The 51,930-nt window shown below is 42.3% G+C and overlaps 2 protein-coding genes across 6 annotated transcripts; both read left to right on the top strand.

Moving 5' to 3' along the window:
• Positions 1–734: 734 nt before the first annotated feature.
• LOC144261309 (serpin B6-like) lies at positions 735–23,920 on the top strand. Of its 3 annotated transcripts, XM_077810725.1 has the most exons (8): positions 809–883; positions 6,053–6,110; positions 12,863–13,040; positions 15,736–15,873; positions 17,188–17,305; positions 17,541–17,683; positions 20,638–20,805; positions 22,511–23,920. In XM_077810725.1, exons 3-8 carry the CDS (start codon positions 12,873–12,875, stop codon positions 22,910–22,912), a joined length of 1,137 nt encoding a protein of 378 aa, XP_077666851.1. In that variant the 5' UTR covers positions 809–883; positions 6,053–6,110; positions 12,863–12,872; the 3' UTR covers positions 22,913–23,920. The 3 variants fall into 3 exon arrangements, with proteins under 3 accessions (XP_077666850.1, XP_077666851.1, XP_077666852.1); XM_077810724.1 differs by lacking the exon at positions 6,053–6,110 and having other exon boundaries at positions 735–883; XM_077810726.1 differs by lacking the exons at positions 809–883; positions 6,053–6,110 and adding an exon at positions 8,541–10,673.
• A 5,405-nt stretch (positions 23,921–29,325) lies between these two features.
• On the top strand, positions 29,326–43,242 carry LOC144261308 (leukocyte elastase inhibitor-like). Of its 3 annotated transcripts, none has more exons than XM_077810720.1 (7): positions 29,326–29,476; positions 32,782–32,958; positions 36,444–36,581; positions 37,908–38,025; positions 38,682–38,824; positions 39,919–40,086; positions 41,522–43,242. In XM_077810720.1, exons 1-7 carry the CDS (start codon positions 29,381–29,383, stop codon positions 41,921–41,923), a joined length of 1,242 nt encoding a protein of 413 aa, XP_077666846.1. In that variant the 5' UTR covers positions 29,326–29,380; the 3' UTR covers positions 41,924–43,242. The 3 variants fall into 3 exon arrangements, with proteins under 3 accessions (XP_077666846.1, XP_077666847.1, XP_077666849.1); XM_077810721.1 differs by lacking the exon at positions 29,326–29,476 and adding an exon at positions 30,299–30,416 and having other exon boundaries at positions 41,522–43,241; XM_077810723.1 differs by lacking the exon at positions 29,326–29,476 and adding an exon at positions 31,496–31,632.
• Positions 43,243–51,930: the final 8,688 nt, after the last annotated feature.

Raw genomic sequence — 51,930 nt, 5'->3', positions numbered from 1 at the left:
AGGGTTCAGTTTGGCCCAGATTAAATGCTGAAAATTGTTTGTTTTGTGCCAGCTGCTTGTGACACCACTGGACTTGAGTTTTATTTGTTCAGCTGCTTAACAAGCCTGTTTTCACAGGACAGCTGTACTAGAGTCACAGATGCTGACCAGAACTATCTGTCTAAGCCAGCAGGGTTTATGCTGCCTGAAAGAAATACTGTAAAACTGATTATACCCAAACAAAAAAAATAAATCTTACTTTTCTAGACGAGTGTACACGTCCACATAAAATATCATAATGAACCAGTTGTGCACCTCCCTCACAAGTGAAAAATACTCTGAATGTACAGTTTACACAATGTACATTTGCAGCCAAACCTGACCGTACAGTACATTCCCCTTTCCGCCCCTCGTCTATACAAACGAAAATAGATTTTCTTTTCCACCCGCATCACTCTCCTTCAGTTTTAAGGCGTAAAAAACTATTATTATGGACTTAGATCTTAGAAAGTGGGGCCGCGTTGAAACTCAATAGGCAAAAGGCAGAGAAAGGGCCCCAAGCGTCTCTCTCAGCGCGAGCAATGAGGATGTGCGCCCGCTCGGTAGTAGGGCAGCCTCGGGCAACGCGCTGGCACCTAACTCTGCCGCATAAACAGCGGTCCTGCAAACCGGGCCCTGCCGCGCCCTCCGCAGATAGTGCAGGAAACCAGCGACGGGCGGAGGCTGAGGAATTAAACGCCCCGTGGAGGGCTCCGGGCGCTTCCGGGGACAGGAGGGCGGGACGCCGGGGCTCAGCGGAGCTAACACAAGCCCGAGGCCACCTCCCCTTTGCCCAGCGCCACCGGAGCCGCTTCACTCGACCTGCGCTCAGCAGCGATCGACGCCGCCAGCCGCTCCCGCACCGGTACCGCAGCAGCCGCCCCTGGTTCCAGCCCCGGCCTGGCGCCCCCTGCCGCGGTGCCCGGGGGCCGCCCGCGTGTGGGGCGGGTGCTGCCGCGCTCGCTGCCTGGGGCGCGGTGGGAACCCGGAGCCGGGCTGCGGGGCGGGGGCGGGGGCTGCGACTTGTGTTTAGTTTCCAGCCTGGGGCTCGGGGTCGCTCGGGTCTGGCGGGCGGGCAGGAGACGCTGGGAGGCGGAGGTGGGCCCGGGCATCGGCCCCAACGGGGTTGGCTCAAGCAGCCGAGGGCGGGGGGGTCCGGCTGGTGTCCGGTGAGTTTCGTTTCTCTTGCAGTGAGCGCTCCTGCTCGGGGCGCTGGGAGAGCGTGTGCGGTGGGGGGTGAGAGCCAGGAACCGAACCGTGACCCCCGCGTGTGATGGAAGCCGCCAGGCCGGGGGGTGCGGCACCCTGTGCTCCTGGTGGGATGGGCGGGAGCGAGGGGGCAGCGTATGGGGGGGACAGGGGAGGAGTCAGGCTCCTAGGAGCCCGGACCCCGGAATCTTGACTCCAACTCACAATAGGCACCTGGGGGCCTTTCCTGCCTTGAGAAGGTGGCTCAGCCTGTGGTTTCCTCCTCCCAGTAAGACCAGGTGGAGGAGGGGGGTTATTTAGCCTTATGGTCCCTCCTAACCCTGTGATTCTGTGCGCCTGGCGCTGGGTTTCTTAGTGCCAGCCAAGGACCCTTCCCTGGTTCCCTTGCCGGTGGGCTAGGACAGAGCTGGTGGGTGTGGTACACGCAGCACAGGTTGCTGGTACTTGGGATTTATTAAATCCGTTGCACATACAGGAGCCCTGCCTTGGCTGCTGACTCTTGGGGGAGAGGCTCTGGTGATGGAGGTGCCTGGCACTGCCATTCACTGAGGCAGTAAAACAGGGCAGGTGTCTCTAAATGAATCCCTGCAGCCCTGAAGTGTGGGAGGCAATAAAGCTTGCAATGAACATACTACGGTTATTTTCATAATTTCTGTATCATGGCATAAATCCGCACTACCCATGACAAAACTGAGCCTGAAGATTTTACGATCCACTGCTAGGCCTGCATGTTGTTTTGGCTGGTATTTCAATAAGTATATAATGTTGTAGCCCTGTTAGTCCCAAGATATAAGAGACAAGGTGGGTGAGGTAATAGCTTTTATTAGACCAACTTCTGTTTGTGAGAGAGACAAGCTTTCCAGCTATACAGAGCTCTTCAATACCTTTCTGAGACCCGAAGAAGTTTTAAAACTTGTCTGTCTCACCAACAGAAGTTGCTCCAATAAAAGCTGTTGCCTTCCCCACCTTGTCTCTCTAATAAGTCTCTAAAACAGACAGTACAAACTCACTGGAAGGTTAGACTGTGAACCTGAATTAAATTTTAATCGAAATGTGGGGATTAATTTTTTCTGACTCATTGCTTGTATTATGCACATTCTGGGTTCCTCACTTTCTTTTCCTCGCTTTACAGATAGAGCTAACTGTATTTCTAAAGTTATGTGACATTGTGGTCACCAGATAGCTTGTTTTACACTAATACATAAGACTTTTTCTTTTTGAGGGGTGTGGATAGCCACTTCTGGGTACACCCTTTAGGCCCCAGTCCTCAAGCAAACCCTGTATAAAAGCCCACTCACTGCTTCATGGAGTCCTACCAGGCTGCAGAGGTCCAGACATGCAGACAGACTTACTGCAAGATTGTGGCCTTAGTTTTTAAGATAACTGTATATCTGCACAAACATTACAACTTGTTAAATACTGCCTTGGCTCCCATTACACTCCCAAACAAGGGGAGATAGATATAGGTATGCATACGCAATTTTTTATGAGATGAATTTTTAAAATTCAGAACTATTCACAGTATTCAGAGAGCAGAGAAGAGGTTTTTGACATTGATTTGACAAAAACTAATCAATTGGCTGCCTTGTAGATGTCACATTTGGAATGGGCCTTAAGGAAGGATTTAAATATGGGGATTGAAGTTGCTTTGGAGACTAGTTCAAGAAGGGAGTTTCATGCATGAGAGAAGTGCCGATGTGGAGAGAAGGTATTTGGTAGTAGAGGTTCTTTAATTTAGCAGACAGAGGTGTAACGAGATCCTATAGCTGGAAGTTGAAGCTTGACGAAATCAAATGGAAAGTAAAGTGCAAATTTTGAACAGGGAGGATAATTAACCATTGAAATAACTTACCAAAAGACTTGATGGTGTCTCAATCACTTCACATTTTTAAATTAAGATTGGCTGTATTTCTAAAAGATATGCTGTAGTTCAACCACAAGTTATGGGGTTGATGTTGCCCTAATGAGCGTGTCTGAAGTACCTTCACATGCTCATAAGGCGAGTGAAACTCTTAGAGTTATGCGGATGGTCATGAGGGACCACTGTAATCCTTAAAATCTGAGTCCTGTACAAACTTGATGTTTGCTAGCAGGGGTAGAGTGGAGGGACTGGGGCAGTTTTGGCATCGGGGGCGGTGGGGGGGTGTTGGAATGAACAGACAAAGAAGGTAGACCAGTTATGCAGGGCCTTGAAGTCAAGAACAGGAAGCTTGAACGTAATGCAGTTTGGAAGGGGAGCAAGCCCTTTGATAAACAAATCCCTCACATCTCCTAGTTTCCCATTTCTACTCCATAACTTTTTGTTTCATTCAACTGGATTTATTGAATATGTATACATTAAGTACAGTATTTAAACAGAGATGGACAACATGATACACACCGCTACCTGACATGTGCCTTGGATGCACTGTGAGGAACAATATGAAATTAAGTGCTCTTTTATTATTATAGCCTCTTAATATCTCTGTGATAGTTTTTAAATGTTATGTCAATTCTAAAAAAGGTAGCTCTTATTCTCCTGTATATGCAGGTTAGCAGTTATCAACTACATTGGATTTTTTCCCCTAATTTTGACTCTTTTCCCTCTTTCAGCTTCAGTAACTAGAGGAGAAATGCACTGCAAATTTGCAAGCCTGTAAAGCCTGTGGCAGCTGTTATGATTGCAGGAGTGGTTCTTTTTAGAGTGTGTTGACCATAGATCTAGAAATTTTTCTAAATTACAAAAGAATTATCTGTTGTGGCATGGAAACTCACACTGTAATGCAGGGAGTTATCCTACACAGCACAGAGCAAAGGGGAAATACGAGAAATGCCATTGTCTGAGATCCCAGAATTTTATTCCCTCTGACATGTAGCCATCTGTACCAGCGCACATACAGACTCCACTGTTTGGTAAACTAAAAAAACGGCTCCATTATCATAGTCATGAAAGGAATCTGATTGGCTAGGCCTAATAATAGGGCCCGTGATATACATAGACCTGTATACAACAGAGAGATGCTTTCCTCTAAGGGAGAGGGAGAAGAATGTTCTTTTTCCTAATAGGATTACTGTAAAATGGAAAAGGGCAGATGATTCAGTTACTCGGTAATATTGCCATCAAACCAGATGGTCAATTAATATTCTAAATCAAACAGAGTCCAAATGTATTCCTGTTATTTCCAAGTTAGCACTATCTCGGAACCAGAGTGAGTGCCCCTTTGTACGTTGATTATCTGTTTTAGGGTTTGGATAAACTTCTGTCTTCAGTAATAAGACAGCATGATCACAACAGATCGGTCTTGCAATATTTGGTCAGAGGTGTTTAGGAGCTAGCAGGTCTGCGATTTGCTTTCTTGTCTCGTAGTTTGGAGTCAAGGAGGACAAAGAACAAATGCCAGTACTGAGTCTGTTGTTTTTCTAGAACATAATCAATTTAATTTCAATCAACTTGCAACTTAAGTTCAAGGTGCTTTTAATAGTGCCAAAAAGGTACATGATGCAAAAAGCAAATAAGCAAAAAACACCACGGGAATTAAAACTATAAAACATGTATCACATCTACACAAGAGAGAGGGAGATCCAATTCTAGTACAGGGAGGGGGCAAATTGGCTTACACCTCATCTGTATCCTCTGGCCCTTCAGTGTGGGTTAGAGTATCCCACAGGGCTTCCCTAATTTGTTCCCTGTCTGTCTTGGATTGATAGGCCTTGTGGCAGCTGAGGAATAGCCAGTGCATAGGAATGCACTAGTCAAGCCTTCCTCCCCCAGCACACCATCTAATATTGAAAAATATGGAAAACAAAAATAAGATTGTCCATTCTCTCTCACTCTGTATGATATAAAATAGAAGAGATCTGTCTTCCCACTCCCACCCCTCAATTTTCTTGACAAGTGGGATGTGAGCAGGCCATTCCAAAGAGTGTAGTTCTTGTCCAGTGGACGCATTACTGTAAGATTACTTATCAACTGCTGATCATGAGGGCTGGAAAAAGGGAATCAGAGCGGTTACAGTGTGCAGTTTGGCACAAGTGACAAGTTATAAAGGTGCAGATCAGTCATGCTGAGCTTGTATTGGTGACTTCACTCGAATCATGTGGTTCGCCTCACAGCATACAATAGATAATGAACTCTAATTTTGTAATCTTTAACTAAACTGCTCGTATTCTAGGCGGATCCATTCAGCTGTAAGTGACATGAATAAAAAAACCAGCAGGTTGGGGCAAAAGGTCTGTGTTGCAGACTCCATGCAAACTTTGAATCAGGAATTAAGCACCCCGAGCACTGAGATTGCCCACAACAGAGTGGTTCCTTTGAAACTTTCCATTTTAAACAGAACAACCTTTCTCACAGTGAACAACTCCTAAAAGAGACACATCCATTGATGAGAATGCATACCCTAAATTGAAAATGTTATGTCCCGATAGGAGGCATGTGGATACAATGGTACTGGGTGACCACGTAACAACCTAGATGGATCATCTTTGCATCGCTGTTAGCGTAAATGTGGTCTACAAGTTTGAACATTTGATGAGTCTGACAATTTTCTCTTCTGCCTCTTCCCAAACCCATTCACTGCACTTGGCTCTCAGACCTGTGTATTAATGGAATTATCTTGCTGGCAAATCAGAAGTCTTATCTGTATGACAGCTGTCAGGACCATGATATTCTGTAACCTAGAAACCCAACACAAATAGTAACACTGGGAATAGATAATCCAGTCCAGTGTTTCTCAAATGTGACCACCAGGGGCTTTTTGTGGGGCCACAGACCACCTGGGTGGTGATGGGGGAGAGGGAGCAAAGCATTATCTCCCCCCCTTCCCTTCCTGTTGTTCCCTTCCAGGATGCACCACCCTGCACCGCCTCTGGAGACAGGTGAGGCACAACCCTGAAGAAGCAAGGTGAATTCTGGACCTATGGGGCAGGGGCACAGCGGGGGTTGGGCTTCAGTCTTGGGGTGGTTGGGTGGTGGGATTTAGGGAGCCGGGCTGTGTGGACCAGGGCTTCAACCACAGGGCTTTGTGCGCCAACACCTGGCTGCAGCCGCGATGTTTTGGGTGCTGACCCCTCGCTCTAGCCACGTGGCCCTGGCCTGCGGCCAGGCCCACAGGGCTTCAGGCTCCAACCCCTAGCTGTGCGGCGGCAGGCTCTGATTCCTGGCTCTGGCTCTGCGGCACCAACCCCTGGCTCCATGTTCTGACTCCCAGCCCTGATCACGAGCCCTCAATGCCAACCCCTAACCCCAGCTGTGCAACAGTGGACACCACCCTGGGTTCTGGTGGGTGCTGGTCCTGGGCGTCAATCCCTGTCAGTGATTGCCAATTCCTGATGCCAGCCCCAGCTGCGGATCCCCAGCCCTGGCTGCTGATCACAGGAGCTGGCCTGGCCACTGACCCCTAGCCCTGGCTGTGCATCAGTGGATGCCAACCCCGGGCTCTAGGAGTGCAGATCTAGCCCTGGGTGCAGATTCCTGGTGGCGGGCACCAACCCCCGTCTGCGTGGCGGCAGGCTCCAACTCCAAGCCCTGGCTGCCGACCCCTAGCTCTGGACTTGCAGAAACGGCCACTGGTCCCAGGTACTGACTCCCCAGCCCCTGCCATGAGTGCCGACCTGAGCTCTGGCAGGAGCTGGCCCTGGGTGCCGATCCCCAGCCCTGGCCATAAAGCAGGTTCTGACTCCGGCTCCTGACTCTGATTGTGCAGCTCCTGCCCCGTGCTCTGGCCACTGGCACTGACCCCCAGCTACATGGCCACTGACCCCCGGGTCTGGTCACGGGGCTCACCGTCCACCCCCATCACTCCTGATCCCTGCTGCCTCACCTGGCCCTGCATCCAACCCCCCACCCCCATTGCCCCGGACTCCACTGCCTTCCTGGTCCCACATCCATCCCCCCATTACTCCTGACCCCTGCTGATTCCCCCTCCATCCAGGGCTTAATTTGTCCTGGGGCTTGCTGCGAAAAGTGGTATTAACAAACGTGCAAATATCACTTTTCACAGCATTATTTTTATTATTGAGTCTGCAAAAAAAAAAAAACCTACATAAGTAAATTACAATGATTTGGATGTCTATATGTGCATATATATTTATTTTTCCTAAAGTGAATAAAGTAATTTAGGAAATAGTGTCAGTGCGACCACCAGCAAGAGTTGGTGGCCATACTCTGAGGCCACCAAAAAATTTTTTGTGAGAACCCCTGAATTCTAGTCTCTGATAAAGGCCCAGTCGCTACATGTAGTCAATTAGACCAATGGCAGAAAAATAATCGAAGTGTAGCTGACTACAATAAGCATACTGCAAAGTATGTCTGAAAGTGGAAACTTAGGAAATTTGCAAGGGCATGATGGTATTTTTCTTCCAATACTTTAAAAATAATTGTTTAGATGTTAGCTGGATGGAATCAAAACTGAAAACTTTGTCACAAAAAATAATCTTTAAATAGCATTTTTTTTATTTCAAAATTCTGGTAGTACTAGGTTATCCCTTTCTGACAGCTCAGAGGAATAAGATGTGGAGTTACTTATCTTAGACCACAGAGAGAGTCCATTTCAGAACCAGGAAAAGAGCTTCTGGTTCCCAGTCTTTTGCTTGGATTGCTGGAACAATAAAACTTTTCGATGGAATTACATAGAAAATCTGCTGTGTTACAACAGTTCAACTGGCTAGCGTGTGTGTCTAGTAGGATTTTTGCTACTGCAGTTGTAACATACAATGTGGTTGGAGTGTGTTTTCCAGTAAGATGGCTACAAAAATTTGCATGAGTAAACTTAACTGCATTCTGTGCAGGGCAAAATTTTTTATTTTTTGTAAGTCCCACAAAGTGACATCACTAAATATTATTGTTGCCGGCACAGAGTACCTGAGGCAGGCAACAGCAAGGTTCGTTGCCCGGTGTGCATCACCCAATAATCACAACGGGGTGGAGAAGCGGAAAAGTTTATTTGAAGCTTCAAGTGGTACAGGGAGACAGTAACCTCAAATCCTGTACACAGAGCAGGAAGTTACACAGACTTTTATACATCCTTTCTTCAACATACTTATCCAATAGCAAGCTGCCCTAAGTATCTGTATAGCCAGCCAATCCAGATACCAGCTAGTTCCCTTTTTCTTTGTACCATCTGTTAAACCATATATAAAGCTGCTTTGTTCAGCATTGTTCTGCCATATGTACCCTGTCTGGCCTTGTTTAGTTTCAGACAGTCTGATTTTGCAACATATTGTTGCAAAATCCCCAGCATGACTGTTGTGAGTGCCTCCGGGCGGGGGCGCCAAGGACACTTGGGCCTAGTGCGAGGGGGCTTCATGGACACTCGTGGTCTTCCATACCATCGAGTTACCTAGTGGCCATGCCAGTGTCCCCAACGTTCTCCTTAATTCAGTGTTGTAGAGTAAATGCCCTTCTTATTGCTTGAGCTCTGATAATTTTCAGAGTACACCTCAAATATCTAAAGATCAATCAGATGATAATGTAGTGTAGAAAACCCATCCTGGTTAATCTCAAATTTAAGTTTTAGTTAATCATTCTCAGTGAAACAGAAAAAAAAAATCTCCAACTAAATGTTTTTCTCTTTGTGAGGCTGGAGGGCTGTGGAGATTGGTGCTCTTATTTTTAATTTAAATGCAGTTCTTTTGCACTCTTTCCTGAGTTTAACAAAGCCTCTGTCTTGAGTCAGTTACAGTTACGTACAATATCAGACAAATATACTTGATAGTTTGGCAGGCGTGTTGAATAATGCCTTAGTTAACAGCAAAGCTGCCAGCAAGCATTTTTCTTTTGTTGAAACAAGAAGTTGGTAGGATGTGGGTTTTTTCCTCTGTGTTAGACATTGTGAGTTGGGAATGTGAATTTGGTGTAGGTTTGTGTTTTGTAGCAATAAACATACCAGTGTTAGTTGCTGCCTTAGGATAAAAGATTTGAGACATTTTGAAGTTTTTGTTACTGGCTGAGACCATAAAATGGCTGTAAATTGTTATCTGTAGTTAATCCACTATTATCATCTCAACTGATCATGTTGTAGGTGGCTGGATCTGTAACCTCAGGTTAACCCTCCCCCACTTCCTCCAGGTGGACTGTTCACACTTATTTTCTAACAACCTCAGAAGTGCAAGTGTTTACCTGTGTGGTGTAAAATTCTCTGTGGATTCTTTTTTTAAATTCAGTCTAAGCTTTACAGTGCACAAGTGTTTCATGTTCCAGTGGTACTTAGGGTAACCAAACATGGACTGAATCAGACTTCGAGTTTCTGGTAAACAGTGCAACGCGTACCAATTTGTAACCTCTGGATGTCATCATGACCAACAGTACTTCCTCTCCCCCCCCCTTTTTTTTTTTTTCTTTTTCTTTCAAGAGTCAATGGGGCAATAGGATGGAGTCTGGGCTCTGGGACCCTCCCCCCTCATGGGGTCTCAGTGGCTAGACTTCAGCTTGTGCCTGAATTCTATACTGAAGTTTTATAGCCCTGCAGCCCTGAGTCAGCTGACCCACGCTAGACACATCTGTGCCTCAGGTCTTTCGCTGCAGTGTAGACATAGCCTGTGTGTCTTGCCCAAGGCCACACAGGAAGCCTGTAGCACACCAGGGAGTTGATACTGGGTCTCCTGAGTCCCAAAATAGCACTGTAATCAACAGTCCATCCTTCTACAAAAATGATTTCTTTGCTACTGTGCTGTAACTGTGCACTTGAGAAATCCCCTAAATAGCTGAATAGTTTTAGAATATTTTTATTAGAAAGTTGCCTTGACAATTTTGTATAGACTCTCCAGTTTCTTTTAGCTCTTTATTGCCATATCACTAACCAAATAAATCCCGCCCCCCTCCCCCCCAACAATTAATTTAAATTAGTATTGCCTGCTGGTTATAGGTTCTGAAAATACAAAACATATCAATCAGCTCTAATTCATAGAATCATAGAATAATAAGACTGGAAGGGACCTTGAGAGGTCATCTAGTCCAGTCCCCTGCACTCCTGGTAGGACTAAGTATTATCTAGGCCATTTCTGACAGAGGTTTTTATAACCTGCTGTCATTAAAAATAAAGGGAAGGGCAACTACCTTTCTGTATACAGTGCTATAAAATCCCTCCTGGCCAGAGGCAAAACCCTTTCACCTGTAAAGGGTTAAGAAGTGAAGGTAACCTCGCTGACACCTGACCAAAATGACCAATGAGGAGACAAGATACTTTCAAATCGGGAGGAGGGGAAACAAAGGGTCTGTCTGTGTGATGCTTTTGCCGGGAACAGATCAGGAATGCAGTCTCAGAAACTCTGTAAAGTTAGTAAGTAATCTAGCTAGAAATGCGTTAGATTTCCTTTTGTTTAATGGGTGGTAAAATACACTGTACTGAATGGAATGTATATTCCTGTTTTTGTGTCTTTTTGTAACTTAAGGTTTTGCCTAGAGGGATTCTCTATATGTTTTGAATCTGTTTTCCCTGTAAGGTATTTACCATCCTGATTTTACAGAGGTGATTCTTTTACTTTTTCTTTAATTAAAATTCTTCTTTGAAGAACCTGATTGCTTTTTCATTGTTCTTAAGATCCAAGGGTTTGGGTCTGTGTTCACCTGTACAAATTGGTGAGGATTTTTATCAAGCCTTCCCCAGGAAAGGGGGTGTAGGGCTTGGGGGGATATTTTGGGGGAAGATATCTCCAAGTGGGTTCTTTCGCTGTTCTTTGGTTAACACACTTGGTGGTGGCAGCATACGGTTCAAGGACAAGGCAAAGTTTGTACCTTGGGGAAGTTTTTAACCTGAGCTGGTAAAAATAAGCTTAGGGGGTCTTTCATGCAGGTCCCCACATCTGTACCCTAGAGTTCAGAGTGGGGAAGGAACCTTGATACCTGCTCTTAAAAATCTCCAATGATGGAGATTCCACAACCTCCCTAGGCAATTTATTCCAGTGCTTAACCTGACAGTTAGGAAGTTTTTCCTAATGTCCAACCTAAACCTCCCTTGCTGCAATTTAAGCCCATTGCTTCTTGTCCTATCCTCAGAGGTTAAGAAAAACTATTTTTCTCCCTCTTCCTTGTAACAACTTTTGCGTACTTGAAAACTGTTATCATGTCTTCTCTCAATCTTCTCTTTTCTAGACTAAACAAACCCAGATTTTTCAATCTTTCCTCATAAGTCATGTTTTCTAGACCTTTATTCGTTTTTGTTGCTCTTCTCTGGATTCTCTCCAATCTGTCCACCTTTCCTGAAATGTGGCACCCAGATTGGGAGCTTTCCAGTAATTTCTTTATGCATAAGTGTATTTGTAATGAGCAACTACCGGGCGGCAGCATAAAAATAAAGCCATTATGTTATGGAGATTAGTAAACAGACTGCAATGTGGGCTCCTTTTCACTGGCTGTTGGATGGAGACAACCAAATTAACTTCATATAAGCTACAGAACAGTCATCAGATGCCAACACAAACTTTTTTTATTGCTAGTATGTGTTCTTGGATGGGCACATATGTTTACTACTCATCTTCATTAGACTTTCTTTAATCCTAAAGAGTCTGTCATATTACAATGTGAATTAAGGATAATATTCCTTTTAAAATCCTCTTGTCATGATTGCTCCCAATTGGTTGAGTGAAAAATGCTGGAAGCAGAATCTCCTGTTGGTCACTGACACAGGAATAGATGGGCTGAGAGTATAAAACAAACCCAGTGCTGAACAATTGCCCTCTAATTGAGGTGTCAGGAAGGGAAGAGGAAAGGAAGTTAAAAATGACTGAAACATTAAAGAGAAAAGACTATTATAAAGAGCTCTTTTCTTACCTGTGTTTCCCTCCCCATCATAACCTCTCTCTCTTCCTACTGTGCCCATTATATTTTCCTATTTCTCTTCCCATTTTGCCTCAATCTCCCTATCTCTGCAGAAGGGGCACTCCACCCCTCTTAGGACATATAGTTGCAGGATCCACTTTCCATAACTCTGCTGTGAATAGAAGACAAACACTATCCTAGTGGGCTAGAAACAGCCAAGTAATATGTGGATTTACCACTAATGAGTGAATAAGGCAGATGTTTAAAGAACTTTAAACCCAAAATCACTTTTTAGTTGACTAAGAAAGTTACCAACCCAGATCATAAAGTACATGCAGTGAATATTTTACACCAGAGAATGTAATATAAATTCAAATAATTATGTACTGCAGGTTGGATTAAAGTAAATTTGAGGTATTAAGTATTGCACAACTGTGACTTAAACAACGTGCCTCCAATAATGACCATTAAATATAAAACAAATTCAACATCTGCTGATAAATTTGGATCACCTGTATAAATATGAAATATAAATTGTATTCGTGTGGCTAAACAGTTCTGTAAGCTAGGTACTGAATTCCTGAAAAACTGTGTATAATGTTTTTGAAAATCGACACGAATCTTGGAGAATTGGAAAACTTTGCAATTTTTGTGAGTTTGTCCCACTTGTTATCTGAAGGCTCTTATAAACTTGGATTTTGAGAGAGAGAGAGAGACAGAACACGTGGTCCTTAAACTTATTTGACACTGTGCTAGATCCTGAGGTGATGTAAAACCAGTGTGGTTCCACTGACTTCAGTGGAGTTATGGTGCTTTATACCAGCTGAGAATCTGGCACATTAAATACTCCATTATATTTTAAATCTGTATCTTATATGATCTTTCCTTTGTGTTTTATAGGTTCTGAACTATGGATAACCTCAGTAAAGCAAACACCACCTTTGCACTCAACCTATTCAAAAAGCTGAGTGAAAATACCAATACACAGAACTTATTCTTTTCTCCTTTGAGTATCTCCTCTGCTTTGTCCATGGTTTTCTTGGGTGCAAAAGGTACCACTGCAGCCCAGATGGCAAAGGTATGTCTGGATAAACTTGGACCACTTAACACAACTTTGCTCTAGAAGCTGAACTACAGATCTCGATTGAATGTTCTGTACCTATGGAAAACTCCCATTATCATCCTTGTGAGCCTGAGAGTAGAATTTTGGTGGCACCATACAGCTGAGGTGCCTTGAAAAAGAGAGAGCTGTCTAGCTGCCTCAAGAGTTAGAAAAGAACTTCTTCAATTACATTCTCTGCTATTAATATCAGATTATACTAGTAACCTAAATATGTCTTAAAAACATAGCCAGGAGCATTTTCTTAAAATCAGGCCCCCTGTAAGGTGTCAAGTTGGGCAACCAAAAAAAATCACTAGTCGCTTTTGAAAATGTAGGCCTCGTTCATTAAATTCTTAATGCCAAATCCTGCTCCAATGAGCACTCAGAACCTCGAGAGAGAAAGAGGGCCTAGGGAAGAAGAGTTGGGTGCCAAGTATGGAGCCCTGAGGTCCCACTGAAAGGTCAAGCAAAGACCTAAGAGGAGAACCAGGAGATGGAGTCACAAATGCTAAGGGAGAACAAGATTTAGAAAAGGAGAGTGATCAATAGTGGCAAAATTGGCAGGAGTCAGGGAAGATGAGCATGGAGTTGAGGCCCTGAGATCTGGCTGAAAAGAGGTTATTAGAGGGAAGGACTTCTGTGTGGCATCTACATCCTTTTAGGTTCTCTTAGCTTGTACTTCTCTTATATTTTTAGTATAGTTTACTTGGAGTCTTGGGGTGAGAACTACAAATTTCAAAACTAGATTTATAGCTGTCCACTTAGAGTCTTATACAATATTTGGCTTGGGGAGGGGAAGAGTATGTCTAAACGTGCAGCTTCAACAGTAAAATAGGGTGGAGTTAAAACTGATTCCTTATAATCTGTAAGGACTTTTAGAATTGGCATGTATATGTCTTTTTGTTTAGAATAATGTTGCTAAAAATTACATGCACTAGTGGGTGTGCCAAAGTGGCAGACCTGTGAGTCCATGACAGTGGGTGTGAACATTCCCTTGTTCTGTGTCAGTAAAATCTGTTGCTCAAAATATCAAGCAGTACAACAGCTCTGCAATTGTCCTGGAATTCATATCATGACATTTTTTAGCAGTTATTACTTTGAAGCAAACCCAACATTTGGGAGGTAGTTTTTTTGTAAAAATTCAATCTTTTTAGTGTCACTTTAACTCAAACCAAGGATGAATTTTAAGCTTTGATACTAGGGTTATTTATTTAAACTACAATGTTTAAATAAACATTAAGACAAATTCTTCTGTTGCATTGGTGTAAAACTGGAGTAACTATTAGATTTCAATGGAATTGTGTCCGATTTACATCTATGTAAATGAAAGCAAAGTTTTGCTTGATCTTGATTTTCAAAACGTTGACCTACTAGATGTGACATCAATGAATTTAGCCCAGAGACTTACCATGGGTCTCCCTCAGAGTTATCCCAGACTACATTTGGTTGAATTGGGCCTGTTGTGTCCGATGGGGACTGTGCCTTCGATGAGCTGCCTGTCTCCCCTGTTGTCTGTTTGGTCCTTTGGGAAGCCTCTGAGGTCTTGGGCTATTTTTGTCACTTTGGGCATTTGCCTCCCCACATGCAATGAAGCATTGTAGAGCTAAAGTTTTCCCTTAGAAAGGGATGTTCAGGGTGTCTTACTTCACTACAGTGTTTCCTAGTATAAGAGCCATTCTTGATCTCTAGTAAATAAATCTTGTTCATATTAAAGCAAAGGACTAATGTACTGGAGCACTAAGTCATTTCATAACATTTCTTCATTCCACTAATGTTTAAGCTCAGATAAAAGCCAGATCTGTTCTTGAATGTATTCCCAAGAGAACCTGTGCTAACTATTGTACTATAAGGTGCTTCATCTTAGTGAAGAAGGAAAAGAATGAGGAATGGAACAATGCAAACATAAAATGATGCAAGAAAAATCCATTATGGAAGGCAAAATGGAGACCCTGTTCAAAGATAGCAGCATCCTATGGTAGTGCTTGAATTGAAGGCATAGTTCCAAAACATTGCTAGAAGCTTTGGGAAAAGGACTGTTGAAAGGGATACCATCAACATAAATCTTACCTTGTCTGAATTTTTTTTAACCTCTTAGTGTTGCAAGTAACAGTTAAGATTAGGGAAAAATAAGGGACATTTCCCCCAGTTTGTATACTTGTGCATTTGACAGCACTTGGTGCTTCACTGTTTCTTCCATAGAGACATTTTCCCTGTTTGTCAGGCTCTTTTGCACAATGAAACAAATTAAAAGAAAGTAATTATAAAGCTACAAAAATCGACATGGGGATATAGAGACAAGTATAGGACCTGAAGCTACTTTAAATTCATGTATGTTTTGAAACTGAGTAGATTTCAAGTTGATGGTTTTCCTTTAAACTCTCCAGAACTGTTCATTTTATGTGCCCTAAAGCTAGGACTGAGTGAGGGGTCTCTTCAAAACAGCTATGTTTATTCCCACGGTAAAAATTTGTATGCAGTTTCTCTCTCCTCACCTGCACAATGAGTCCAAATGTGTTGGGTTTTGGGAAATCCTTTCCCTTTTAGGGCTGTCTTGGGTGTTCAGGCTGCAGCTTTCATCTCTAAGCTGCTGAAAGGCATTGTACTAACCTGTCCCAAAGTGCATGTTTCAGCACGTGTGTCATGCTGAGTGTATTCCTCTCTTTTTCTATAGGTGCTTTCTCTGGACGAAACTGAAGACATTCACGATAGATACCAGTCCCTTATTTCTGAAATTAACAAGCCAGGCACTAATTATTTGCTTAGGATTGCCAACCGGCTCTATGGGGAAAAGACGTTTACATTTCTTGCAGTAAGTCAAACGTTCAGTTTGCTTTTCTGTTATAACACATTTGCTAGGCTTCCATTTCTGAGTGCAAATAAAGGTGTTGGCTTTAATCTGCAGGCAGTATGTAGTTCAGGACCTGACTAACCAAAGCCAGTCTCCTTGTAAAATCCATTCATGTGTTCAGCTGACTGTTTGACAGTCCCTAGCTCTGAACTCTAGAGAACTGGAGCACAGCGTTGTCAATGGAAGGTCCGTCAAACCCCAACTCTTCAGCATTCCATTAATCACTCAAGTATTTTTGGCCAGGAGCTAAGATTAAGGATTTCCTTCAAATGGTGGACAGGGAGGGTAATAGGCATTATTGTGTGACTTTTTGCGGTGTCTTCCTTCCCCCTAAATTGGACAGTGCATTCAAAGGACACAGCAATGGCCACATAATTATTTTTTTAAATCAGACAGAAGAATGATTAAAAATTCTCCAAAGACTTAGCTGAGAGTAACAGCTACTGGGGTATGCATTTCCCTTTTAAAATGTGTCCAAAAACGTGTACCCCTAATTTTAACCTTACTCTTTCCGATACCCTTCCTTCATCTCAAAAAATTAAGAGATAACTGAAAATCTCTCAAGTTTTAGATTCTAAAAAACAAACTTGCATTTTCAGTAAGGTAATCAACCTTACCTGCCCCATTTTACAGTAATTCTATTACTAAAAGGATTGCCAGTATAAACTGGCTCAGATCAAGAGTTCCTCTTCTCAATAAAGTTAAAACCACTGTGATTACATATTTAAACTTTGCATCTTTGGCATTTGGTCCATAAAATAGAAGACTCCAAAATACAAATTGGAGAGAGAGAGCATGATTTTGACCTAACCACATAATTACTGACCTATTGATATTTGCACAGCAGGCCTTTTATAAGGCTGAAGAGCTTGTGGTTATGGTCCACACATATTGTAGAAAAAGATATAGAAATAACCCCCCTGAGGTTTCACTTCTGAACTAGATCAGGTTTGGGTTACTCTGGGAGGGTTACAAAAAACTTTATCTAGAGATTGATTTACAAAGCCTTGTACTCTCAAACCGAAGCAAACTGATTGCATTACTCTCAGCATGCAGTCTTGTTGATCTGTCAGTAAGCCAGCTTCTTGGACTAATGTAATAATAGAAAATAAAACATTCAATTTGAAAAGAAGTGACAACAAGTTGGTGTTAAAGACTATTTTATGACCCCTTCTAAAGTGGTGGGAGAGGAAGAGGTAGATTCTATGTTTGAGTCTTCTACAACTGCACATCAAAAAAATATATTGTTAAGACATCCTGCTTTGTTTGTCCTAGACATTTATAGATTCCTGCCAGAAATTCTACCATGCAGAGCTAGAACAACTTGACTTCTCTAGAGCTGCAGAAGATTCCAGAAAACATATAAATGCCTGGGTAGAAGAAAAAACTGAAGGTAAGTAGCTTGCAGAGTTCCAGTGTCTTTCTGAACAGCCAAAGCCTGCTTAAAAAGCATATGGTCTTAGGAGAGATACAATAAGGGAAGGAGAGGAAAAACAGAACTGAATCCTTCAGATTAAGATGTAGTTCTTGTCTTGTGCAGTAGGTAGAAGATACTGTAGTTAATAACACAACTAAGTAGATAGATGCGTACCAGCTAAAATCTATTCTTCCTTTAATGTGTCCTAAAGGTAAAATCCAGAATCTGTTGGCTCAGGGCATTGTTGATTCAATGACCAGACTGGTCTTGGTGAATGCCATCTACTTCAAAGGCAACTGGGAAACCCAATTCAACAAGGATTGCACAGTGGAAAGGCAGTTTAAAATTAACAAGGTATGAAGTAGGGAAATGTCACTAATTTTGCAGTACTCTTCACCCAGAGAAAACAAAAAATGCTTTTAATCAGGATTGCCCTAAATACACTTTACTACAATCCTCTATTCTATTCTATCCCATCCCATCCCCTCAACACAACCCCTTTGGTTAATTTATTGCAAACATCTTTGAAACTACATTTTCAATTAAATACATTAACTTAGATGTATCCCTTGTTTCGCTTTCTGCTGCATCTCTCACTGTATCTTTTCAGTGTTGGAGGGAGGTAGCCTTTAACATAAAATTTTAACATGGAAGGGAAGAATGTGGATAAACGAGTGTCAGACTCCATAAATTGGGATCCCATAAATTGTTCAGTGGTTAAATGACTTCCAGGTTCTCTAATCTCCTTGTCCTCTAATGTGCTGCAGTTTTATGTGCAGAACTACCACAGAATTAAGGTTACTTACAGAAACTGGTCCTCTGCTTCAGTTTTTACCCAGTGATAAAATTGGAACACAAATAATGCTCAAGTACCTCACATCTTGTAAGGTTTGATTTGTGACGATGGCTAATTCTCCTCACATCAGTGTAAATCAGGAGCAACTCTACTGCAGTCCGTGGAGGTAAATGAGTGTATGCTCTTTGGGACAGGGACGGTCTTCTTGCTGGGACAGTGGTGTCCTGATCCATGGCTGGGATTCCAAGGGGTACAACAGTATAAAAAGTGTGAGAAGAATTGGGTCCTAGGGAACATACATGCGTTCAGATGCTTTGGCACATGGAACACTTCTCTTTACAACAAGCTTTAATCAAAACAAGATCATTTTTGCTTTAAAATGGATTCCACAATTAAATTGATACAAATTAGATCAGGTTTCTTTTTTTTAGCTACTCACATCACAGTGTGAAAATCTCGTCTTAAAGTGCATCCATACTACCCCAAGGCATAATACAGTAATTCTCATTGTGGCAATAGGCCAGCCCTCCTTCTTGCAGAAGCTCATCCATCCTCATGGGACTGTCTCAAAATAGCACAAACAGGGACTGGTAACATGATTCTGGAGAGCTAAATCTATTTGCATACCAAGAAACTGAATGAAATGTGAGCCATCCTGTGTGACTTGTACCCATCCCTTCCTGGATGGTGAAAGACATTCAGGAGTGTCTGGAAGCACTACTGTCTCTTAATGCCATCTTTTAGAGAGAGAATTTTATCGCCCAGCCCAACACATGTTATAGTCAGGCCAGCACTCCAGAAGCCATGAATGGAAACCAGACTTTACTGCTTGAGGGTCTAACTTCTTTCCCATTTGTGAATAATGTAATGAAAATGCAAGTGGATACACCTGCTTACCATCTGTATAGTTGACCTCCCCAAATCTGGGCTTCAGACCTTGATAGGTAACAGACAGCACAAGTAGTGTTGATGGATGACCTGCTCTTGTCCATGGATGAGAGACATACATTCACACTACTGGATCTTTCTGAAGCATTTGATAGAATGCTATTGTCCTGCCTTAGACCTACTGGGGAGTTCGTGCCAATCTTTCCTACCAGGCCATCCCCAGAAAGAGCCCTAACTTGTGAAGTTGCTCAGTTCTCCCTTTTCTTCTTTGGGGGTTGGGGGGAATCTGTACTATGCTGACTCCCCATTGAATACAGGGGTCATATTAAGGTTTTGACCCTAATCTTCAAAGCTGTCTCTGAAACTGGGCTGAGCTACCAGAGGACTGCATTTTCTTCTTGACAAGGAATATAACCTTTAAAGGAATTCATTAGGAACTACAGAACTGTCAGTCACCAAAACTCGAGTGGAAGACAGCAGATGATCCACAACTATGAAATTCACTTTATAAGGCACAGGAATGACCACAAATCTCAGTGCTTCCAGAACAAACTGTAAAACTTACTCTTTTATCCTCAGCCTGCTTACACTTACTAGTCATAATGAACTGTCAGAAATGGAGTTCAGATAAGCACTCAGAAATCCAGATGCTACCTGAGCTTTTAGGCTTCTCTCTGGTATCAACCCTGAACACTCCCAACAGCCTTTCCAGCATACTAATAGCCATTCTCTTTAATCTACTTACAGGATCACTGTTCGTTTTTGCTGCCTGCTCCTTCCCTAAAACGTGGCAAGATCTTTAAGAAAATCTGACTTTGTGCCCCTGTCCACACAACCCCTCCTTTTCTGTATTAACAGGCAATAACAGCGATGGCCATATTTGCCATTTAGCAGTCAGATGTTTGAAATCTCCTGCCTACTAATCTTTTAGATTTAAGTTTTGGAAAAGTTGGATTAATGGCCTTACAGTTTCAGGCTAATTCCTATTTTCTCATCTTGTTACTCATCTTGAATGACAAGAAATTAATGAAAAAGCCTCACAAGCTTGTGCTCCATAAGAAAAAGGGTAGGAGATAGTGGATTTCAAAATGGTCATTTCAAACCATTAGTGGCTTTATAATTTTAGGATTTAATTATTTGTATAATGTCAGTAAAATATTTTATATTTGAGATTGCATTCCGGGACCAGTAGCCTAAAAGAACTAAATATTTAAGCTGAAGATGTTCCCTGTCCATTTGAAGCCAAGATTAAAATGTTTTTAAATTAAAAGGCTTGAATCCAGGTGTGAAACTCTTTAGCACAGAGGTCCAGTGTTTTTACAATTTTGTTGATAGGAAGCTACACACTAAGCAACTAAAATACCTCTGTTGTTTTCCTGAAAATAAATCTCAAGGGACTGGGCATTACAAATGGGAAAAGCCTGATGAAATTCTAGTTCATTCCCTCCCAACCCAATGGGCAATGGTAGGACCCTTCCCTACAATATTTTCTAGTTCTCTGTCCAGCCTAGTTTCAGATGTCATAAGTGATTTGAATCCCAGTTCTTCTAGGTTAGTACTAACATGCTGGCTCTGTATTACTTGTTGACACTGATACTTTTTTTTTTATTTTTTATTTTTAAAGAATGAGACCAAACCAGTGCAGATGATGTTCAAGAAAGCTAAATTTAACATGAGCTACATGGCAGACTTTCGGACCAAAATCCTTGACCTCCCTTATGTTGATAACGAGACTAGTATGATCATCCTACTTCCTGATGAAATCCAAGATAATTCCACTGGCCTGGAACAGGTAAGGCATTTGTACTGAATACAAAGGCAGCTCAAATCCTGCCAGAGAAGAGCATTTGACTAAATCTCATTTGGAGCTTGGGACTTGAATTCACAAATCTAAACTCACCAGTATTAACACAAGGTGGGAGAGCTGAGAACGCATTGCATCTGTCCCCCAAGGGATGGGAATACCATGTGTTACTGTCAGGTAAACCCAGCTCTCTCTGATGTCCAGGGAAATGTTAAGTTCTGAAAAGAGAGATTTCTTGACCAGAGGAGGGGTCACCAGGGAGTGGGATGAAGCCAGAATGTAGTGAGCGACAGACTGAAGGAGATCCTGGAGAGCTTCCATTCTCACAAAAATCACTTCCTGTTTGACAGATTTTTCCCCGTATTCCTTTCTAACTGTTGTGGGTTGGGCTCTCCCTCACTGTACCTAACGATTGCTTCATATGGGAGTCTTCAAGTGCTCCTCCATTCAAGAGCTGATTTCCTTTCTGTACTATATTGTTACTGAGCTGGCAAGGGATGGCGAAATAGCAATGCCTCTCCCACAGTAGCCACGTGTCATAAATATAAAGGGAAGGGTAACCACCTTTCTGTATACACTGCTATAAAATCCCTTCTGGCCAGAGGCAACATCCTGTTACCTGTAAAGGGTTAAGACACTCAGGCTAACCTGGCTGGCACCTGACCTGAAGGACCAATAAGGGGACAAGATACTTTCAAATCTTGGGGGCGAGGGGAGCCTTTTGTTTTGTGCTCTTTGTTTATGTGGTTGTTCTCTCTTGGGACTGAGAGAGACCAGACAGAAATCCATCTTCTCCAACCCATCCTAATCCAAGCCTCCAATATTGCAACCAATATAGGTAAGTCAGTCAAGGCGGATTAGTTTCTTTTGTTTTATGTGAATTTTCCCTCTGTTAAGAGGGAGGTTTATTCTGTTTTCTGTAACTTTAAGGGTTTGCCCAGAGGGGGATCCTCTGTGTTTTGAATCCAAATACCCTGTAAAATATTCTCCATCCTGATTTTACAGATTTGATTTTCACCTTTCTTTTAAGAACCTGACTGATTTTTCCATTGTTCAAAGATCCAGTGGTTTGGGTCTTTGATGATTTTGTAATCGATTGGTTAAGATATTATTCTCAAGCCTCCCCAGGAAAAGGGGTGTGTAGGGTTCGGGGTGGGGGGGGGGGGCTGGGAAAGACGTCTCCAAGTGGTCTCTTCCTCTGTTTTGTTTAAAACGCTTGGTGGTGGCAGCATACTGTTCAAGGACAAGGCAAAGTTTGTACCTTGGGGAAGTTTTTTTTTTTTTAACTTAAGCTAGTAAGAATAAGCTCAGGGGGTCTTTCATGCGGGTCCACACATCTGTACCCTAGAGTTCAGAGTGGGGAAGGAACCTTGACACCATGTCTTCCAAGTACACTTCATTACTAGTGACAACATGCAATTGTATTAACTTGTCATCACGAAAGATGGATTTGTGACAGTACTTGCATATAGTACAGTGGGGCTCTGATCCTAATTAGAGGACCTTTTGAATATACTGATAAGAATGTATCTGAATGCCATTTATTTTTTGCTTCTGACCTCAGCAGTAGCATTCACTCCAGACCAGGAAAGGATGCTAATCCCTGCTGTGTAAACACACACAGTCGTCATTGTTTCATTAGTATAAATTCATGGCTTTTCTTCCTCTTTAATTTTGACTCTTTTTCTTATAGCTGGAAAGAGAACTTACCTATGAGAAACTTATAGAGTGGATAAATGCAGAAATGGACTATAGTGAAGTGGAGGTATTTTTACCCAGATTTAAGCTGGAGCAAGCTTATGATCTGAAGCCTGTTCTGAAGAGCATGGGAATGGCTGATGCATTTGACAGAAAGAAGGTGGATTTATCTGGAATGTCAGCAAGCAATGACCTAGTTCTGTCTGAGGTTGTTCACAAGTCCTTTGTGGAGGTAAATGAAGAAGGCACTGAGGCAGCAGCTGCTACTGCAGCAGTGATCAATTTGCGATGTGCACTGATTGTACCACGGTTCACTGCTGACCATCCTTTCCTCTTCTTTATCCGGCACAACAAAACTGGCAACATTCTGTTCTATGGCAGATTTTGTTCCCCCTAAAAAGAAAAAAATGCAGCCATTAACACAGTAAAGTTATTTCCATTGTACTATCTTGGGATTTTTTTTTTTTGCACTCTAAGCAACAAGATTTGTACAGATGCTGTACGTTACATGGTGCAACCCTACACACCCTTCTCTCTTGTGCCTGAAACCGCTTTTTGTAATCCTCTATTCAAATTTAAGCAACAGTTTTAAATAGGATCATTTAAGAATGTCTGTTCCAAGTGGTAAGACTTAAAATGGCGTTTACCATAGTTCACTGGAAAACACCCCTTGTATCCTGTATATCTAAATAAATTCTTTAGCTTGAGTCCTGGCTCATCTTTAGCCATAACTACTTGCTTAATGCATCCCTCCATCTCTGTACATATTCCCCTAGAAATCTGGTTCTCATACTTGGGGTTGCTTAGCAACAAGTGGTAAGATCTTGTGGGGAGAGGAAGAAAGAAAGAAGGAAGACTGGCTTCTGACTGACCTCCAAATGCTTTTTGCAAGTTTCCCTTCTCCCTGTCTTATTTTCCAGACTGTTTCCTTCCATGTCTAGCTATGCAGCCATCTAACAGATTTTTAGGAACACTACTAACACAACTGTCATTGGGGAATAATTGATCAAGTACTTATTCAAGACAAGGAATGAAGTCAACTCCACTGAAGTCAATGGTAGAACTTGTTATTGACTTCAGTGGGGTCAGAATTTCACTCTGCATGTATCTTATCACTAGTTAACCTGGGTTACACTAATGTTTAACACTTGTGAAACAGGACAGACATTTCTATAGCAAAGATTATAATAAACTTCCAGGACACATACAGTAACTTAAATGTGAGAGCTCTCATTTGTATCTAATGTAACAAACCACGAAGGCAATATGTAACTCAGCAGTTTGTATAGCTTTTTTGCTCAGACAAATAATGCTAAACTCTCCAGCCTTAGTGGCTTTATACAGTGATTTTGGTCTTGCTGTTTCTGCTCCTTGAACAAAAAAATAAAGGAACTGATGTGAAGTGCTATGTAGTCAGGTTTTGTTTGGTTTTAATTGTGTAATTCTTCAGCTGTAGTGCGATCGAAACAAATGTGTGAATTTTTGCCATCGATAACTACCAGGGACAGGCTCTGCCATTTTAAGACTACACTAGCAGGGTTCCCACTCCAGTGAAGTCCAGTATGTATTGCCTCCTTTATAATACTTGGCTGCCAAGAACATGTGTAAATAGAGTCAATAGAGTGGTTAATTTGGAACACAGAATTTAGTGCTGTTCTGAGTGTTGAAGCTAATTCAGTTTCAGCATCCAATTAGGTTTGCAAACAGCACCTCTTAACCTGGCAGAGTGAAGTCTGAGTAGGTAAGGAATAGTGTCAATGAAAACCTTGTTGTTGAAAATAACCTTTCACTGTATTATAAATTGCAATAAGATACCAGTCCTGGGTTGTATGCAAGGTTTTCATTCCCTCTGCCAACTACAAATCCTGACCCTTCACAATCTTTGCCCCTACAGGCACTGGTACAGAGTTTGGCATTATCCACAAAACTGTAAGGAAGTAGAAACACTGACTTGACTTTAAAGGAGGTGAAAAGGAACGATCCCTGTGGGCAGAGCTAGGGCATTCTAAGCTGCCCTGGGATTTGACAGTGGGCATGCACCACAGCAGTTCCTTAACTCTGGAGAAATTTAGGGAAACCCTCCTACCAGCTGAAGCAGTTCACTATTAAAACATATTTCATTATGTGTATTTCAGTAGTGCCTAGAGCTCCAACCATTACTGGGGGCCTATTGCGTTTGTACACCGCCTACTACAGAGAGACAAAATAGTCAAAACAGAAGAAGGGAGAAGCAAAGTGACTCGTCCAAAGTCACAGCAGGTCACTGGCAGAGCTGGGAGTAGCACCCACATTTCCTAACTTCCAGTCCAGTGCCCTGTATCTTAGATCCACGCTGCCTTATTGTCACCACGGAGCCAAAAATCATTGGTGGCAGGAACAACACAACTGACTTCAGATGAGTTGCTCGTGCTTCCATCAGCAATGATTTTTGGCCCATAATTCTTTCACTTGGCAGGAAAGAAATGGGAGACTTTGTTAGTTTCATTTATACTATTGCCTGCAACTTGTGTATTTTTTTTTTTTTTAAAATTGTCATCCATTACTCAAATGCAGTAGAAATTCTGTGCGAAAAAGTAAATGCAAGCTTAGAATTTAAGTTGCTCCATATGACTAAATTAAACTGAGTGATATTACTGCTTTACTTCCATAGTTTTGGGATTTTTAAAATCCCGGAGTCACATGCTTCAGTGTCAAGTTCCAAGACCGTGAAAAGAGAAAATAAAAGCAAGGGCTGTTTGCAGTGGTGTCCTGACCAAATCCCAAATTAGGTTAAGGCATTCTGAAACCTATATTAACCACTTCTTCAGTCTGTTCTAAACTAACGCTCCTATGCAATACTGAAAATCTGCTTCAGTTCAGAGGTGACTGCATTTCTATGGTAGGTAAAGTAATACCATAGACTTGCTAATTGTACCCTTTAAGATAATTTACTTCACCTCAATCTTTGGTGTATTCTAGGTGTTCCCCATAGTAAGTAAGGGAAAGTTTGGAGAATACTGAGGTAATCGTTTATAAAAGACAAAGCTGACAAATTTAAGGGGGACCACTTAATCCATCACTGAAGCATACCCACCTCTGAGGTAGAATGCTGCAGCTACTAACAGCACATCATTCACCACATGCATCTTAAGAGCGGACCAAAAGAATTAGATACATTACAGGCTCGATTAACGTTTATGAAGTTCTCTGACACCTCCTGGATGAAAGGCAGAGTTGGCAGTGAGATTTCTCACCCAACAGAAAATAAATATCAATCCCATCTCTTATAGCATAAAGTCCTATAAACTTGTTTAGTTCTACAAATCTGTTTGAGGTCATAATGTGCAATATTGTTACCAGGAATGTTGGCCTGAAGCTTACATGAACTTTTGGCATTTTTTAAGACTTCTGTAAGAACATTTCTTCATAGGGATCAAGGAGCGTAAATTTCCTCTCTCTATCTTTGGTAAGTAAGGGAAATATTGTCCTCTTTAGGTGGTAATATTTGGAGAGATCTATCCATCACTTGTCTTTTAAATAAAAAACTCCACTATTAACACCTTCTACTGCACTGACATTAATGCAAGCTGTAGAGCTTGTTTTGGACCAGTAGTTAAGTATTTATGAGAGTGAGGTCTGCACTCATGGTTACTATTTCATAGAATCATAGAATATCAGGGTTGGAAGGGACCTCAGGAGGTCATCTAGTTCAACCCCCTGCTCAAAGCAGGACCAATCCCCAATTAAATCATCCCAGCCAGGGCTTTGTCAAGCCTGACCTTAAAAACTTCTAAGGAAGGAGATTCCACCACCTCCCTAGGTAACGCATTCCAGTGTTTCACCAACCTCCTAGTGAAAAATTTTTTCCTAATATCCAACCTAAACCTCCCCCACTGCAACTTGAGACCATTACTCCTTGTCCTGTCCTCTTCTACCACTGAGAATAGTCTAGAACCATCCTCTGGAACCACCTCTCAGGTAGTTGAAAGCAGCTATCAAATCCCCCCTCATTCTTCTCTTCTGCAGACTAAACAATCCCAGTTCCCTCAGCCTCTTCTCATAAGTCATGTGTTCCAGACCCCTAATTGTTTTTGTTGCCCTTCGCTGGACTCTCTCCAATTTATCCACATCTTTCTTCTAGTGTGGGGCCCAAAACTGGACACATTACTCCAGATGAGGTCTCACCAATGTCGAATAGAGGGGGACGATCACATCCCTCGATCTGCTCGCTATGCCCCTACTTATACATCCCAAAATGCCATTGGCCTTCTTGGCAACAAGGGCACACTGCTGACTCATAGCCAGCTTCTCGTCCACTGTCACCCCTAGGTCCTTTTCCGCAGAACTGCTGCCTAGCCATTCGGTCCCTAGTCTGTAGTTGTGCATTGGGTTCATCCGTCCTAAGTGCAGCACCCTGCACTTATCCTTATTGAACCTCATCAGATTTCTTTTGGCCCAATCCTCTTATTTGTCTAGGTCCCTCTGTATCCTATCCCTGCCCTCCAGCATATCTACCACTCCTCCTAGTTTAGTATCATCCGCAAATTTGCTGAGAGTGCAATCCACACCATCCTCCAGATCATTTATGAAGATATTGAACAAAACCGGCCCCAGGACCGACTCCGGGGCACTCCACTTGACACCGGCTGCCAACTAGACATGGAGCCATTGATCACTACCTGTTGAGCCCGACAATCTAGCCAACTTTCTACCCATCTTATAGTGCATTCATCCAGCCCATACTTCTTTAACTTGCTGACAAGAATACTGTGGGAGACAGTGTCAAAAGCTTTGCTAAAAGCTTTATACTGTGACAACACCCAATGGTTCCAAGCAGAACGGGAGCCCCATTGGTAGGCACTGTACAAACTCAAGAAAGAAAGTCTCTGCCCTGAAGAGTTCAGTCAAAACAAACAAGATCTACGCAGAGAGGGGAAATGGGCTATGCTGTGCAAGCACAGTGATTGGCTGGTAGGCATGCATCTTATTAATTCCGTGGGGGCATTTGTTTTTAATGTAAACTTTCATTGATTAGTCTTCCATGTAACCATAGTTAATCACTTAAAAAAAAAAAAAAAGCCTCCCCAGCTGGTGGTTTCATTACCTTTCTGAGGACAACCATCCTATACCAACACGTAAGCTGGGCTGCTTCACTATTTGCCTTCTGCTTTCCTACTTTGGACTGACTAAAATATCACTGCAGCCAGTCAGAAGAACCCTTCAACAACTATGCTGATTACACAGTCCCTGGAGCTCAGCTCACCAGCTGGAAGAGAAGGGAAGATTTCCCATCTGGCTGTTGAGCAGATGTCTCCAATTACATTACTCTACTATTACTATTGTCTCCAATTACATTACTCTACCTACTTTAAAAAGTGGAGGTTGTTATTGCAACAGAGAGGGGAAGGGTGCTCGTCATCTTCATTTCAAAGGTGGGATATTACCTAATAAATGGTCACCTGAACATCAGTGGTGTCTCCCCTATAAGACTAGACTCATGAAGGCCTGGATAACATTTGTTGTTTCCTTAGTGTATTTCCTTTACCTGATGATGTCACGGGCAGCAGTACCCAGTATGATTCTGCACGCTCAGAGAGGCAAAGGAAGCACTGTGGCTGGAAAAAGGCAGGTAGCTCCAGGGGTCAGGTACTTTCTGCCTTTCAGTCATGTAGCCCCATGAATTCTTCCAATGTTGTAACTACCAGATAAATAAACTAAATGAACTTGAACAAAGTTTACCATACTATATCTATGTACACATGGGCTTACCAATCTGAGCAAAAAAAAAAAAAAAATTAAGAATAGAAGACTACGTTACTGGACCCCATATTATGTCATGCTAGAGTACAGCAACAAAGAAAAGGCAATGGCTGAAAAGGTGTTTCTGTGGGGGGCAGCCTGCTCCCTCACTCGAGGCAGTAAAAATTGTCCACATGATTGAAGCGTGGATAATACCAGCAGTCTAGGTCTGTCCACCTTTTTCCAGCCTACATACTGCCTCCCGCAGAGTTCATAAAATCTCACTAGCAAGAGCTCCTCTCTATTCCTCTGAAAAGGCAAACAAAAATTTGGCATGACAGTTACATATCAGGATAAGGGGCTTAGAGATCTTTCCTGCAAATGTCAGTCTCATTCATCTGAGGGAAGTAATAAACCTCCGACTGATAGAAGCTGGGAGGGGAAGACAGCAGTAGATTTCCCTAAAATTGCGCTGTTCTATACACTCCCCCCGAAGCTCTGGTACTCACCACTGGCAAGATATTGGGCTTGATGGACCATTGGTTGGACCCATTGGTTCTTATGCATATTCCTCTCTTTTGACACTCTTTTTGTGTAAATTTTAAAGTCATTTCCTCTCTTGATAAAGATTTTGTAATTTGTTTTAAGGGGATATTTCAGTCTGTCCTCATTGTATTATCATTGTTTCACATCTAAAGGTGTTGCCAAGCCCCTTGTGGGGGAATTATTTAAAGCTGCTGTGGTAACAATATGGGGCTAGACGTGAGATCTGAGACGTCTAGACCTTGAGCAAATTATTTGACCGGTTTCCAACCCCAAAGTTTTACAAAGTTGGTTTACTTATTTGTAAAGCATTCTGTAAAGCATTTGTAAAGCATTCTGAAATCCTTGGAAGGAGCTATAATGCAACATAGTACCAATTTCAGCCTTTTCTAAACCCAACTGGAGAGAGAGAAAACCATAGTTACAGTACAGGAATTTTTTGTTTGGAAACTGTTCATTCTTCAATAAAGACATTGAGCCAAGTTTTGCTCAGTCACACAGTGTGAATACGAGCTAGTGGAGTAGCTCTGTATTTACAGTGCAGGGCTGAAAACAAAATTCAAGACACAATCTGCAGTTAGATAGTACAGAGCAAACTGCAGTTATGGCTGAATTTCTAGTGGAATACAACGTGGCTGTTGAACCTGCTACTACCATGCTGCAAGCTGTGCTGTGCCTGGATGGGAAGGGCTTCTGGCAGGTGGGTGAGGAGAAAGGTGCCCACTCTCTGCCAACCCTCAGACAGCAATTTTCCTTGTTTCACAAACGGAAAACTGGGGCACAGACTGCAGGAAGGGAGAACACGAGAGTCTGCTGTTTTCTCTCAGTCTCAGCCCCTTTCCTATACTATCTACTACTCGATTCTTTTCGAGTCTATTTATCACCCCCGGGCAATCCCACCCCTCTTTCTTGCACCCACACGTCTCTTTTCTCCTCTTCCTCATGAGGAGTTTTCTGTTCTCTGTTTTTTCTGTCTCGTGTCTTGTCATAATTTTCTTTCACTCATTTTTTTCTTCTGAACTTTATTTTCTTCTTTTCTGCCTTCCCACCACTTCTTCCTAGCTCCCCCCTCCCCCCTACTGACTTGAAGCTTGCCCCCCCCCCCCTTATTCCTCTCTTCTGCCCACCATTTGGCGCACTCGCCCACAAAGGCCTCAGGGACCCTGAGAATTCACCTGCCACCAGTCTCGCCCTAGTGCCTCACCCCCAGCTCTAGCAAAGGCAGAGGCGCTGAGAATGCTGGTCGAATAAAAGCTCTTACCTCCCACACCTGGTCTCTACCCTGGGACTCAGGGGGCTACAACAACCCTGCACACAGAGTTCCTGCCTACACCCTTCCACCCAGCCAGCTGTAGCCGGTTCATCCCCTTCCCCACCTTTCCTTCCTCCTCCCCTCCCGAGCCAGTCCCTCCACCCTTCCTCAAGAGATGGCCTCCCCCTCCCGCAGTAACACCGCACCCAGCTCGTCTGGCCGAGCGGCCGCAGCCGCACCCTGCCCTAAGGCTCGTCCCGTCCCCGGCCCAGCCCGGCCTGCGCACACACTCCCCGCCCGGGGCCTGGCTAACACACGCAGGGCTGAGTCACCGGCTCACGTGTCTCTTCCACTGCCTGGAACCAGTGAATCCCCAGCCGGCTGCAGGGTAAGAAACCAGCTTGCGGTGAATTTGTCCCAGTCCGAGAGCGGGGGAGGGGGATGCTCATTGGCTCCCAGAAACGGGGCTAAGGGGACGTCCCTGCGCCACGGGCTGGCGACCGATCAGGCGCCTGCGATCTGCCCCCCTCCAGTGTATTAGAAACGTGCAGCTTGGGCTGGTCGGGACCGCCTTCGCCTGTTCTCCCCCCCACCTCCCCCGTATTGCTAGGGGGGACACGGAGGAAGCAGTGCCGGAGCCTCTCCCACCAGCCCCCAGGGCGGGGAAGCTGCTTCGCAATAGCCTGCCCATGGCAAGTTCTCCGCAGCCTTCCAGGGAGAGCCCTGCATGCAGTTTCTCCTCCTCTTTCCTTACGATTTGTCTCCTCGACTTTCCCCCGCGGGCAGAAGCAAAACGTGTCCACACTTAAAACGGCAGCAGTTAAACATCACTACTTCAGGTTTCAGAGTAACAGCCGTGTTAGTCTGTATTCGCAAAAGAAAAGGAGGACTTGTGGCACCTTAGAGACTAACCAATTTATTTGAGCATAAGCTTTCGTGAGCTACAGCTCGATGAAGTGAGCTGTAGCTCACGAAAGCTTATGCTCAAATAAATTGGTTAGTCTCTAAGGTGCCACAAGTATCACAACTTCAGCGTGTGGACAGACCCCCAGAGGCCAAAGAGCCTTTCTGTGCTGCAGCAAATACCTAATGGTGGGGCAGTGGCATGATTCATGAACATATAGTTATTTGTTTTAATTAAAACATAGTTTAGTTCCACGTATGGGACAAGACACAGTTTGTTTTTAATCTGTGTCTGAAGAAAATCAGTTGTTATTGTATTTGTTAAAGTTGATTGAAATTGGGAAAAATTCATGTTTTAATGAAAAATTGTTGCTATTTTAATGAAAGAAGGGTTTTTTTTCATTAATTTCCTACCCTTCCTTTTTTTTAAAAAATAAGCTCTAATGTGTCCTGATCTCAGTGGAGAGAGGGGGGGAAATTTATTGAAGATTGAGGCAAATACCTACAATGTTGGGGAAAAAGTAGAAACATCGTCTTTTGCTTTAAATTCATTTTTAGTGGAGAATTAGACAAAGCAGAATTGCAAAAGTTAAGAACATTAGAACGGCCTTACTGGATCAGACCAAAGGTCCATCTAGCCCAGTATCCTGTCTTCCGACAGTGGCCAGTGCCAGGTGCCCCCGAGGGAAGGAACAGAACAGGTAACCATCAAGTGATCCATCCCCTGTCACCCTGTCCCATCTTCTGGCAAACTAGCCATTGAAAAGTTATAGAAGAGTCAGTAGCTTTGGAAACCTGAATGTGTCCCTGCTGTCAGTTAAAGGGCCTAATCATACATTTTAGAGTTTGTGTAGAACTACCATAGCAGGGCACAGTTTTATAACATGGTTTGGGGATTTGTGTGTGTGTGTATATATGGGACAAAACCATGTTTTAACAATAGTCCTGATCCTGAGCAACAACTCTGATTTGTAGTGTCAGCAACATAGACTATTGAGTTTAAAATAAATTTTAGAATGAAAAGGAATTATAAATGGCTAAATCCTGCAGTCCTTACTCCCCCTGAAATCAGTGCGGGATTTGCCTGCAGGTGTAGGCAAACAAAAGAAATTGGGCAATTTAAATCAATATACAAAAGGATTTTGCAGCATCAGGCCCAGGCTTTGTATATTCTATATTTCACTTTTGATTTCAAAACTCCAGCTCTCGTGTACACATTTGGTTCCATTCTTGGGCTCTGATCCTGCAAAGATTTAGGCACAAACTAAACATGATACACTGTGAGTAATCCCAGTAAATTCAATGAGTTCTCACAGTGCATGAAGTTAAGCAGATGTGTAAGTTTTTGGAGGGCTGGGACCTTAATTTGGCGTGGTCTGCTCAACAGAAACAGATCTCAGACGAGATGGAGATTTAAGTACCTTTCACCAGCTACTATATTGGATGTCTTACTGTATTGCAATTAATAAATCCACTGGTGGGAAAACAAGGAGGAGGTCACCCACCAGTTGTCTTGACTGTCTCTGGTTTGTGAATTTGGAATAAGAGGACTATAGTGTCTATTCCTGCAAGCTCCTTAACCTTTGTTTGTTCCAAATTTAGAAATAAGAGGCTACTGAAGTTTATTATATAACATCTGTAAGGTTGGTGTAACCAATCTACTAGCTGTTATATCTTATTTATGTGAATTTGTTAATGTGTGAGGAAGGTAAACAGAAGTTAACATTCCTGATTTCCATATGGTACAAATGCTCGTTTGTTAGTTTCACCTTTGCTCTGCGTAACACAGGGCATTTAGTTTTTGTAAAATCACTACCTGGAGCCTTGATTGCACTTGTTTTGTTTTTCAGTTTGTAACCATGGAGAAACTGAGTAATGCAAACACCCATTTTGCTCTCGATCTGTTTAGAAAGTTGAATGAAACCAACGCAACAGGAAATATCTTCTTCTCGCCAGTCAGTATTTCTGCTGCACTGGCCATGGTCCTTTTAGGGGCCAAAGGTAACACAGAGACACAGCTGCTGAAGGTCAGCAAAAATTTCTTTCTTGTATAGATTTTTAATATTACAGAAAATAAGTTTTAAGAGAAAAAATATAAGAATTCATTGACCCTTCATATTGTTTCCCACTTAATTCAGTCACTGATTAATTTGATCAAAACCTCTGGAACCAAATTATTTTTTAATTTGTTTTCATGCCTTTTGATGCTAAGATCAGGGCTGCCCCAAGCCCCCAGTTCGAAAGAGCCCACAAACTGAGTGGTGTTGCAACCTAGTATGCCAGGTCACAGTGCCTGGAGAGGGAAGCAAGGCCCAGTCCCACAGGACAGGAGTCATCGCTGTAGGGGTGAGTGCAGGGTGGGCTCACTCTCCACTCCCCCCCCCCTTACAATTTTTATTTGGAAGGGAGGAGAGCTTCTGTTTCAGATTTTGCCCAAAGCCCCTGAGCGACTCTGACGAAGAGATCTGTGATTTTGTAATACATAATGTTACGCATACTGCTGCCATGTTAAAAAAAAAACAAAAACTCAACCCACCTCCCCCTCCTTAAATTTAAAGTATCAGAACTATGATAATGCATGATGACAATATCTTAGCATGAGATCATGAATTTTGTAAAATGACGGGATTGTTATCTCCCACAAGACACATACAAAAAGAAAAGGAGTACTTGTGGCACCTTAGTCTTTAAGGTGCCACAAGTACTCCTTTTCTTTTTGCGAATACAGATTAACACGGCTGTCACTCTGAAGACACATACAACAGTCCCTTCCAACCCTGATATTCTATGATTCTATTCTATGAACTGCTCTGTGGCAAATGCTAGATGTGAATCTTATTTTAATTCCCCTCACAGTTAATGTTGTTTGCAGTGGTGGTGTAGCCATGTTGGTCCCAAGATATTAGAAAGGCAAGGTGGGTGAGATCATATCTTTTATTGGACCAACTTGTGTTGGTGAGAGAGACAAGCTTTTGAGCTATAGAGAGCTCTTCTTCAGGTCTCGGAAAGGTACAGTTACGCTAAACAATCTGTTCCAACTTGTATTTAAGTAGTTAACACATCTTTCAAGGGACCATTCAAGGTGAAGTGACCCATTAATACCCCTGCAGTCATAGGACAAAAAATGGACTGTTAGTGGATTACATCTTGGTGTAATAAACCATAAATCCTGACCTCTCAGTCCCCATCCTCAAACAAAACCTGCACAACACCTTCCAAAGACAAGCCTGGACACTTAAATTCATAACTTTGCCAGACACCAAAAATCATGATCTTAATAAAGACACTGGATTTATGGTTTATTACAGCAATCTGTAACCCACTAGCCCCCCCTTTTTATTCTGTGACTACAGGGGTATTAACGAGCTGCTTCACCTTGAATGGCCCCTTACAATATGTGCTAACTATTTATGCTAAACTACCTGTTTTATCTTAAAAAGAAAAGGAGGACTTGTGGCACCTTAGAGACTAACCAATCTCTAACGTGCCACAAGTCCTCCTGTTTTTTTGCGAATACAGACTAACACGGCTGCTACTCTGAAACCTGTTTTATCTTGTATTTGGCTGTGACACTGAATACCTTTCCCAGACCTGAAGAGCTCTGTGTATCTTGAAAGCTTGTCTCTTTCACCAACAGAAGTTGGTCCAATAAAAAATATTCTCACCTACCTTCTCATTCAGAGTCAAGTCATTACCAGTCTCATATCAAAAATGATCTGAATGAGATCAGCCACAATAGTAATATGCAGCACGTTGTAGACTAATATTTTCAAAAATTGGTGCCTAATGTTCTAAATAAGGCCCTGATTGGAGATTATTTCCTTTTCAGCACACCATTTAAGTGCTTAAGTCTTGAAGGCCTTAAACACATGCTTAACTTTAAAGGCTTACTGTATTTTGTGTTTTCACTGTATTTGCTATATTTTGCGCCTGATAGCCCTGATCCAGACCCCACAGAAATCAATGGAAAGACTCCCTTTGAGTTCAATGGGCTTTGATCAGGCATTTCCACATAACTTTACATTAGCCATATTTTTCAATAACGAAAGCTTTAAGGTATTCAATTTTGTTTTATTACTGTGGCTGGCCCCAGTTCTAGTGAAATCAATGGGAGTACTCAGCAGGGGTTAACACTGTTGAATATAAGCAAGGGTTGAAGAATTGAGCTCTTTGTGTTCAGCCTTTATCAAATTCAGCCTGTGAACAAGCTGCAAACTGCATTAACTAGTGCAGTGAAGATTTCCTGTAGGTTAAATTCTGGTTTTAGAGATGGGAGATTTCAAAATTAGTATTTATTAATTTTAAATTACAAAAAACAATTCTGGATGGCAGTGTTGGTACTAATTTTACGTGGGATTTATTGCTTAAAAGTGATTCAGCTATTCATGGTTTTCTGTTTTATTGGAATGTCACATGCAGTTGTAAAAGGGTATGTTTGAATTCATTCTGCTGGGGGTCACAATATATTTGTTTAAGAATATTGTCTCCTTTGTATTGTTGGCTTTAGGGGGGGCTCTTTTAGGTTATGAGGCAGTATTGCGTTATCCATTAGAACAGTAAAACTATTTAATCACTACATGTCAGACCTGAACTTTGTACAAAAACTAACAGCCCAACCCAGGTTGAACCTATTCAGAGTAGAAATAGCATGAAAAGGGGCTAAAAAACCTACACTGAGACAACTTTCAACATGCTTATCTGTGATACTTTATGTTCTAATTCAAAGTACTTCGTAATATTTGTGAAAATACATTACAACCATCATCGGGGGGGGGGGGGGCAGAGGGGCAGAGAATCTTGTGGGAAAGGTTATAGCTACCAAAGATTTTGAGTTGCATGTGGATATTTGTTTCTGTGGGTCATGGACCCATTTCATAGTGCCTTAATACTGCATCTTTTCACCTATACTAAGCAGATTGAAACTCCCCAGGACACCTAGGCCTGATGCAAAGCCCATTGAAGTCAATAGGAATCTTTCCATAGAGTTAAATGGGCTTTGGATCAGGTCCCTAGACCGTGTCCTATGTGTGGACTCTGGTTCAGTTTAGCTTTATCCAAATATTTCTCTGTGCATTGAAGATCCTTGGTACACTCTCATTGGCCCATCTAGATTCAGGTAGATCTCTCCATAATGCATATATCCTGTTGAGTAACTTGTCTCTGAGAAGTACTTGTGGCATAAGCTTTCGTGGGGGGCCGTCAGGGAACAGGGGTTTGGATGGGGCAGGAGTCCGGGGGGCCTGTCAGGGGTCCAGAAGCAGTGGGAGGGGGGTTTAATGGGGGGGGCCGGGCCATGCCCCCGTCCCCTAATCGGCCCGCTATACAATTTCCAAAACCCGATGCGGCCCTCAGGCCAAAAAGTTTGCCCACCCCTGCACTAGCTGAAGTTTTCAAATAGCTTACAATTAGAAGGCAAGCAGTGGTTGTTTGTTTTTCCTCCTGACTCCAAGGGCCTGATCATTCAAACACTTACCAAGTATTCTGTATTAATTGATAATTTCTTTTAATCCAGACCTTTCATTTTGATGTTGTTGAAGAGCTTCATCCAAGATTTCAGACCCTGACCTCTGACATAAACAGAAGTGGAGCTTCCTATCTGTTGAAGCTTGCCAGTCGGCTTTATGGAGAGAAGACCTACAGTTTTTTAGCAGTAAGTTCATGCAGAAGCTCATGTGACAGAATTCCTGTAGAATTTTTCAAAACTCAATCATCAGTTACTTCCCATTTCTGTTAGGGTCTGGTCCTGCCCCTCTTGAAGTCAGTGGCAAAACTCCCACTGGAACAGGATTTATATAAAACCTTAATACAATTTGGAATTAATTAGTAAACTGCATAACTGCCATGTTATTGATTGATTCCAAGCAGAATAACTTAATTATTTGCATATTTATGAGGTAAAAATTTTGAGGTCAGTTGAAGGACCCACAAGGCAAACTATTTTTGGCTACAAATTTAGCATCCTGTTTTGGGAAGTAGCAGTCTGATATCCACTTGTGCTTCTGGCTCTCAAACTGATAAATCTGTAAATATGAGGGGGTGTGGGGGAAGAGGGAGATTTTTAAGGGCACAAATGGTTTTCAGTGGGGCTTGTGCTGCTATGTCACGGAGGTATTTTTGAAAATTCCATCCACTAGCTATATCAGTGGTACACCACCTGATGTACTTTAAAACCAGCATATCTTCAACTGGTGAAATTCACCCCTATGCAGAGAGCCTACATGAGGGCTGATGGCCACTTATGTCCCACTTACACTCTGAGTGGGAGTTCACTAGTGCCTAGGCTTGTATGGGCCTGTTGCACGGGGGTGAACGTCAACCAATTTAAAAAAAGTCTAAACACTGAAACATCAGTAATAAGTAATCAGTTCATATTCGTGCATGATGGGAGCATTGAAATATTAGCGTTGTTCACCTGTATCTGTCAGAAACAAAAATAATAAAATGCAAGATCAGTTCCTCCAACCCTTGAGATAGACAGATTCTTTAGCTGACCTAAGTTAGTGTTGTTTCACTAGGCTCTAAATAGGCTTGGCAGAATTTTATTTTTATTTTTTTATAATTTTGGCAGATAATATTTTTAAACATTTTTTCCTTTATATTTATCAATTTAAATTTTTAGTTGTTGGAAATTATAGGGGGGTTCTAACAATGGGCGGATCAGACAGTAATGATTTAATGACGGTAGAGATTCAAAAAGTTAAGCTACATAACAGTTAAAACACAAATTGTCAACATCATATGTCAAAATATACAAACCAAAGATTCTTAAATCAAACTCTAGCAAGCAGCATTTTTTATGCTGTGCCTATCCGTAAATTTCAATTATTATTGATGGAAATGTCTTTTCATCAGTTTGTATATGTAGGATGAAATAGATGTTTACCGACAAGTACTGAAAAAAGTCTAATTCTTCCAAACATAGCTATAAAGATATCTATATGCAATGAAAGCTGTTCTTTCTGACTGTGTATTCTAGGACTTCTTGACTAAGACTCAGAAATTATATGCAGCTGATTTGGCTACGGTTGACTTTCTACATGCTTCAGATGAAGCAAGGAAACAAATAAACCAGTGGGTAGGGGAGCAGACTGAAGGTAAGAGATTTTGGTTAGTTAAATAAATCTTTTTGTGGCTACTCAATAGGAATATGTCCTCATTTTCTGCTGCCATTAGAATTGTTCCATCTTGTTATGGGATATCCAATAACATGGCTGGTAAAACCAGAGAATGCATGAGCATGGTGTTTATGGCAGCTAGATAACTCAAAAGACATTTACATTTTCATACATTAAGGCCAACAATTGTTGCCTAAATATGGATTTAGGAGCCTAAATTTAGGCATCTGGTTTTGAAAATCTTGGTCTGAATATAGATTTCTAAATCATGTAGCCCTAATTTTTGGGTGCCCAACTGCAGGTTCCTTAAAGAAGCCCTGTTGCCAGATGGGATATGCTCACCACTTTCTGAAAATCAGGCCCCTTTAAGTTGTCTTGAGTTGAGCACCCAAAAATTGAAGCATTTCTGAAAATTTAGGCTGTAAGGGTTTACACTTTTGTGAAATTATATATGGACTGTTATGATATGCAGCATAATGAAGTACAGTACAATAGAGAATGGCACTTAAATATATTGTATTTGAATCAGGGAAAAATATCAGAAATCTTTTCTTGAATTTAGACAGTGGATTTTTTAAAATGTAAATATGTATAGTGTAAAATAATGTTGTAATGATTTTTTTATTTCTTTGAAGGTAAAATCCCCAACCTGTTGTCTGAGGGCTCGGTTAGTAATATGACCAAACTAGTGTTGGTGAATGCTATTTATTTCAAAGGAAATTGGGCTGAGAAATTTAAAGAAGCAGACACGACACAAATGCCATTTCGATTAAATAAGGTAATGTAGATACATTCTGTTATCTTTTTGCTTGTAGAATATCTATAAAGGGAAGCTGTCAGGTAATTTAGGCCCCAAATTAAAGTTTTTGTAAAAGATTTTAAAATTACAAACCAAATACGAATAGAAGCATTTTCATGTTTTTGGTTTTTTTAAATGTGTTCAAACAGTTTTTTGTTTGGATATATAAACATTTTCCTGCAGTCAGTGGGCTAGACTCTGTGTTTCACTGCTCGTCCATTTTCTGCAGGAATGTAAGAGTGGAGGAAAATGTGGCATGTAGGTACATTTGCCTCTCCCATACTCTGTCTCTGGTGAGGGACCTGTTTTCTCCAAATACAATTTAGTGTAGCTTTAAATTATGCTTTTAATGCCTCCCTGGAAGCAGTTATGCTATCTGAGCGTAGCTGAATCACCATATACTTTGGCCAAGGCTTCTTTCCTTGTCATATATGCCCCTTATGCCAGGGACTGTGGGAAGAACCATGCTAGGGTTGCTAATTTTGCTTGGACGTATTCCTGAAGGTTTCCTCACATGACAATAATCTTTAATTAAAGATGAATTCCTGGAGATTCCAGGACAGTCCTGGAGGGTTGGCAATGCAGAGCAGTCTATTAGTTCTACAGTGCCTGGGGATAGCTTTTACACTGGGGATATTTCTCACAGGCCGTTAACACAGTTTGTGGCCCCTCTTGCTATTGGAGGAGCATAGAGGAGCTACAATTGAATGAAGAATCTGGGCTAGTTTCTACAATCGAAGAAGGAAGCATTATGCTAGGCAAGAGAAACCAAAAGCAAAACTGAACATAATAATTCTTAGCATTTACATAGTACCAAGTCTTCAAATAATTGTTAATAAATCCAGCATTAGTGAATCTGACCTGTGTATATTTTCATTGCCTAAGATGACGGAGGTGGGAAGAGAGAGTAAACCATACAGTGAAAAGTAATTTAGATTTTAAAAGTCAATTTTAATCTAAGATATTGTTAAAAACATAGGTAAAGAAATCTGAGTTTTAATTTGTCAGTCTTCTTTTAATTTACGAAAAATATTAATTAAGAAAATTTTCTTTATTTTTTGTAAACCATTCAGAATGAAAAAAAGACAGTGCAAATGATGTATCAGAAAAATACATTTCCTTTTGGATACATCTCTGAACTGAAATGTTGTATGCTAGAGCTTCCCTATGACGGAAAAGAACTTAGCATGATCATCTTGTTACCTGATGACATTGATGATAACTCCACTGGACTCCAGCAGGTAATTTATACAAGCCAATCTCAGTTTCTGCTTGGATGGCATTTCACAGTTTTACTGTAATATAGAACCTTGTTTTTAGTCTGCCTCTCACCCATTCAAAAGCCCACAAATTTTAACCTTCAACATTATGCCTTCACCTGTTTGTCCTACCAATAGAACAGTAAAGAATTAATCACAAAAGGGGAAAATCCTGCTGTTTCCATCACCATCCTCGGATAGTCCTTAAGTACTTTCATTGTTTATTTTAGAAGTGTAGTAGGAGTTTTACTTATCAAATAGAATGATGTAGGGCCAGTTTCCAGTGGTGCATCCGCTATCCAAAGCGGTGCATCTGCTTTGTGTCACGCTGTTGGAGGAATCTGGTCGTGGAGACTGTCTAACTATCCACAAGAGGGTCAGTTCTGAGTTGGGGAGTCTTCTCAAGTTGAGTGGATGCTATGCTAGTCCTCTCCCTTCTGGTGGCATGGGGGGTTTGCCCGGAGTCAGTGGCAGATTAATGATTTTGCCGTCCCGGCCCCATATGAACTTGTTTTAGTTTTTTTTTACAAATTCATTTGAACCCAGCGGCAGCTCCTCACGGCCCCCCCAGCTCACCTCCACTCCGCCTCCTCCCCCGAGCGCGCCGCTGCCACTCCGCTTCTACCCCCTCCCTCCCAGGCTTGCTGGAAACGGCAAGCCTGGGTGGGAGGGGGTAGAAGCGGAGCAGCGGCACACTCGGGGAAGGAGGCGGCGGTGGAGCAGAGGTGAGCTGGGATGGGGAGCGGTTCCTCTTCCTCCTTCCCCCCCCCCCCCCGGGTTACTTCCTGGGGCCCACCCCATGCCGCAGCTCACCTCCGCTCCGCCTCCTCCCCTGAACGCGCCACCGCTCCTCTTCTCCCCCCTCCCTCCCAGCGCTTTCACGCAGCAACCCTGAGCAGGAGGGCGAAGGAGGGGAAACATGGCACGCCTGGGGGAGGAGGCGGGGCCAGGGATTTGGGGAAGGGGCGGAGTTGAGGCAGGGCCGGGGGCGCGCGAGCACCCACCGGAGCCAGGTCAAGTCGGCGCCTATGGCTATTATACATTTGCTGCCCCTGCAAATTTACCGCCCTAGGCCTAGGCGATAATATGCTGCTGCCCGGAGTAGGGCAGAAGTTTCCGTACACTCTGCTGATGGTCAGTTCAGTCCTTTAGAATTCCATTGGCAGCCCCTGTTACTTACAGCAGCCTTCACTTTGTCAAAGTGCTGCAGAAGCTTTAACCAATTAATTAATCCTCAGAACTGAGCCAGGAGGTAGTTGACAAAGTCTATATTTACTTTACTTTGTATACATATATCATTATAGACCATGTTTTCAATATTGCATTTTACATGTTTTTGGAAGAGAAATACTTTTACACTGGTGGTATTTCAGAATCTCTCTGCACAATTTAATGATCTCTGTGCTTGTAATTCCAGCTAGAGAAGCAGCTCACCTTAGAAAAGCTCCAGGAATGGACACAGCCACAAAATATGCGTCCCATTGATGTTCATGTGCATCTGCCTAAATTTAAGATGGAAAACAGCTATGACCTTAAATCAGATTTATCAGGTCTGGGCCTGCAGGATATATTTGACAGTGGCAAGGCTGACTTGTCTGGAATGTCAGGCTCACAAGACCTCTTTCTATCTGAAATTGTACACAAGTCTTTCATAGAAGTGAATGAAGAAGGCACAGAGGCTGCAGCTGCCACTGCTGGCATTGCTGTGTTCTGCATGCTTCTGGAAGAGGATTTCAATGCTGATCACCCTTTCCTTTACTTCATCCGTCACAATCCAACACAAAGCATACTTTTCTTTGGCAGGTATGCTTCTCCATAAAAGAAGACAGAGCTACAGTTGAGGACCTGATCCTATTTCCACTTTAACCAGTGGGAACCTGTAATTAAGTTCTTACTATTTTCATTTCAATTCTGCATTTCACAATAGAATGACTACTCAGAAATTGATACCTAAGATCCTTCCTGGGCTTTTTTGCCAATTCCTTAGCACTGATATCTGTTTGGGTACAGTAAAATATGCCTTATGCAATGACTCACAGGCTGAAAAAGTCTGGTTGCTCAGCACGGTTGATCTTCTAATAAAGGTGAACCAGAATTGAACATAGTACTTCTGAGGATTCTTCAAGGCAGTTACTTGAGTCAGAAAATTCCCTAAAGTATGAACATCCTCTTGTGTCGGTTTTGCAATGTTATTGTGAACTGGCAGTGACTTCCCTTTGGTGTAATTCCCCTCTCTGCTGACTTTGATCCTGTACTTCAATGTGCTTGCTCAGCAGGATAAGTTTGCAAGGCTTTTCCTTTCTTAGAGTCTCTTCTTTTAGAGGCCTTTGAACATAATGCTGTTTGGCATCAGAAGGCACTCAACAGCCGAATGGGCGTTATTATATTTTGGGATAAAAGGTCAATTAGCATTTGTCTAGAGACACTTTCTATTCTTAGAGAAAGCATTAAGCTGTTTTAAACACATGCAACCCTTACAATCACTGTTTCAGAACTCTAGTATGATATTGCTTCTGAGTGAGGAGGTGGAAATGGGACAGGCAATTTCTTAATAGTTTTTTAAGAAATCTTAACACTTCTGTACATTTTAAACAAAAATTTTAAAACTGTTTTATCCATTTAAAATGTATGGAGATTTTGAGAGGTCTTGAAAGATTTTTCAGATAGTTGAAACTAACTTTCCAAAAGGGCATGCAATCTTGGCCTAAAACTATAATAGCAACACAGGAAGGATTCCTGCTTTCCAGGGAACTGCTTTGTTGGTGTTCCAAATGTCTTAAGTGCAGTTTATGTATATTAATGCTACAGTGAGTTCTCGCCCACGTGGCTGCCTACTGCCTGGAGGTCAGACTAGATGATCATAATGGTCCCTTCTGACCTAAATATCTATGAATACTGCCTCTTTACAAGCTGAGTTTTGCACCAAATGACAGTTTGACTTCTAGGAACTGGTTCACTTATGTACTCGTAATGTCCTGCTGTTGCTTCCTCTTAGTATTAGTAGCCTGTATAATTTCATGTATATTCTGCGCGGTTATGTCTATGCATTAACAGTATAACCTCAGGTATATTCTGTATCCCTAATTCTGTATTCCTTTGTGAACCTCACTATAACTTTGCCTTGGAACTACAAATAAACGGTTGTATTTAAAAAAAAAAAAAAAAAGGTATCTGTTTGTCCACAGCAGGCAGTTTTATGCACAAAATGTGGCATTTGACAGCACAAAAACAGTTGTATAACTGTTATAACACCAAAGTAAGCAAGTGGGTTGGTGGGTGTGGTTTGCTATATAAGTTCTCCTTTTGCATTTTCAGAATAGTTGGCTCTGGGCAACAGCCTCTTGCAATGGGAGAGGGAGAGCAGAGAACTGGAGATTAACCCTGGGAAGGGGAGGGCAGAAGTGTTGAGAGAACCAGGAGCTGCTGTACTACCTGTGGGCTAAATGCACCTGTAAATATTTGGAATGATGCCTGGAACTGAAGGAGTGATTGGTGGGCAGAACACTGATGCTGGCAGCTAAACAGACTCATTCTGTGGGTCAGGAAATTATGGTGTGGGTGTTCAGGAAACTGGCACTTCCTTAAATAATTTTTTAACTTCCTCTGGAAGTTCGTAAGACTAACTGTCAATGTAACAGACTGCAGCTAATACTTTTGAGAACTTAAAAGCAACATGGGGAGAACAACTAACTGTTTAACAGTATAGTCTCCGCATCAGTAAAAAATAAGGTTGAATCTGTTACTAACATCTTGGTTTCAAAAGCTGTGGTTTGTTTGAACCAGATCAGAGGAGGAGCTGCTAGAATCTTTGTATGTAGAGTAGTCCAGATATGAGGGGCTATGGAAGGCCATATTGGACAGTGTGGATCTGTAAGCACAATGACCTATCCCTGAAGAGTTAGAAACTCTGATATACTGAGTACATTTTTTTTTTTTTTTTTAGGAATAAGATAAGTCTGCAAAATGCCTCATATAGAATTATTTGCAGTTGTACTAGGTTCATTGGTTTCCCTTCTGAAAATAATTCTGGGCCTGATTGTTCAGTCTTTAAAAGTCAAACTTCTGTTGATAACAAGCGGGGCTTTTGTCAAAGTAATGATTAGGTTCTGTTTCATTGCACACTCTTTCCCTTACTTTACACTTAGGCCTGGTCTACATTTGAAAGTTATACCATATAACTATGTCTGTTAGGAGTGTGATTATTTCACTGATATTGGTATATCTCTACAAGCCCTAGTGTAGATGTCATTATTCCAATAAATTCGTATAGTTTTCAGAGTAACAGCCGTGTTAGTCTGTATTCGCAAAAAGAAAAGGAGTACTTGTGGCACCTTAGAGACTAACCAATTTATTTGAGCATAAGCTTTCGTGAGCTACAGCTCACTTCTCCGATGAAGTGAGCTGTAGCTCACGAAAGCTTATGCTCAAATAAATTGGCTAGTCTCTAAGGTGCCACAAGTACTCCTATTCGTATAGTTATAACCTTCCTGTATGGGGAGAAGCTATACCCATAAAAAGCCCCTTTACACTGATATAATGGCATTGCTTTAATTATACTGGTTAAAGAAATACAACTTTTTAGTGTAGAAAAGACCATAAAACAGTTTGAAAAATATTGCCCTGAATGTAGAAACAAATTACATGTCATGTTAAGTTGTTCAAACTTGTCCTGTCTTTGGACTGTTATGTAGGAATTTAGGGAACAGAAACCCTCTTCTTAAATCCTTCCTTTGGCTTTTGTTGTTTGGTGATTGTGAGGTACAAATATGTCTACTTTCTCCAGCAACATGATATGCAGAGTCCAAATGGTTGTAATACAACAACTGATAAAAGTAAAACCATCTACTTCTTGAAAGATAGTCAATTTTAAAAAAGGTAAGTATTTTGCCATATTACACTTGTCCCTGAATCTCCTTGCTGAGTTTTATGGTTCCACGATCAAATTTTCCTGTTTTTTTTAAGATGGTCTCCCCTGATCTCATGTCAGAAATTTATTCAGAGGGAAAACTGATTATACAGGAGAATGGGTAAAGTGACTATAGCCATAGGCAAGATATATAAAAATGGTGCTTAAAGTCAGGCTAAAGCCTGATTTAGGTGTCTAGATAAGTGACCTAATTTTTAAAACTTGAGCATACACCACCTCCAATTTAAGACAGTGGGAGACTCTAGGTGTGTGGGATTTTTGAAAATCAGGTCACTCATTTGGGGTCTTAATCAGGCACTATGGGTGAAATCGGAGCCCCACTGAAATCAATGGCAAAACTCCCATTGACTTCACTGAAGCCAGCATTTCATCCTAGAGGCCTAAATATGGAATGAGGGGTATAACTTCAGGCACACGTCTTGCCAAAGCACAGTCACACACACAAAACCTACAAAATATATATATTTTTTTCTCTTTTTTAAAAAAACTCATTTATACTAGTCCTATGTGTTATTGGAAAATAGTAAGCCAAGTGTACTTGTTTCCCTTTAAAGGATTGGTAAATGTTTGAAAATTAGCTTTTCCATTCAGCCCCAGATCATAGGACGGTACAATATAGGAAGCCACAACTACAAATTTCTGTAGCATAGGGTTGAGGATTTCTAAAGGATACCAAAAAGAAAAGGAGTACTTGTGGTACCTTAGAGACTAACCAATTTATTTGAGCATGAGCTTTCGTGAGCTACAGCTCACTTTGAACCCACAGAACTTGCGTGGTGGGTGGCTGTGCTGGCTAGTGCATTAGCAGCAGTGAGGGAGAGCCACAAAGGAGGCAATTCTGAAGTCCCCAAAGGATACCAGTTTGCTTCATGTTGGGATCTCCTGATCAGACACTACCATGTGTCACAAAATGCAGAACATAACGTATGCTGATTTTGGAATGATGAGTAAGTTGGACTTAGTCTTGCTGCTTGCATGGCCTCTTTATGACAACTCTTTGCTTCTAACAGTGTCAACATACATGCCTATGAGATACCAGAGGAATCTTACGATCTTATGAGATACCAGAGGAATGTTGACATTTGGTCATTGTCGGATCTGTACACTTTGAACAGCCCTTTCTGCAAACCAAGCAGTGCATCCTGCATAAGGACTTTCGATATCTCCAGGTTAAAGTCTTCTGAAATTAGAAATGAACTAAATTGTGTTGATTAAAGATCTAATTCATAGAAGATTTAATATTAAACTACATATACCATTAAACATTTGATATCATTTGCATATGAGCAACTCTATCAGGGTCAGGCAAACTTTTTGGCCTGAGGGCTGCATTGGGTTTTGGAAATTGTATGGAGGGCCGGTTAGGGGAGGCTGTGCCAGACTGTGCCCCAGCCCCCATCCGGCCCCCCCGCCCCCGCTTCTCGCCCCCTGACAGCCCCTCTCCCGGGACTCCTGCTCCATCCAAGCTGCCCCCCCGTTCTCTGACAGCCCCCCAGGACCTCTACTCCACCCCCCCCACTCCCTGTTCCCTGATTGCCCCAGAACCCCACCACCCTATCCAACCCCCCCTCATTCCTGACTGCCCCCCCCCCGGAATCCCTGCCCCCATTCAAACCTCCACTCCGTTCCCTGCCCTCTGACTGCCCCAACCCCTATCCACACCCCCGCCCCCTGACCACCACCCCGAACTCCCCTGCCCTCTATCCAACCACCCCCACCACCCCCCACTCCCTGCCTCCTTATGGCACTTCCTGGACCACTGGTGGTGCTACAGCCATGCTGCCCACAGCACCGGGTCAGGCTGCAGCTCTGCAACTGCGCTGCCAGGCCACCCAGACCATTGTGCCGGCAGTGTGGCATGCTGAGGCTGCGGGGGAGAGGGGACAGCAGGGGAAGGGCCAGGGCCTAGCTTCCCTGGCCAGAAGCTCAGGGGCCAGGCAGGAGGGTCCCAGGGGCCGAATGTGGCTCACGGGCCATAGTTTGCCCACCTCTGAACAATATGGTCAACTGTATCAAGCTGGCTGGCCAAGTTATGAAAATATCTTGGAAAGAGACATTTGACCAGATTCTGCTTTCAGTTACAATGGTATAAATCCAGAGCAACTCAGCTGAAACCCCTTAATTTGGGATTTACTGTGGTGTAACTGACATCAGAATCTGGCTCTTGGACTCTATTTCTTACCATAGTTAAACCCTAGCTAGCTCTGGCAGGCTATTTAGAGCTTCCCACATGGTTGGCTGGGTTATATATATATTCCTACATGTACCTATGAGAATTGTTCCATAGCTGTCACTTACATTACACGGGGGGCGGGGTGGAAGTGGAATAAAAGACCTACTTCCCTTCATATTAGTGGGAATGCCTAGAGACACATGAGTTCGAGGATAATGTATTTGCAGCTCTGAATTCAACTGCCTGGTGCTCAGCTCACGTCTGTTAGGAGAGAGAGAGTGAACAAATCCAGAGATCCGCAGAACACAAAGCGAATGCTCCTTCTGCACCCTTAAAAGGTGACCAGGAAATCTGGCATTTTCAAACGACCAGCAGCCGGTTCACCCTGCTTGGATGGATCTACCCAGCTAGATTTTATTTTTACATATAATTATGAAAAATATTATGTTGCTTCTGCAAACAAGAACTTTAAACGAATGAGAGAATCTCCTTAACAGATAAAATGGTACAGTCCATAGGCTAATTGAGGAGTAACTCTTTTTCAGAAAATAGCAAAAGGAAATTGTGGGGAAAAAGGGTTTTACAAATATTTATTACAGAACTTCTGCACAACTTCCCCCTCCCCTGCATGTTTTAACAAGTTGGTTCTCTCATCTGGTAGTGCAGAGCTGGGCAAATAATGGAAAGACAATCCATTAGCTACTTTATTAGAGCAATATCACTTTATTCATCCATTAGATTATTCAACTACTATTGTTGGCCTCTCTCTATTTTTGAGGTTTGTGTGTTACTATTTGGGTCAGCTGCGGTCCTTATTTTTTTTAATTTGTTATTTTATATCCTGGTTACAACTTGTTCTTTACTGTCCATCAAATTTTGATGACAATTCAATAAATTTGAAAGTCCCGCTTATGATTTTTTGATCCAGTCTCATTTTGGAGGGGCTGAGTTATGATTTTTGAATGTTTGGGTTTGGCAATATTGCAGAAAATTGAAAAAAATAGGGGAGATATCAGAGTGGGGAAGTGGACATTTTGGCCTTATATCTATCTCAGACTTTATAGGGGAGAGGAAGTGGTTCAAAGTTAAATGTCCATTTCCAACTTTGTCTGATAATTAAGGACTCTGTCATCTAGCAGGCACATGTATAACAAAAGCCAAAGGTTGGAAGATGAAGCTAGACAAATTCAAATGGAAATAAAGTGCAAATATTTAACAGTGAAACTAATTAGTCATGGGGATAGGTTATCAAGGGACATGGTGGATTTTCCATCATCTTAGTTATAATGATCCCATCTGATCTTAAAAATCAATGAGTGTGAATTGATCACCTATGCAACAACAAGCTTTGAAAATATCTTATTTCAGTTTGCCAATATTGTGGATTGTCATTCACTACAAATTACAGTTTGCTTTCACATGAGAGACTCAGAAATACAGCAGAACAGGATGTTGAAACCATTTACTTTTTAAAAACTTATGCCCTCTGGTGGCTGCCACATTTTACTCAGCTGACTAACATAAAAAATGTTGTACCTCTGACTGATGGTACCTAACTTAACCCAGAAATGTAACTGGCGAAGCAGAGTGAGGCCTCACATGCAACTCAATGGCATTTCTCTGTTTGTCTGTCTCACTGCGACGTGAAAACTTTCAAACACCACAGCCAATAAATTCCAAAATTTTAGGGGCTGTTTTAGGCATTAATGGACTGATTTTGGTGAAGACTAGAAAATCAGAGAAGAGGGACGCATGGCATATGGTTAGAGGAGCCAGCAATTTCAGCCACCCCTGTACTTGTCTATAGATCAAAGAACTTGTTGATGGCAGCTATGAGCATCTTCCAGCATAAAAACACTCCATCTCATCTCTGCACATCTTCCAAATATGATTTTTAAATGTTGACACGCTGAATGACACACCCCTTCTGCTCCAGTCAGAAACAAAAAGTAAAAATAGGTGAGGGTGAAGGGAGGAATGGAGGCTCACACGGGGTGGGGGGTAAGAAAATGTGGGAGCCTGGTGTGTGGGGAGGAGTAATGGGAGACACACAGAGCCCCTGGCATGAGGGTGGGTATAGGAGAGTTTCAGGGTATCTCTGAAATAAAGTGGGATGGGAAAGTGATACATAAGGAGTTTGTGGGAGAGAATGGACAGCTGCAAGTATGAGATTGTGATCTAATTTAATGACAATATAATTGATATTTTGTTCTAGACTGCAGAATCTCACTGTAAGGTACTGCATGTATCCATAAGTGAATTAGCAAATGTCAAGCACTCGGAAGTGATTTAATAAAAATGCAATGTCATCTTCACTGTACGCAGTGGGGACCAATGAAAACTAGCCTTCACAGCAGGGTAGTGCTTAACTGCCCAATATATTTCCCTATTTATTAATGGTAATCAGTGCTTTCTAGCCTCTTAATTTCTAGACTGCTGCACTGGACAAAACTGATGCTCTTTCACTGTGGGCTCAGTCTTCTACCAGAACTAAGTCAGGGTCATGCCTTAAATGCGGCTATTCCAAAGTAGTACCCTGTGTGATTCTGCAGGAAACCTGCATTCCAATTGTATTTCCTGTAGGAAAGGTTTTCACAGCAGCTGTGGAATAATTTGCAGCATGCTATGGAAACAACGACATTTCGAGTGGGTCGCACATTTGTGTGCCCTTCAGTCAAGTCTTGATGGCAGCAACATTTGCCAGATTCAATCTATCCAGGAGTCCTTTTATAAAATAAATAAAACTATGGCTCAAGTGCCCACCCAGAGCTGTACTATTTCTGTCTCTGGGACATAAATAAATAAAACCTCCCTGGTCATACTGAAAGGTTTCCCCCTCACATGCAATCATTCAAAAGTCTTTTCAGAACATGGCACGTTGTATGTTTTTATCTGGGGCGGGAAGGTGGGGAGGAATCAGTAAAAAGAAACATGGAAACTCAGTATTAGATTTGCATATAAGAAACTGAGCAACCCTAATTAATACAAATCCTCAGTCCTAAATAATGAATATCCAGTTTATGGAGATCCAAAACTCTGTCTCACCACATACCCACCCACCTAAAACCACACTCACAGGTTGAGTTAGTCTCAGTGTTGTCAAAGGCATCTGAGGGTGACTGTCCCCCACTGATCTGCTCAAGGCCTGACAGAACTGCTCCTCCTGCTCCGACGTACAGCTCTCTGGTCCAGTTTTGTGATTTCAGCTCTGCTTCCACCAGCCAGGAGGAAGTCAGCTCAGCAGCCAGTACTGCTCCAGTCACTCCTTGCCCTGAAATCATCTCTACTTGCCACCACTGATCCAAATGAATCCCCTCAGTCCTCACTGTCAGCTGTGCTTCTATAGCCACTGGTATGGTCCAGTCCAGTCCAGTCCAGGAAATTCTTCCATAGAGGGTTCAGGTGAGGAACCCAAAATAAAACAGGTTGCTTGGATAGAGTTCATGAGATACCATTCTTCATCTCCAGGATACAACCTTTTACCATCCTTTTGCCTAGCCTAAGCTTCATTACCCAACCAACATCCATTACTCATAAAGTCAGGTTGATCCCTCACCTAGAGTATATCCTACACAATTCCTGTGTCCTTTTATGAGTACCATAAAAATAATAATCTATTGTCACATTTATTCATCAAATCATAAGCAAATTCCAACCAAAACAGCAACATTTGGCAGGTGGAATTATGGGTAAAAAACACTGTAATTCAAGTGAAGCTGACCTGAGAGCTCCATCCCACTAGTTATTCTAGCCCAGAGGCTTACTCTCAAATGTCTAACTAAGGCATTCCTCCAACCATTAGTGGTCAGCTGGTAAGGATCTAATGTAACATGATTGATACCATTACTTTTGAGGAACATCTGAAACTGACTGTGAAGAGTTCCATTGTTACAACCTGTTCAAGACACACCCCCCACCCACACCAATCCTTGAAAATAATAGTTTTTACACCTCCACAATCTCCATTGAATTAATTGAGGTCATACAGAATACATCAAGGCCTTTAGAATGGGAATCTACTGCAATAAAAAACATCTGTCCCATATGTGGCTCAGCACAGACTATATATATGCATTGCTATTCATAGTTAGCCACTCCCAGGGATGCAATGGAGCATGTGGGGCATGTGTTAGGTTTGCTGACAACTTTGAAGTTGTTTTGCCAGTTCCTCTATTTGTGTGTCAATCCCTTGCTACCTCACAAAACTCCTGGTCAGGACTGTCACTGTTACCATTCCCAAATGGTCTTCATGTAATTCTTGGAGTACTCATGACTGGAATGTCATAGGAATAACCAATTTGGGGCCACATATCAGGCAACCTTGATATACACATAGCTGTTCTTTCTGAGCAAAGAAAGCTAGAAACAGTGTTTGTGGAGGCAGGCTGTCTCTTCCTCTTCCTCAAGGCTCGGGGGAGGTGGGAAATGCCACCAGTGGGAGCACTGGAAGCAAGGAAAGACAGTCTCCCTACTCTCAGTTCCTGCACCTGGTGCCACAGTGCCCCCCACCCCTCCAGGTCCTAGAAGGAGCAATTGCAGGGAAAATCCTGATCAATCCTTGCTGCCCTGGGCTGGAGCAAGCCCTGTACAAACAGAATCATCAGAAAACATAGCTGTAAAGTCTCTATGGAGCACATGCAAACTGTAGTTTTTCAAAGATTTATAAATTGGCCAAATTTTGGAGGAATTTTCATGGGGATAGCCACAGGCACATCCCTGCCACTAG

The sequence above is a fragment of the Eretmochelys imbricata genome, chromosome 2 (genome assembly GCF_965152235.1).
Source record: "Eretmochelys imbricata isolate rEreImb1 chromosome 2, rEreImb1.hap1, whole genome shotgun sequence".
Classification (NCBI taxonomy): domain Eukaryota; kingdom Metazoa; phylum Chordata; order Testudines; family Cheloniidae; genus Eretmochelys; species Eretmochelys imbricata.
This window is presented reverse-complemented; position numbering and strand designations above follow the sequence as displayed.

Excerpts from the sequence above, each read along its gene's own strand:
- LOC144261309 (XM_077810724.1), top strand. The coding sequence starts at position 12,873 with ATGGATAACCTCAGTAAAGCAAACACCACCTTTGCACTCAACCTATTC. Across the intron at positions 15,874-17,187 it reads AGACGTTTACATTTCTTGCA|ACATTTATAGATTCCTGCCA; the intron begins GTAAGTCAAACG and ends TGTTTGTCCTAG. Across the intron at positions 20,806-22,510 it reads ATTCCACTGGCCTGGAACAG|CTGGAAAGAGAACTTACCTA; the intron begins GTAAGGCATTTG and ends TTTTTCTTATAG.
- LOC144261308 (XM_077810720.1), top strand. The coding sequence starts at position 29,381 with ATGGCTGAATTTCTAGTGGAATACAACGTGGCTGTTGAACCTGCTACT. Across the intron at positions 38,026-38,681 it reads GGTAGGGGAGCAGACTGAAG|GTAAAATCCCCAACCTGTTG; the intron begins GTAAGAGATTTT and ends ATTTCTTTGAAG. Across the intron at positions 38,825-39,918 it reads TGCCATTTCGATTAAATAAG|AATGAAAAAAAGACAGTGCA; the intron begins GTAATGTAGATA and ends TAAACCATTCAG.